This window comes from Psammomys obesus, unplaced genomic scaffold, assembly GCF_907164565.1.
Source record: "Psammomys obesus unplaced genomic scaffold, mPsaObe1.curated_primary_1811, whole genome shotgun sequence".
In the NCBI taxonomy this organism is placed as follows: domain Eukaryota; kingdom Metazoa; phylum Chordata; class Mammalia; order Rodentia; family Muridae; genus Psammomys; species Psammomys obesus.
Genome location: NW_026592636.1, coordinates 183,128 through 252,392, shown reverse-complemented (window position 1 = coordinate 252,392; position 69,265 = coordinate 183,128). Strand labels below are relative to the sequence as shown.

The following is a 69,265-nucleotide window of genomic DNA, read 5'->3' as shown; positions in this document are numbered from 1 at the left end:
CGATACATTGGTATCTCACACTGTCAGAACTGTCACTAAGCATGCTATATTTTTATTTCACTGCAAAGTGGCATCTTGGAGATGTCAAGGCCAGACCATTCTGGGAAAATAAGCTTGATCTTGTGTATCCATCTTGTCTCTTGCAACTTTACCGAATCCATATTTTCAATTTTTTGATAGATTTTTTTTTTTTATCAGAGAAGATGCCTGTGTTATCTGTTAAAAAAAAAAAAAAAAGTTTTCCATTTTCCCTTCATGTCCGCAGCTGCTTCTGACCAGATTGCCTGAGTGAACAATGTGAACCCCGTTGGAGACTGTAAGAGGGCACAGCAGGGGCCTGGGGACAGCAGCTATCCCAGGTATCCCCCCCACACTAGTTCTCAGCAGGGATGAGGGCTGCCTTGGACCTCCTGGAGGGGCTGAGTTCTCCACCTCACTGCTGAGAGCTGCTGTTTTCCCCCTGAAGTCAGGCATGAATGCATGCTAACACCATTCCTGTGGTTAATGAGATGATCATGTCGGCTGGGTGGGATAGGGGTAGGTGGATTGTAATCCCAACACCCGGGAGGTGGAGGCAGGAGGACCAGGCATTTGAGGCTCTGGTTATTAAAGGTCAGCCTGAGCTACAAGGGATTCTGTCTCAAACAACTAGAGGACAAAAAGAGATCAGCTTGTGTTTTTCCTTGATGAGTTCCTCATACAGTGGGTCACTTGGATTTTCCAGTGTTACAGTAACTGTTCATTAGTTCCTGAGATGAAGCACAATTGATCAGTAGGCAGCAGCCTTTTCCTGGAGAGTGGGTTCTGCTGGCTAAAACTGTAGTTTTATTTGGGGGTGGGGGAGGTAGTCCATACTGTTGGTTTCTTATAAGGACATTGATTTTGTGTGGGATACTCTGGTCTCATGCACTTGGGAGGTACTCTCTCCTCTTTATTTATTCTTTTAAGAAATGTATATAATGACTATTATCACTTCTTTAAATATTTGGTCATATCTTGAGGAGAAGCCATGAGGCCTGGGAGTTTGGGCAGAAAGGCTTGAGCTGTCTTCTGTAGTATGAGCACTCCACAGGATTCTCAGCAGCTTTGGCAGTGTGAGCATCTCAAGAAACGTGTCCAGTTGGTTAACTTGTCAGTTCTCTTAATATAAAATTGTTCAAAAATATTTCTTTAGAGGCTGTAATGGTGCCACCTCCATCTTTCCTGATGGTGGTAATCTCACCAATCCCGGTCATATTGGCCAGAGGTTAATTAATTGTACTGGTCCTCTAAGAACCAGGTTTGGGGTTTCTTGGTTTTTCCCATTGCTTTTTTGTCTTTGACCCCCACCCCCACCCCCATCCCATCCCATCCCCAGCTTCTACTTCCCGGCTGGACCATTTCCCTCCTCCTGCTTCCGTTGGTCTGACTGTTTTTCTTTTTCTGTGTTCTGAGATGTGAGAGCCGAGATCCTCGGGTCAAGCCCTTTCTCAGTTTCTCACACAGGCCTTCGGTGACAAGCGCCCCCCCCCCTCACCCCCCCAACCCCCAGTGCCTCCTGAGCAGCATTTCTTAGCCCTCAGCGCTGGGTGTTCATTTTCATCCTATTCAGAACACTCCCCAATTTCCTTGTTGAGTTTTTTCTTGTTTAAAAGTATGTTATTGAGTTTCCAAATACTTGGGGATTTTCCAAGGATCTTTCTGTTATTGATTTATAATTTAATTCCATTATGGTCAAAGCACATACTTTATAGGGCTTGAATCCTTCTCAACCTATTAAGGCTGATGTAAAGGACTTAGAACTCAGGCCGGTGTGCATGAGTGTTTCCTACACACTGGACAGAGTATGCCTCAGAGGAGATGTCCTGGCACTGTCAGTCAAGCCATGCTGGGGTGGTTGTATAGTCAGGTCCACCCTAGGCTTGTTGATTTTATTTTTTCTTTCTCACTTTTGCTGTTCATTCTTGGGAAATAGTCACTAAAATATCAGACCACCAGCCTGTGTTGCTCACCCCTGTCTCTTCCTAAAACAAAGTCTCTCTCTATAATCCAAGTTGACCTCACACTCTCAATCCTCCTGCCTCAGCCCCTCAAGGGGTAGCCTGGTCATAGCACCCTGGACACAAGGCAGCCTGGCTCAGCTGGGGATCCTTTTGTTCTTCCTTTCAGTTCTGTGAGTTCTGCTGGCATAGTTTGAAACTTTGTTATTTCTTTTAAATCATTTGTGTCTACATGGGGGCGGGGGGGGGAGGCAGGCCTTTTTTTTTTTTTTAATTCAACCTGACAAGCTTGATTTCCCCCCTTCCTTTATTTCTTTGCCAATATGAAACAGATTTGTTTCTATTAAAAGATATTTTAATTTTCTTTTAAATTCATTTATTTTTATTGTATATGTGTGAATGTGTGCCTGTTTGTGTCTGTTCACCAAGTGAGTACTTCGGCAGAAGTCAGAGGAAGTCATTGGATCCCCAGGGGCTGGAATTACAGATGTTTGTTAGCTGCTATGTGGCCGCTGAAAATCAAACCTATGTCCTCTGAAAAAGCAGCAAGTGCTTTTTAACCGCTGAGCCATCTCTTTAGTCTCTAAAAAGGCATTTTTAATAATGGCTTTAAGCACAGGGTAAAGAAAAAAAGAAGAGAGGAAAACACACCCAGGAATATGAGTTTGGGCTGTTCTGAGACAAAGTAACCATTTTTTGTTTTATTTGTCACATGTAGACCAGGAATCAAAGCCACATAGCAGCAATACAGGGATTTCTGTGGTCCTGGGGTTCACCCCAGGGCTTCATGCACACTAGGCAAGGGCTCTATGGTTGCAGCCTGTTTTTTACTTGGGATGTTTAAACCAATCACTTGGTTTTGTTTTGCTAGAGATTTGGAAGTCAAGGCCTTACGCAGGCTGAGCACACAAGCTACCTGAGCGCCCTCACCTCCCGTGTGTGCTCAGGGCTATCTTCAGCTCACAGCCTTCATAGCTGCTTGTTTTGTCTCATGATCTCCCCTCCCCAACTAACCCTCCACCATGGCCCCTGCTCCACAGTGCATTGGTTTGAACTTGTATTCATCTCTTCATCTCCCCCCCTCCTTTTTTTGTCATGGCCTTCCAGCTGCGCCCTTTGCAGTCTCTCTTAGTGGGTACCTTGGGGTCTCATTCAGCTTCACCCCATTTGCTTTGGCCCGATGACCCCTGCCTCATGTGTTACCTTTCCTGCTTTGTTTCTGCTTGATGGGTTTTACTGGACCCCGGACATCCTGAGTTTTGCCTCAGCAAGTGCCCAGTATCTTCACATTTCTATAAATATTTTTGAGCTTTGTAGTTGATAGACTGCATGCCCCGCACGAAGCCCCGGGTTTGATCTCTAGCACTGTAGAAACTGAGTAAGCAGACTGTAACCCTATCTCAAAACACACACACAGAGGCGGGGGGCGCGGAGCGGGGGAGTTGGATCTTTCAGGTCTTATTTTTATGATTTCTCACAGGCAGGTCTGGAAGAATGTTCAGCTCCAGGCCAAAGGTCCTTAAGACTTGGGCAAGGCTTCCCAGACCCAAGACCTGTGAGCCTGCAGCCCTCTGCCCTGGGTGGTGGGAACAGCCACCATTCCTGGGCATGGGAATCTGCAGCACTCAGGATTGTTTCCCAGGCTTGTGTTGGCCCCAGCCATGCTTGCTGTCCAACTGATGGGTGTCTGCAGGGACCCCAGGTTCTCTCACTGTGCAGCACTGCCCTCCCCCCCGCTGAGTCTGTCTCTTGAACTACAGTTACCTCAGTCCCTGGGACCCTCAGCTCAGCTCTTTCACTCAAGTATCCTGGGGCTCCACCTTGCTCTCTTCCTGCCTGAGGCCTGGGAATTCTCTCAGGGAAGAGAGCTGGGCAGTGAGAGGCCCCTAGACCTTTCCGTTGCACAGGGGTCATTGTCTTTGCCAGCTGATGTGCGGCGCCCTAGACACCATTGTTCCGTGGCTTTGTGTCTGTTTTGTTTTGTTCTGTTGTTTTGTTGGCTGCGGCAGGCAGTTGGGTAAATCCGGTCTCTACTACTCCATTTTAGCCGGAGTGGAAATATGACTTTTCCTTTTGATGGACAATGTTTTGACATACAGAAATTTAAAGTTTCCCTGCACTTGGGCCATGGAGGCAGAAGAAACAGATGTTTCAAGGTCCTATTGAGCAGCATAGTGAGTTTAAGGCTAGCTTGAGTTACATAGTGAGTTCAAGCCCAGCCTGGGCTACATGAGACTCTGATTCAAAACCACAAATTAACTTTCAAGAGGTAGAATTTACTAACCTCTTTGTCCCCCACAATTCTGTTTTGTTGTTCAAGCTAAGAAAATATGTTTCTCAGCACAAAAACAGAGTTTACTGTCCTTCTGAATTTTTATTTTATTTTTAAACACCATTTTATTTGTTCTTTGAACACTTAAAGCATGAATTCAATGTATCTTGATCACATCCACCCTGATTTTATTTTTAACCATCTTTCATCTGCTGAGCTTTCTAATCTTCTTTAGCCACTGGCATGGAGCAAAAATCTCATTCTCTCTCTCTCTTTTTTTTCCCTCCCAAATTCATATTTTATTTTCCCATCCTTCTCTGTTAAATAGACCCCCTCCTTCTCAGCTGGGCTGTGCATCCCTGTCCCCATCAAGCTCTCATGTAGTGAGAGTTAGTGTTGTATGCTGATAAACACTGGGGAAAGGATGGGTGCTACAGTCTAGGAAAGCAGGGGGCATGGAAGGCATGGCCAGGCTGTCCCTCCCAAGCTTGTTACTCGGTAGCTGGGTGATTTGGGGCCTCTGTGGGAACTGGTTTGAGCACCTGTGTGCTGCTCTTGGAACCTGGACGATGGCAGGATCCACTCTCTTTGCTATGAGGGTCACAGGAGACATGCAGTTGCAGCATGCAGGGTACACATCTTGGGAGGCTGGACTCGATGCCTTCTTACCCACATCTGCGTATTTCTGTATTGAGTTTTAGATTTGTCTCTCCAGAGGCTGTCTCACCCTTGGCCTTTACCCTCAAGAAAGCCCTATTAGAATTTTGGTTGATTCTGAACACTGTAGCACTAAAACCTATACTCCCAGCGCTTGGGAGATGGAGGTAGCCTTGGTTACATAATGCCAGCCTCGGATGCATAATGAGTTCAAGGCCAGCTTAGACTACATGAGACCCTGCCCCAACAAACAGACAATCACATGAAAAGTAATTTTGGCTAAAAAAAAAGAAAGAAAAAAGAAAATCTGTTAAAGACATACAGCATGCACTAATTTAAAAAAAAAAAAAAGGTTATTTAAGAGACAAGCTTTCTGTGCAAAAGCGTGATTTTTTTTTTTTATCTTTTCTTCAAATTTCATTTTACCATGTTTTAGTAGTTTGAAATTGTCTTTCTGTAGACCAGGACAGTTCTCAAGAGGATCATGTCTAAATACTTTTATGCCTTTGATTGCGGCTGTTGTTTTTATGATTTTTTTTTAATGGAAACTTTTTTTTTCACTCTTCTGTATCTTCTGGCTGGTTGCTGGTGGAAAATAATAAAATATATTGATTTACAATACACCCTTTGCATCTGACTGCTCCCTGAACCCCTCATTCATCCTGAGAACTCTTCCGCCAGCTCTCCGGGGGCCGCAAGAATGTGGTATTTTGGTCTCCTCCTTTCCAGAAGTTATACATCTTATTTCCGTTGAACATCTTTTCGCATTGTCTTGGGTTTTCAGACCCGGGTAAAGCAGTAATGGCAAAAGCAGGCATCCGTGCGTGGTTCCTGCCTGAGCCGGGGGCTCCAGGTTTTGCTGGCTGGACAAAGATAGGGCTTATTTATAGGTTTCCCTAGTTACTGTAGTTTTTGTTCTGTTTGCCTGTGCACATAAAGATAGAGTTTTTGTGATGTCCTTCCCTCCATAGAAAGTAGTTATTGAACTGTTTAACTGTTGAGATGTACAGAAGGCATAATTAAACAGGAAAAGCCTCCACCCGCCTGTCCAGCACTGGCGCAAGACAAGGAACGTGAGGAATGCACCCCTAGGCTCTGTGTGGCCCCCTGGCCCTCATGTCCCCTCCCCTGCCGGGCTCCAGGGACCCTTCATCTGAATTCCGAAGTGCTCTGCAAGTCCAAGCACGTATGATAAATTTTTTAGTTTAGTTTAGTTTAGGTTTTGGGTTGATTTTTTTTTTTTTTTTGAGTTTCTGGGGCTCAAACCCAGGGCCTTGTGCATAGGAAGTGAGTGCTCACCCACATGCAGCTCAAACTTTGCCTTAAACATAAAATGGCTTTAACTTGTGTGGAGGTAGGGTCTTGCTGCATTCCCCTTTTGCATGTTGTCTTCTCCCATTCCCGTTTTGAGCTTTTCCTTACTGACTGAGAGCTGTGGGTCAGATGCTTCTGTGGTATCAAATTCTTTGTGACTAAACTAAAACCCTCACTTGACCTGCTCTTTGGCCCTTCGTGGGTGGATGTTCAGGGTTCTTTCTTCTTCTCCTTCTCCTTCTTCTTCCTTTTGCCTCTAACCTTTGGTTTTCTGCTGTGTAGCCCAGGCTAGTCTTGTTACTCTGGCTGGTCTCAAACTTGGTATTCTAGAGACTCTCCCAGACACTAGTCCTACCTGCTGACACACTCAGACTTGGAACATTTGCCACTTTTTCCTAGCACTGCCTTGGGTTTTCTGTGGATGATAAACTACTTATTTTGGTAAGATTCTCTGCTTAGCCGCACTTCAGCCAGGCCCCTGCACTTCCCCCCAGCCCATCCCTAGGCATTAACAAAGAATCCTGTTTGTCAAGTCTGCAAGCTCACCATCCTGACACCTGAGCACCCCCTGGCGTCTGGTCAGAGTGCTCCTCATCCCAGGCACCTCTGCTTCTGCCTCGTTAGTCACAATTCACCTTGTTCCAAGGCTCTGAGTCCCCTGCCCACACCCCACGGAGCTAAGCCTGTCTCTACCCACTGTATGAACCCATAGGGTCTCTGTAGCTATCACTATGATCTTAGATGGAGTCCTTATTCCTGAGCTCTTTCCAGTGTCCCAGAATTCCCCTTTAACTGGGGCCTGGAACACAGGGCCAGTAAGTCGACCTAGTCCCTTGAATGTCTTTCAATGGGGGGCTTTATTTTTATACTTTTTGCAGAACTGTCCTGTGAGTCTTTTGTTGGATTTATTCTTATCATTCGTTGGAAATGTTTCCAATTTGGAGACTGACAAGGTGGCTCAGTGGTCAGAAATGCTTGCCTTGTAAACCCAACAACCCTAAATCTCCAAATCCCACGGAAGAAGGAGAAAACCAACTCCCAAAAGGTGTTCTCTGACCTCTACATGCTTGTCATGGAAGGCTCACATGCTCATCCAACATGCACAAATAATAACAATAAATTAATTTTTTTTAAAAATAAGAATATACACTGGCACACGCCAATAATCTGAGTGCTCGTGGAGGCAGAGGCAGACATATCTCTGTAAATTTGAAGCCAGCCTGATCTACAAAGCTACACAGAGAAACCCTGTCTCAAAAAAAATAAATAAATAAATGAATGAATGAATGAATGAATAAATAAATAAATAAATAAATGAACAAATAAATACAAACAAACAAAACCAAAAATCCCCATTTCGAATGGTATACTTTTTTTGCGGAGAGAGGAAAGGAGAGGACAAAGTCTCACTATTCAGTCCAGTCGGGCCCTGTGATCCTCCTGCTTCAGCCTCCTTAGTTGCTGGGATTCTCAGGGCACCACAGCCAGCTCTGGACAGCATCTTTAAGCCATCAGGTCTCAGCTCTGCCCTGATCCTAAGGAAGCCTCCACTGCTCCATCTTGCTCACTCCTGACAGCTGTTCATAAAGATAACGGAGTTTTTCTTTGCCTGCAAATCCCTCTTCAAAACATTCCTTTATCTTTTGTCAAGCTGACTAGGACATCTGGTCTGTTTGAAGTACAAGCTGACGTTCTTGCTCTTTTTCCTTAATATTTTTATTGTTTGTTTGTTTTTGAGACAAAGTCACACTAAGTCCAGGGTGATCTCATGCTGATTAGCTGAGGATAACCTTGAAGTTTAGATCCTCCTGCCTCTAGCCCTCAAGTGTTAGGGATGGAACCCAGGGCTTGTCTATACTAGGCAAACATTCTACCAACTTTTCCACGGTCCAGCTTTGCTTTATGCTTTGAGTTTTTGAGACAGACTCCTTTTCTATAGTCCAGGTTGGACTGGAAATCAATATGTATATATTCTAGGCTTGTCTTGAACTCACAAAATCCTCCTGTTTCAGCCTTTTAAATGCTGGGACTGCAAATAAATTTGACTCACCACAACCAGCTCTTAGCTGTTTGTTGTTTGTTTTTGTATTTTTGTGTTTTTTGAGACATGGTCTCTCTCTGTAGATTTTGATTGGTCTCGAAATTTCAGCAATCCTGTCTCAGTCTCCCAAGTTCTGGGATTACAAATGTGCATCACCACGCTTGGTTTTTGCTTGGTTTCTTTGTCACAAAGAGAATATTTCAGCCATCCACTTCCCAGGGTAAATCTTCCCTGTAGGTTTTTAAAAGATGGCCTCCTTGACTTTCCTCCAGAGCCATAATGTGTTATTTTTGGTTTTGTTTTTGTGGTAAGACACGGTTTCATTGTGTAGGCCTGTCTAGCCTGGAACCAAGCTGCCTTCAAATTCCCAGAGATTAACCTGCCTCTGTCTCCCAAGTGCTGGGAAGCCAAGTGCTACTGTACCCACCTTCCAGAACCATGGTGTGTGTTCAATGCTACTTAAAACAAAAAAACAAAATACAAAGCTTTTGACCTTTGCAGCGCTGGGGGTCTTACGCATGCTAAGCAAATACTGTACCACTGAGCTTTGTGGCAGCGCTCATCATGTCGTTGTTGCCTTTATGACATTTTCATGTCACGTAAACTCAAGTCCCACCATTCTGATTTTTGATGTGAAGCCATCATTGCCACGGGCACGATACTGTTTTTTAAAAGTGCAGAACGGTGTTGGCAGGCATGGTTTAACCATGGTGTCAGCTCCTTTCAAAAGAGCTGTTTTTTTCCAGGTTTCCTCTTCACCTCAGCCCTGTTTCGCACGTCATGTTTCCCCTGGGGACTGGGCTGCTTTATCCAGTTTTCAGGTAGATTGCTGCAATGTGTTTGTGACATTCTTTCAGGGTAATCAAGTCTGGGCCATCTCTGCAGTTATAGCCCTCTTTCCGGCTTCTCATTATCTGTATCTGTCCCCTCTGGCCACTGAGCTTTCCATCAGATGGCGGTTGACGCAACTCACCTGTCTCACAGACCGGGTGTTTGCCTTTGTGACCCTCCCATACAAGTTTCTACTTATTAACTTCTGTTTTTCATGGTCTTCTAGCTTCTCTATTGCTCATTAGTTCTTGGATGTTCTGTCAATTTCTCAAGTCCTATGTGTGACTTGTACACCTAACCGACATGGAGGCTGTGTTCCCTCTTCTAACGTGAGCCGAGAGGCCCACGGTTTTACCCTGTGTCCCTCCTGTTTCCCCGGCACCATGATCCATTATCCTTCAACCCTAAGTGCTTCCTGCTGCCCTCTAAAATTTCCCCCTGGGTTCAGAGCTATTCAGCTCTTTTCCAAGATGTGCTGAAAGAGTCCCCTCCTTGCTGGCTTAGGGCGTCTCTGTTCTGCCTCTGTTGGAGTGGAGTGTGCTTTGGGTCCTAGGCTGAGATCAGACTTTGTGAGTTTCGTGTGCATTCCTGGCCTGTGGGAACAGCTCAACAGCCTCTTATTTCCAACCTCACACATCTTCTCCCAACCTGCTTTTTTTTTTCTTTTTTTCTTTTCTCCTTAATCCACCACTACTGTGAGTGGCATGCTCAGAACCAGGGCTTTTTGGAGTTCCCAGTTCCCCATTCAGTTCTGAACCCCAGCCAGCTCCTAGTACATGGGGCCCTCCTTCCTGCCCAGGGTAGTGGCTCATTCTGTCCCCAGCTTAGCGATTCTGTTCAGGCAGTTCTGGGCTGTTCAGCTGCCTTTCAGAACAAGGCAAGGAGATGAGATTGATTTCTGGACTCATGGGCCCCAACATTCTTTGTATTAATTTTTCCAACTAAACATTTCTGAAAAAAAAAAAATCCAAAAAAACAAAAACACCAGGTCACACTGTAGGAGAGTGGCTGTGTGTGTGTGTGGAGTGTGTTTATGGGTGTGGGAGTAGGCGTGTGGGTGTAGGAATAAGTGTGTTCTATATGAAGGGACAGGGATCTGTGGGCCAGTGTGTCTGTTGAGTGATAAATTTGTCTGAGTGAACTGAGGCTCTAGGGACACATGGCTACCCATGTGAGAGGCTGTTATCTGTGAGGCTGTATCTGTGTGCATGCATGGAGTTTTGAGCTATGTTGGTGTGTATATATACACTGCGTGTGGACAAAGATCCTCTCTGTGGCCACACTTCACCCTGTGCTCCCTGTCTCCTGGCCTGTCTTTGAATTTCCTGTACAAAAGAAGGAGCTTTGCTAAGTCAGGTCAGCAAGCCCCTGTCATGAAACCCGACCTGAGCAGCCTCATGTAATTTTAGGGTGCTCCCTATCAGTTGTGTCCTGCCATAAGTGAATCTGTGCTGTAAAAAATTTTGGGGTTTTTTGTTTGTTTTGCTTGCTTTTTTTTTTTTTTTTTTGTTTCGAGACAGGGTTTCTCTGTGTAACAAAGCCCTGGCTGTTTTGGAACTCTCTTTGTAGACCAGGCTGGCCTCAAATTCAGAGATCTGCCTTCCTCTGCCCTGAGAGTGCTGGGATTAAAGGTGTGTACCACCACAACCAGATTATTTTTGTTTTTGTATTTTGTTTGTTTGTTTTCTTTTAGGCTGTGTGTTGCCCTGAGGGACTCTTTTATCATTAATTTTTTATTATTTTTATTTTTGGTTTTTCAAGACAGGGTTTCTCTGTGTAGTCTTGGCTGTCCTAGACTCGTTTTGTAGATCAGGCTGACTTTGAACTCACAGAGATCTGCCTTCCTCTGCCTTCCAGAGTGCTGGGATTACAGGCGTGTGCCATCAGGCCCCATGAGAGACTCCATTTTATAAGAAGCTTTTGACTCCATTTAGAAGATGGAGGGTGGCTTGGTGGACGCATGAACAGTACCATCTGTCCAGCACCACACAGGAAGCACAGATTGATAAATCACTTACTCCCAGGAGTGGAGAGGGCGCCACCCTAAAAATTTATCTGAGTGAATTGAGACTGTAGGGACACACAGGCAAGTTAAATTCATACCAGAGAAACCAGACTCAGGAATTCACAGACCAAGGAAAAAAAAAATGAACATACCTCACTCAGACTTGATAAAGAGACCTAGTTCAGGAGTGGATGGCGATGTCTTCATGCATGTGTGTGTGTGTGTGTGTGTGTGTGTGTGTGTGTGTGCGCGCGCGCACGTGCGCGCAGAACTCACAGGCAGAGAACATGCAACTGTCCCAGGGACTGTGCTCAGCTTGGTGCGCACTGTTGATGTGGCTTATTCAACAGCCATCCTCCTGTTTGGACTTGCCATCCATCTATCTACCCGTTGGCTCATCCTGGACCTAGCCCTGCCCTTCGCTTCACCTCATTCCTGCACCTCAGCTCTGACCATACGGCAGGCCCGACTCTACACAAACCACTACACCCTCTCCAGCCCCTGCCCTAGCTCCATTCTGCCCTTTATCTTATCAATACAGAGACTCTTATGGCCCTATCAATTCCCCAGCTTTGGCTTCTCAGGACTCTTTGAAACTTCCTGCCTCTTTAAACCTTTGTAGCCATTATGTAACATACGTATATAGATAGAGCTATAGATAGATCTATTTACTGTGTGGTGTGTGATCTGAGAGTCAATATTAGTAATTAAGATTGGAATGAAAGAACCTGTGTTTGCCTCGGCCAGGCTATCAAAGAAAGCGGGATTATCTGGCAAATGCTGCCATTGAAATGGCCTTACCTTGTGAATATACTGCTGTTAATCAATACTTTCTAACATTGTGGAAAGACACAAACGTGTTTGTCTCTTTTTCTCACTTGGCATAACAAGGATAACACCCAAACGATGTCTACTCCCCCGGCCTGCCTTCAGCAGCATCATGCAAGATCTACTTTAGCCAGAGTCCTCCAGCCTGGTGTCTCAAGCACTGTCCATTCCTGCCCTTTAATTCCGTGTCCCTTGCTTATGCTGGACTGGCTGAGCCCATCCTTTCTACTGCAAGGTGTACTGCTAGCCCCGAAGCTGATTTGGTGCTCATAGAACCTTCCCCGCTGGGCTGTAGCCACGGTCACTGAACAATTTTCTTTTTCTTAATACTGTGCACATGCTGGGCACAGAGCATCTAGATACATCACCCTACAGTGTATTTACAGCCCTTTTAGTGCGAGTGTGCATGTGTGTGTCCCACAGGAATCACAGCAATCGGTGTGTATTGGGATGTATACACAGATGGGGTCTCTACCTCTCTCTTGTTGGGGTACACACACAGATGGAGTCTGTACGACTGTGTGTTGGGGTGCCTGCACAGATGGGGCCACACTGTTGTTTCTTGGGGTACATGTACAGATGGGTTTCATGTGCTTTCTGGGGCTTGTATGTTGCCCTTAGGGGCCTGGTGAGGGCTGACTGTATTCCCTGTCTTTCATTCAGGGCACTGGCTGCGGCTGCCCTGCCTCCCCAGTCTTCCCGGAGGTGTCTGTGCACAAGCCCCTTCCTCTATGAATACCTCGCTGTGCAGGGCTCCGCGTCTTGATCCAATTTCTGTGATTTATATTTTCCATAATTCTATTTGGTCAGGACTTTCAAATTTATTGCACAGTTGTGTTCTGTGTTCCCTGTAATATAGGAGAACGCTGTTTGCCGAGCTTGCTCCCTCGTGGGAAACGTGCTTTCCTGCATTCCTCTCCCCCCTTGATGTGCTAGCTGCAGCTCCCCTCGCCTCCCCCCTTTCGGGGTGTCTGTAACGTCTCCAGGCAGCCAGCCTTCCTCCCTAACCCTCCCAAGACTGGGCTGTTTCTTCTTTAAACAGTGCTTTGGGCTGCCCAGGCAGCTTTCTAATGTGGAGGGCTCTGGTGCAGGGGACAAAGGGAGTACTCTAGGAGTAAAATGTCTGTGATAAGAACAGCAACAGGCCAAGTTCTGGAGGTGCATCAGGCCATGGCACCATGTGCAATCAAGCCACAGTCACTAACAGCAGTAAGATACCCCCAGTTTTGCAGGGCTGTTCTGAGGTGTGCTCCCATGGTGCGGGGCTCCTGTCCTGCAGCTCCACCTCCCAACCCCCCTAGGTCCTCTATGCATGACAGGACATACACAGTTGAGGGGAGTCTGACAACTTTATTCCCAGACCCCAGAAGGTGAAGGCATTGCAGCAGGATGGGCCCTGAGCTCTGGAAAAAGCTGGGGCAAGAGGGTTGGAGGGTGCAGAACTGGAATAATGGCCCCCGGCAGGAGTCAGGGTGGACGGTCTCTGCTGCAGGGCATCTCTTGGCTCCTTTACTTCCAGCGCCCACCGACTTTGCCCTTGGCTGTGGCACCAGCCTTCTTGCTGCTGCAGATGGGAAGCAAGTTGTGCTTAAGGGTCAGAGGGTCCAGCCAGCTAGTAGAAAACTTCAGCTTCTGTCTACCCAAGCTGCTGCCCCCACTTCCGATGCACACACCTCGTTCCAGCCCGAGCAGTGGGAGCTGACTCACCTGCGGTAGGCCTGACAGGGCCTGGATGCTAGTGTGGTTAGGACAGGGTTAGCTGGTTACCCGGGCTCACCTTCTGTTCTCCTGCCTTAGCCAGGAGGACTACTGCAAACAGACCCATGCCACCGTAGCTTTGAAAACTATTGTTTTTGAAAATCCCATGCCTTTCCAGATGGCAGCTAAGGGTAGCTGTGCCCAGGACTTGGGACCCTATTATTTGAGACCCTCTGTACCCCAGCAAGCTGGAAGCGGGACAGGTGTTGTGCGATGGTCCAGGCAAACAGGAGGATAAAAGGACGTGAGCCCTGGAGGCTGCCCAGTGGGACCTTGGTCGGATAATGTTGTGGCCTCGTCTGAGCACCCTGACACAAGCATACCCCAGTATACACATGTACTCCTCAGACCGGCCTTTCATGAGCCTCCAACAGAGAGGCAAACCAATGGGCCCTTTCTGGGACTGTGGAAGGAGGGAGAAAATCCCCAGAAACAGGAAATCTAAGCAGCTCCATTTGATTCTGTCCTTGGAGTGTGAGTCCAGGCTCAGCATTAGACTCCCAGCTTTATAGCAAGCTCAGAACCCGGTGAGGATCTGTTGCAACAGATCCTGGAGTCCTATGGGACCTGATTCCTTGTGTGGAGGGGTTACCCTCCAGAGGAGTCAGTTCATTCATATTCTCTCTCTCTCTCCTTCCATCTTATATATCCCAAGCTGCCCTTGGAACTTACTCTACTTACTCTAATCTTGAGCTTCTGATCCTTATGCCTTCTGCCCCCCTCACAAAGTGCTGGGGTTATGGACGTGCTCCAACTAAGGTACTGAGATTCAATGAATGGTCTTGTACATGCTGGGCAAGCATTCCACCCACTGAGCTATACGTTCACACATCCCCTTTTGTTAGCTGAGATAGGGTTTCATGTAGCCCAGGTTGGCCTTGATCCCGCTTCCAATTCTGAAGAGGCATTGAGATTACCATACCCTGTTGCAGGCTCCGTGCTGGCCAGCACATCATAGAGGCAGGAAGGTATCCCTAACAACTCCCATCTGGCACCTCCTGCATGCAGGAGGGAAAGGAGCCAGGGGGTCCCAGGGCCCAGTTAGTCTTGTTATTGCTCTGGTAAGAGCCAGCCACCAAGAGCCCTTGTTCAGGGACTGGCTAAAATGTCTAGGCCCTGAGCAGGGTTGCCGGTGGCTAGTCCTGGGGACTCTGGGCCCAGCACAGAGCAAGAAGAGTCTGGGCTACTTACTGCTTCTGGGCTTGGTCAATGCGGCTCCTGAGGGTGGTGATCTGTAACAACACAGGTGACTTACTGTGACAGAGACTTGGGAAGGCCAGCCAGGCACTGGCCAGGGGACACATGTCTTCACCACAGGGTAGGCCAACCGTGGCAGACCCATTGTCTCCTCATTGCAGGGACACAGCATTCTGTGCCATTTTCCTTACTGTCTCCTGGCTCCTTTGCGAGAGGGTACTGTTTTGTCCTCAGGCTGCGTCTTGACTTGCTCTCTCTAGCTACCACACATAGCAGCTCTCAGCTAGCTACTTACCTTGTGGCTGTGGCTGGATGCAGGGAGGAACAAGGGACGGAGTGGAGGTAAGGCCTTCAGACCTCCCTAACCTCCACCTCTGACTCCAGACCCCAACCTTCCTGCTCCTTGGCCCATGGTGCCTGCTCCTGACTTGGTGGCCCAGAGGCCCTGGCACCAAGTGGAGCTCTGGGAAGGCAAGGGACTTCCTTCCTCATCTGCCAACAAGGGCAGCAGGCCGACCTCATAGCCACCAGCTGAGGTCAGGAGGGAGGAGCTGGGGCAGGAGGAAAAGTCCGTTTGCCACCAGTGTCCTCAACAACCCAGGTCGTTGCCATGCGAGAGGCTAGCTGAGCATTGCACACCCACAAGCCTGGCCTGTAGCAGGCTCTGCCTACTCACAACTTGGCCAGCATCTCCACTCTGGCCCGGACAGTCATGATCTAGAAAAATCGAGATGGTTATGAGGTTGGGTGGTCAGCTGGGGCTTCAAGGCCCTAATAAGTATCAGTCCATCTTCTGATGGACTGCCAGGCTCTGAAAATGCAGAAGACCAGGCACGAGCAGAGTGTATCTGGAGGTTTTGGATCCCTGGGCAGCTACAGTTGCTGAGGAGAGTAGCTTGGCCTCTTATTGGTGGAGCCTTCTCTGAGCTAGCTCCTGGGGGTAGCCTTGAGGCTGAGGGATACGGAGATTGAGGCTCTTCAAAACTGAACAATTAAGACCCATCTCATCTACCCAGAGGTTGCAAGAAGGAGCCAGGACTTGTATGTCTAAGGCTGTGGAGATGACCCTATGTGAGTTCCCATCTCTCCCCTCACTGGGCATTGGGCACTGATTTGCCAGTGCCAGGTGTTTGCATTTGGATGAAGCAGAGTGGGCACTAGGGCAGGTGCCTATATCCATAGTGGGTGGAATAAGCCTGGCTTTTATCTCATCCCACAAGGAAGGCCCTGCCCTGCCTCTGCAGCCCCTTACCTTACCCTCAGTACCCATGAAGGTTGCAACCCCATTCCAGATGTCCTGAGCCCCCCAGAGGAGACACAGTACTAAAAGTTTCCAGTTTCAGGTGAAGGTGTGAGTCATCTTGCCTGTATGCTTGTCCACCCTGAAGAAGCAGATGTCATGGGGACCTCAGCAGCTTGAGAACCCATAACAGTTCTAGCTACATCATTGGTCAATTCGGGTACAAGTCCCAGGTTGATAGCTCAGTGCCTGTCCTGAAGGACAGTCTCCAGCAGTGAACCTCAGCTGGGCTCAATGGAACCATGTCTCAAGGCAAAAGCAAGAACAGAGTATGACTGGGAGGTGGGGAGACAGCTGACCTCCCCTGGAGAGTGAGATCCTGAAAGCCCAAGAACCAGAGATACCTAGACTCACATCATATTTCTGGCGCTTCAGCTTCTCTCCAAACTCGAATTTGTCAGTCTCCAGTTGGTACAGGGTATCCCAGAGTTCCTTGGCCTTGTCCCTGGAAGATGGGAAAAAGGAGATTTGATGGGATGAAGCTAGAAAGGCAGGACTCAAGATCCTGCTTATTCCTCTAGCTACCACAGAGAGCTATAACTCAGTTCTTTTGAGGAAAGGCCCAGTGCCATTTGGGAGGGCCACTTTACCTCAACTTGTCATCACTAAGATGGTCAATGTTCAGCGGCTTGCGTCTTTCTGCAAGAATCTTCTTCTTCATTTCGCGGGCTGTCTGCTTCTTGCCTCTCTTCTGGTCAGCCTGGGGAGTGGGGAGGGGATGAGGGGCCCAGTCTCAGAAGGTACATGGGACAAACACCAGCTCCACTTGAAGGCCACTTCAGGGCTCTGAGCACATTCATTACCTTGGCCAGGTAGCTGCTGTAGTTGGCGCCCATGGAGGATAGAGCCTTTTTCTTCTTCAAGTCATCCTCGGCTCTCCTCTTGGCATCTTCCTCCTCTCTTCTGGCCTTCTCCTCCTGTGGAGACCCCCACCCCCCAAGATCCTCAGGGCCTGTCCTTTGCAGGAGCCTTCCTTTGAGCAGGCTTCAAAGACTAGCTCTGGACTTAGAGCCTCCTGGAAGGAAGCTGCTCTCTTTTAGGGTTTCTGTAGAGCAAGAAACACTAATTCAGATGTGGCTCCGATTGTTGGGTCCTGCAGAGGGCCCCAGTAAATGGAAGGCCTAAGACTCTGTGCTTCCCTGGCTACACAAGGAAGTTGCAGCAGGATGACGTAGTCCTTACCGCCAGTCTGTTCTGGCGTTCTCTCTCCTTCTCAGCGCGGATCCTCTGCTGCTCAGCCCTCTCTGCACGACGCTTCTCCTGCAGCCAAGAGGGCAGAATGGTCAGCCCTACCCTGTCATGCCCAGGCCCTACAGAGCACTCAGCAGCCTCCCTGGGCAGCAGTACTCACAATTCTTTCCTTGAGTGCAATCAGCTCCTCTTCTTCTTTCTTTCTAGCTTCAAAGTGGCTGTCAATGAGGGCTTGGAGCTCCATGAGGTCCTTGTTCTGACGCTTTTTCTGGATATCCTGTGGGAAAGAGTAAAGTTCCTACCTCTGTTTACCAGCCTGGGGACCACCTGTAGGGGCACCTTCTGCCTGGCCCCTACAGCTGTTGCCTTCCTGAGGCCCAGAGTGGCCTGTTCTGGAAACCATAGACAGGGTCAAGATAGTGCCTTTTCTTTGGAAGAATCTAGGCCCTGGCTAATCATGAATACAGCACCATTCTTAAGGCAGCCCTGGCTCTGACTTGTCTCTGTCATCCTCCGAGATGGCCTCTTGAACTGGGCAGAGAAGAAACCATGAGATTAGGTTGCTTCATACATGGATGAATGTTTGTACAGATAAATGGATAGATGAATCAGTAGATAAATAATAGACAGTTGAGAGATGGGACAGGTGGATGAATGTATGGATGGGTAGGTACAAGAATGGATGGAGGAGAAGTGAAGGGATGTATATCTCCATGGGTCTGGCTGCTTGAGAAGACATGACCTGAAGCTTAGCCTAAAGTTCAAAGACTAGAGTTTGGGACAAGAGTGATCTGGGCCCCATAAACTTACATCGAAGTCTACTTTCTCCCCTTCTGGGATCTTCGGAGCAGTGAGTCTAGGGAAGAGACACAGAAGTTGTTTCATAAGCAGGGACATCTGGGACCATCCCACAGTGGAGGCCAGCCGACCTTGAATCTAGGCTGGCCCTCCTCTTTCTTGCACCCTGGTACCCAACAGAGCATGCCCTGACTAAAGCAGATTTGCCTAGCTCTTTGTTCTTGGATTTCTAACCCACGTCCCAGGGGTCATTTGCTCCTTCTTAGAAGGTGTCACCCTATTTGTATCCACCTCTGTTTTGCTCACAGCTTCATGCCACCTTTCTTAGACACATAAAACAAGTGCAGCCAAGTCCTAGCAGAAGGCAGGACTTCCACAGGCCCTCCAGGGTCACTGCCAGGCATCAGTCTCTGGGGTAAGACCTGTCCTGTGGCTCTGGACACCCCTTTAATCTTTTTTTCTGGGTGCCCAAATGAAGGAGAGCCTGTAAGGGGAAAAGGAGCCCCCAGCCCGCTGGCCGTGCGACCCCCTCCTCCTGCCAACACATTCCAGATGGAGCAGGGAGCCCAGACAACTGCGGCTTTTAGAAGCAGGCCACAGAAGAAAGGGGAGCTGAACAGCGATCAAAACCTGGAGATCCGGGAAGGGATTTTTCTAAGCTCTGAAGCCCCAAAGTTCCCTCCAAGGGAAAGCTGTACAGATGATGTTGTGCAAATGAAAAACTTATGTATGTGGGGGGGAAAAAAGAGCAAAATTGAAACGCAGAAGGGGAAAAAACCAGACTGAAAAAAAAAATCTTTTCAGCAAATACAGAGAAGATTTATATCCCCGAGTAAACGGACGATTAAGCAAACATGGAGATGTGTCGGCCATGAGATAAACGAGCAAGGGGCACAAGCCACTGACTCGCAAAGAAAGACGACCAGTTAGTGAACATCGACGGTTAGCGGTGGTGCCATCGGAGGAATGCTAAAGCAAACAGCCATGAGATGCGGTTGGCCGTTCATCAATGGGTGAGGGGCAGACGCCCTTTCCCGCCTCTCTGCACAGAGGATGTGGGACACAGACTGCTCACAGGCCACGTAGGAGACCGCCTTGGCTGGGCCCTGGTGGAAAGCAGCTTGGCAGTGAATGCCAAAGTCTTCAGAGCATTGGTCCTCTTTGACCCAGTAATTCCAGTTCTGGGAATGTGGCCTAGGCAAATAGCCCTCAAGACAGAAAATGCTTTCTGCCCAGCGTTATTTATGATTGTAAAATATTGGGGGAAGCCTGTGATAGGGGAATGGTTAGGAAAATTATGGTTTGTCCAATTGATGGAATATTATGTGGCCATTCAAAATATTTAAGAAGACTATGTAAAAACATGGAAAAATACTTATGAATAGTGCTAAATTTTTTTAAAAGCAGAATTCAAGGCTGTATAGACAGTCCCGTGCTTGAAAAAACATAGTCAAGATCTTTATTTTCCAAGAACTTGATGTAGAAAAAGAGCAGGAAGAAATAAAGACCTTTTTTCCCCCCTCTCTGGGCCTTTCCACAGTCTGGCTGGTGGGTGAGTGGGAGAATTATGGATGGATTTTTTTCCCCTTCATTTGACTTTTATGTATTTTCCAAATTTTCTTAATGAGGTGTTTTATTTTCATATTGAGAACATAAATAATTTTTCTAAGATGAGAAACTATCTAACAATCCTGCATTACTTTATGTGAACTTGATTTAAAACAGCATTCAAGCGAGGAGTATGGGCCAGCCACACTCTTCACCGAGCTCCATTCTTCTCTCGAGGATGGGGAGGGAAACGAGGGGCCAGTGCCAAAAGTTCAACCTTGTTCAAGAGCAGGGAACAGGCAGACAGGCTCAAAGGAACAAGAAGGGCCTGTGTATGGAGGGCTGTGGACTTCTAAGCTCAAGATTCTGGATTCAACCAGCCCCTGGTGCACTCACAAGTAGCTACGTGAGGCCGAGGTAAATCCCTACAGAGCAGCTCACAGTGGGCTCAGCCCCTGAGCTCAGCCCCTGAGCAGTAGGCTATTTTTGACCAGATCCATCCAGAGTAGATTCTCATCTTAAGTAGGAGATCCTAGCCTCTCAAGCCCATATCTATCTATCTATCTATCTATCTATCTATCTATCTATCTATCTATCTATCTATCTATCTAGAGACCTGGGCAGTTCCCAACATACCAAGGCATGGAATATGTGTGTTTTAGTCTGTGGCTTCCTCCTTAACTGTGTGGGCTGATGGGGAAGAATGGAAACTTCTGTCCCTATCAAATGTTCCTCCATTTGGGCTTTTCTTCTAAAGCAAGCCTGCCCCCTCCCGTTCTGGCATTCCCCCATAGCTCTGCCTGGATCCCATACTTACTTGGGTCTTGGTTTCTCCTCTAGTCATACAGCCAGCATGGAAAGAGGGGGAAAGAGAGACCAGGTAAGATAGGATGGTCCTTCCTGCCACAGGAACCACCAGACTGGAGGGTTCTACTCAGCCCACCCAGACCCACCCCTCTATCCAGCAGCACCATACCTATGAAATTTCTTAGGGCCTCTAAGAAGGACTTAGGGTGTGGGGATGAAGGGAAGAAGGGAGAAACCACAACAAGACGTATGTGTCCGCAGAGGGATGGAAGGGAGGGAGAGGTAGAAAGACAAGACGCCTGTCTGGAAAGTCTGGGATGCTGGCTTGTCTGCACTAACCAACCGCTGCCTCTGAGTGGGCAGAAGCCTGGCCCTGGCTCCCTAACTCCATGGTGGATGCACATAGAGCCTTAGCATCTTGCCACTGAGGTCCTGTGCCACGGAGAAAAGGAAGGCAGACAGACAGACAGACACACATGGACAGGTAGAGTGAAAGGGCTGAAAAGTCAACAACGTAGACACTGGACCGTCGGTTCCTCTTGCCCCACACGGGCAGAGCCAGAGTCCTGTGCAGGTGGAGCAGGGAAACTGCAACAGCGGCCGGCAGGCCTTACCTTCCTCGTCCTCCTCCTGCTCCTCCTCGGCGACAGCATCTTCACGGTGTGGGCGCAAGCGCACATGCAAGAAAAGAGCCACGCAGCTGCAGAAGTGCAGAGGCCACACAGCAGCAGTGGCCACATGGACAGCAGAGGCAGGCGCGCACAGGGCCCAGTGCCTGAACGTGGCAGGTCAGCTCCTACACCCTCCTACAGGCTTGGCCCCCTTCGTGAACCCTTGTTTTCAAGACTGTGAATTTTCAGTGTAGTTAAGGATGACTTTGAATGCCTTATCCTCCTGCCTCCACCTCCCAAATGCTGTGATGATAGGTACGTTCTGCCACACTTGGTGTATGCAGTACTGGGAGTTGAACCTAGGGCTTTTTGCATGCCGGCAAAGGAGGCTTGTCTGTGATTAGAGATCATGGGGACCTGCCTTGCCTAATATCGACATGGGCACTGGAGCTAGGTTTGCCACTGGGAAGATCCTGAGGCTGTACCCTACCTTCCAGCTGTCATGGAACCTTCTATTACTTTCTACTACATAGTCTTGTACCTGGGCATACACCATGGTTTTTACAGTCACTTTCTTTCAAACTCTTTGCTTAAAAGTCTTTGCTTGTAAGGCCTGCCTGAGATCCAAACATAGTTTTGGCTCATCCATATCTATGAGCTTTGACAGGTTCAGCCCTCAGGAAAGGGCCTCCTGATCCTGGGAACCTGCCCTCTGACCCCTAAGAGGCTTTTTCCCAAGAGTCTTAGGGGGGGGGCTCTCTACTTCCTTTTCTTTAGAGCCTTGCCTAAGCTGGTTGCCCTGAGGAAGGGCTGCTTCCTGGGAGTGTGAACCACTCTGAAAGACATCAGGGATTGGTATTGACCTCAGCCAGGGAATGCAGCTGCTCAGCATCACTCTCGCACTGTTGTCATTTATCCTTGCTCTGGCTTCTGGCAGAATCAAGGCCACTGACATGTGTATGCTCTGCTCGTGTGGAACACAGGAAGACCTGACAGGGAAGCATCTGTGATTCCCAGAACCTTTGCACTTGGTCTGTAGCCAACAGGCTCCATCCAAGGCTTGGGTGGGGGGTGTTGCCTGCAGTGCCCTTCTGGAACACCTATTTCTCACCCCTCCAAAAGACAGATGGTTACTTAACAACCAAAGCGTGTGGCAGCAGTGCCTGAATAGACAGCTTAGATCCACAGGAAGAGCTCGATGCCCCTCTTGCCTAACATCTTAGGAGTGGCCATCCAGGGAGCAGTGGGATGCTGCAGAGCCTACTCTTGCCTGAGGTCCAAGGGAGTGGCCTGGGGAAGGAAGTGAAGGGGCTGATGGGCTCACCCTCCCCTTATGAGATTCTGGAGACAGGGAGGGATGGGGTGATTCTAAGGGTTGCATGAGAGGTAGCTGCATAGTGGCAAGGTAAGGCTTCACCAGTGCTCTTTCTCCCCACCCTCCTGTCTGTCCATTTGTCTGTCAGTCAGTCTCAGTTCTGGTCCCAGGGAGGCCTGGTGTCCTAAGATGTGTGGCCTGAGAACATCCCTGGGTCCCTCTCCTATCTTGTTCTTATCCAGGTACTTCTTCTCAGGCCCAGCCACCAGGAGCCTGCATGTGAATGGAGGGGCCAAATGGGTTCCCTGAGTCCAGCCCCTCCTCCCTTCCCCAGTGTAACCAGCCCTGCTGTTAGGCTGACAGTCCCCCTTCTAACCTTCCCCCCAGCCCCTGTCAATTCTGCTTGATGGGTGTGTCTGGCTCAGGCCCAGGAGCTGGGTGGGATGCTGGGATCTGACTGATTGCCTGTTCACATGCGTGGCCCCCGGCTGTTCCAGGTTTCTGACATCTCCACCTTGGGCCTCAGCCTGACTTTTTGCTTCACCCCACTTGCCCCTCCACCCTCCCTTCAGCGTCATCCTCCTTACTTTCCTCCCTCTGGCTCGATAGCTGGGGTAGGTTGGACGCTACCTAGCCGTACTCTCTGCTTTGCTACCTATCCTGACAAGGCCCCAGAGGGTCCCAGGGAATCTCTAGCACCCATCTTCCTAAGACTTGCTCTGCAGACCCAGGACAGCTCATTTGTTCTATTCAGACTTCCTGACGGAGGCCCAAGAAGAGCCTTGTTCCTTGCCCTTAAACACTGTGACTGAGGACTGTCACTGTCAGCCACCTAGGCCAGCAGATCAGGCTAGCTTCCTTATTCTTTACTGCTCTCAGCCTAGAGGCCAGCAGGACTTAGTTGGTCATGGGTACATTGGAAAGGTGGTGAGAGGGAGGCAGTCAGATATGGGTGAGGAAGGAAGGAAAGGCTCCTCATGACTGTGAGGTGCACATGGACCTACCTTCTTGAACTTCCTCTGTGGAGCAGCACCAGGGGAGGAGAGAGGGAGGGAGGAGAGAGAATGAGTGAGTGGAAGGCAATGTGAGAGAGGGGAGGGGAAAGAGGTGTACAGGGGAGACAGGAGAACACGGCACCCTCTTGTTCCTTCTTGGCTGGCTCCTGCACACACACCCACATGGCTACATATGTCACATGGCATTAAAGTCATGTCACATACCTGGTTCGGGGGCTAAGGAGGGCCACGGAACAAGAGGCAAAACCGCGGGTCAGAGGTCAGAGGTCAGAGGTCAGAGAAGGGATCCAGGTTAAAAGGAAACAGCCGGTCACCGGGGGAGTGGGATACGTGCGGGAGGTGAGCAAGAGACTGTTAGAGTTAGCTGGGGTCCTACCACCCTCCCACAACCCAGATTCTGGGGCCCGCTCAGAACTTGGGAATACGAGGGGCTGAGGGGAACCAAACTTACTCCCAACCTGTCCTGCCTCATGAGTAGGGAAACTGAGGTGAGGGCTGAGAATCTGGCTCTTGCTTTTGTTGCAGTGTCTCTCTAGGTTCCTTCCCTCACCCACCCATCTCTATCTGCCCTCAGCTGGGCCCTAGCCTACAGTTGCAGCCTACTTGTAGGCTCTGGTACCCAAGGGGTGCAGAACCAAGGCCTGCTTCAAACACCTCTTTTCTTGCCATTCCAGAGCTACGAGCAAAAGCCTTTTCTTGGGCCTCTGCATGGTATAGCCCCTAAAGAGGGTCGTGGTGGGCCCTCTGATTGGGTTGATGGAGGACACAATTGGCTAGGGAAATTGATTTAGGGAGAAGGCCTTGGCATAGGAGGCCTTGGCATGTCCTCACATCAGGCCTTGAAGCGGGGCCTCTGACTAGTCCTGCATCTCTCCCAAATGACCTGAGCTCTTTGGACATTTTGGCATGGTCAGTCTGGACTAGCCAAGGTCTCAGTCAACACTATGGACTTTCTCTCACTTCTCTGGTAAAGGACTCAACCCACACCTGGCTCTACAGTCTGCCCCAGCACTTCTGTACTAGGCTGCCCTCTCTAGCAATGAAAACACCTGGCAGAGTTTGGGCAGCTATGCTGTTTGTGGGGATTCTTGGAGTCCTCATTCTCTTTGGTCAAGCATTGGCCATGGTTAGTGGGTTATGTGGGACCACATGGGGGGCCCCTTGGTTGGCTGGTGCCTCCTTGCTTCCATGCCCTCTTCCCCACACCACATGGCTCCAGCCAGACCCTAGGCTCCACATGGGGACCAGAAGTCCTGTATCCGCATACCTTCCTCCTGGACTTCTGTGGCCGAGGAATGCCAGGGAGTGCAGGGTGGCAGGGAGGAGAGAGGATAGGATTAAAAAGGAGCACACAGCAGGCCCTTAGAGACAGGGGCTGAGGTCACAGCCCTATAAGAGGGAGGGTTACACCAAGTTCACCATTAGGACACAGGGCAAGGGCAAGTAGGGGTCAAGTCCTAAGCCAACTCACCTTCCTCCTGGGCCTCCTCTGAGGGTGAGCAAAGGTGAGAGAGAGATGGCATGTAGGGGAGAGAATGAATAAGGACAGACATTAGAAACAGGGGCTTTCCTGGGCTCTCTTAGGCCAAGCATGATGAGCAGGTCAGATTCCCATTCTTGGCCTGCAGCAGCTAGCCACAGTGAGCAGGGGTCCTCAGGCATCAGCCACTGCCATCCCTGTTGAGGTGCTGAGTTTGTACCTTCCTCAGGGATGGCCCGCTGCACCTTACATCCCATGTCTGGGTGTTTGTGATTCTGCTTTACAGGGTATGCAAATGAGGGTCGGATCAAGCTCATGCTTTTTTTGGGGGGGGATCCCCACAAGCTCAGACTTTTTCTGACCTAGGAGGTCCCATCTAGCTGCCAGGAATGAAGGTTGGGGTCAAGGGGCTTTGAGGAATCAAGAGCCTTCTGGCCAACCCTAGGGAAGGGCAGCCCCAGGGCCACATCTCACTCGGAAACCAGTCTTTCCATCTTCTGGTGGCAAGATGTTTCCTCGGGTTGTTAAGGTAGCAGGTATTTTCAAAATATTTTGAAAACACGGCACCCAGCAGCCCTTGCAGGATGGCCTGTCTGGTGAGATGCGTGAAGCCTCCCTAAGCTGAGCAGGTGCCAGCAGCAGACAGCTTGTCAGGCCTGGGAACTGCTGTGCCGGGCTGCTCCCAGGTGCACCGGTACTCAGCACTTTGCCCGCCCACACCTGCCCAGGCACGACAGAGCCAGGGAGGGGTCTCCAGCAGCCCAAGGGTACAGTGAAGAAGAGATGCTAAGAGAGACACACAGAGAAAGGGATAAGAACAGAGACAGAGAAATGGAGAGAGGTCAAGAGAGACAGAGACAAAGAGAGACTGTGATAAAGGGTCACACAGAGAGAAAGGCAGAGATACAGAGAGAAAAAGAGAGACAGAGAAAGAGCTGGAGAGACAGATAGGGAGACTGAAAAAGAAGCTACAGTGATTCTAAGAGTTACAGTGAATGGGGTCAAGACCCTTGTTATTAATAAATGAGAGTTTTAATGGCCAGAACACACCCCACTTCATACACCATGGATACAATGACCACAGGGCATGTGTGAGTGGTTAATAATTGTCTATTAATCAGTTGAAGAGATAGAGGATCAATTATTTAATTAATGATCAAGACATTGACCATTAATTAAATAATGGTATTATTAATCACTAACAGAGTTAATGACAAGTGATGATGGTTAATGATGCATTAATGATGAAGGAAGTAGACAGTTAATTGTCAGCTCAGGGAGGGTCCCCACAGGCCTTCTCATGGATGGGTATTGAGAGGCCTGTGGCTTCCTGAGTTACCTTCCTCTTCGTATTGTTCTGCATTAGAATAGAACAAAAGAAAAGAGCCACATTAGCAGAAATGGAACTGGGGAGGGTGAGACTTTTGAAGGATCAGCCTGTTTTGTCCCTGGTTAGCCTGATACTTTCTGCTGGTTAGGGATCAGGTCTGGGATCCTCAGCCCAAAGAGGCTGTGTGGCAGCTTGGAGAGTCAGCAAAGTGTTTGCCACGTAAACATGAGGACCTGAATCAGATCCCAGGATTCAAATAAAAAAACCAAGTGTGATTATACACACTCTCATAGTCCCAGCGCTGAGGAGGCAGAGGCAGGAGAATCCCTGGGACTTGCTGGCCAGCCAGTCTATGCTAATCACCAAGCTCCAGGTTCAGTGAGAGACCGCTTGTCTCAAAAAAACAAGGTGGACAGCTTCTGAAAAATGACATTGGAAGTTGACCTCTGGCCCACACATTATGAACACATCTGTAGCACACCTACACACACACACACACACACACACACACACACACACACACACAAACACACACACAGGCTTTGTGGCTTTAGAAAGGAAAATATCTCAGCCACAAGGGAGACACTGGATGTCTCTAGCTGTCATGTCCTGCTTTGGCTATGTGTATGCCTGAAGGTGACAAGGACAGGGAGGCTGCCCAGACTCTTTGAGTCCTCAGTGCATCATAGACATGCAGGTAGGTGTTGGGATTTGGAGCAGGTCAAGGTTTGAACATCACAGGAAAAAAAAAAAAAAAAAGTAAACCAGAGATTGAAGATACTTTGGAAGAAGAATGTTTTTGAAGCTCAGTGACTGATCTAGCTGGTCTAGGACTCAAGGGTAAGGGGTTCCCAAGGAACACATGCTGTTCACAGTCAAAGCTCTCCTCCCCACAGCAAGGTGACTCTTCTTTCTAGAGATGGAAGTGAAGAGAGAGAAAACAGAGCAGATACTTACCCTCAACTTGTTCACTGTCATGGTGGTGGGAGTGGTGAGAGAGAGAGAGAGAGAGAGAGAGAGAGAGAGATTGAGAGAGAGAGGTGAGCTTGTGCTTCTGACCTGGGCCAGACATCTGTAGATGTAGGTCCAGGAGTCCCGCCCACTAGCAAGGGAGGTGACCATACAGCAGGGTACTCACGTTTCCTCGTCAGACATAGTGGCAGTGGGTTGTGTCTGGAAAGGAAATGACAACAGAGGGACAGTTGGGAATTGTCTTGGTTTAGAAACCTCACAAGGAAGCAAGCTCTCAGAGATTGGGGCCTAGAGGGGATGTGTATAATCGAGGACCACCTCTTGGTTGCCCTGATTGGCCCTTTTCTCCATGACTCTGATCCCCTTTCCTTTTTCCCTGGCTCCAGCCTGGAGCTAGACTCCACAGACTCCATAGCTGACTGGCTGCTGGAAGGTTGTCATATACATCCAACCATGGACAGGTGTCCCCTCTACAGTATTTTTGTGGAATGCCATCTAAAATGCAGAGACTTGCTCAGGTTGAAGGGGAGGCTCCAGGCCCTCTGGATCTGGGGACACCCTGCTTGTCTGAGTTGATGACCTCTGGCTGGGGAACCACCCCAGGATGACTGAGCCCAGCTCCAAGGGTACAGACATTCTCAGTCTGCCGGGCTCCTCTTCCCTGAGTGAGCTCAAACTTCCTGCTGTGCCTCATGTTTTCCTTGAGACTCCAAGCTCCTCTTGGGGTATCCCAGGTCTCCTTTTGTGTTCTCTGAAATCCTTTGAGGTACCCCTTCAAATTACAGAGCCCATCGCCATGGAGACTGAACACGCAAGGGTGAGTCTGAGAAACTTGTCTGCTGGAAGCTCGAGTTTGACACTCATATGCTGAATGGATTGAGCTAACAGCACCTCAGAGCTCACAGCACATACACTGGGGGTACACACATGCTCAGGTATGGTGGCAGCAGGGACAGAGAACTTAGTTCCTGAGAACTGATCACTGTACATGCCTGCAGGACCTGGGGCCTGGGAACCTGCATAGAACTGGATCAGAATGTTGACTCGGGGTTTGACAAACAAAGGCCCTAACAACACACCACAGCTAGACTTGAAGACAATAGCTCCAGTGTCCCCAGGGAGCACATATAAGAAAACGGTTGTTCAGGGGCTAAAAATGCACTAGCAGCTTGATGCTAAGGTGGGAGCTGTTTCTATGCCCTGTTGATAACATTAGCTTTCCCAGAACAACTGAAACTTCCTGCAAAATTAACCCACAGATACCTGGGAGGCTCTTGCCAAGCACCAGGTTCAGCCCTGCTTTATCCCTGAGCCTCTGTGTGAGACTCCATCTACCATAAATAAGCTACCCAGCCAGAGCTCCCCAATCTTCTTGCTCCACTCTGATCCCTATCAGTCCTTTTAACTCCTTTACTGCCCTCTGCACCCCTCACAGGGGCATGCTGAGGGTTGGGAAGGCCAGGGGGGTAGAGCAGTGGAGCTGAGGCCCCATCCTGCTTTGCCCACCACTGGTTTCCACTGGATCCACACACCTGTCAGCAGTAAAAGGGGGGGCAGGGAGGTTGTGCGTTTATAAGGAGCCAGTGGCAGCTGAAGTGTCCAAAAATAGGCATCAAAACTAGCAAGACTCCTCTGTCCTGAAACCCAAGATGGCAGGGGGGCAGGGTACTGAGAGCAACCCAGTCATCTTGGCTCCCCTCCTAGCTTTTACAGGCATCCAGCAAGGGTGAGGAAGCAATGCCCTCCATTTCCACGTTGGGAAACTGAGGCTCCTGGGGTCCTCTATAGAGCTCTTGAAGGCCCCTATTCAAATATCCCTGAAAGTCAGGGAGGGCAGGGGTGGGGTGGCAAGGATGGAACCAGGGATGGCCAAGCAACAACTGAGAAGGAAAACAGTTGTCCTGTAGAGAGCTCTGGCCTTAGAAGGGGGTCTACGAAAATAGTCTGTGAGGTCAGGTTCCTTGGAGTTACATGCCAGCCTTCCCTCCTTTAAAGGTGACAGAGTCCAAAATGGGGCAGGAGGCCCTGCCACTCACTTGCTATGGGATCCTGATCACTTCCTGCTTTGGGCCCAGTCCCCTCTGACCAACCCGGTCCCATCTCTTCCAAGGATTCCCAAGGACTTCTAGAAGGCTCAAACTCAGGAAGTTAGGGTTCCTAGCCTGAAAACTTTAGAGAGGCTGGGGCCTGGAGGACTAGGGTCTGTTGGGATCACCTGTTCTTCCAGCCATAAGCAGGATTAGACATAAGCTTTCTACTCAGGCCCAGGTCCTTCCATTCCCTCTGTCCTGCTTTAGCTTGGCCCCTGTCTATCTTGACCTGAACCTTAGGACTCTGACCCAGAAGGCCCCAGATCTCTCTCCCTTGAGCGCATTCCCAGGGTGACCTGAGATAAGTCCACGTCTACAAAATGGCAAGGGTAGCTTAGGTCCCAGAGCCCTAGGCTCCAGGGATGAGTTGAAATCCCATTCCTTCCCTAAGGTCATTCTTCCAGAGCCCCAGATGGGCTCCCAACCAGCTGCATCACTGCAGGCAGTCTTCAGAGCTCTGGGCAACATTCGCTGAGTTGATCCTTATCTTAACCCTTCTCCCTAGATCTTACCTTAGGAGGACTCCTTTTTCCTTAGGCTCCCAGGAGCCCCGTCCTCCCCACTCCTATTCCTTTTTATTCTATTTTCAGGCCAGGTCTTCAGTGTCATCCCAAGTCTTACCCACCATGTTTTTAGTCATCAACATATAACACACCATGAGGGTCAGGCCCCATTTGAGTGCCCCTTAGATGCTAGGTAGCCAAGCCCTGACATGGTCACCCTCTCCTAGGGAGGCTGTTCACGTCCATACCCACCTGCGGTTGAGTCTGAGAAAGGCTGGGGGCTCCTTGCGGACAGGACCAGCAGCAGGCACTGTCCCACAGCCTCACCCCCTCATGTTATAGTGACATCTGATCTTCCCTGGAAGCCCATTGGCCAGCAGATGGGTGGCTGGGGCATGGGGCATGGGGAGGGAGAGGGGGAGGGTGTGCCCAAGCAGGCCCCTGACCAAGTATAGGAATGCTCCAGAGAAGGAGGCCCAAGGAGGCGAGGATGGAGGAGACATGCCTGGAGGAGGAGGCAAGGTCCCCAACTGTCCCAGAAAGGTGTCAGCTGCTATTTTTACCTACCCTCCCCCTCAGCAACAGACACATGTTTTTGATGGGCTGAGGGAGGGAGGAGGAATGGATTGGGTCAAGCCCAAGGGTGTTCTTGAGCCAAGCTATTGGGAAGGGGTCATCAGAGCCTGGGTTTCAAGTTCCTTGGACCCTGTTTCCCTGCCTAAGGTGCCTTGTAGGAGTGGGTACTTTGGTGCCTACCTCCGTGTGATACCCCCCCGCAGCTCTGCCCTACCTCTCCATCATAGAGATAGCTCAAGATAGCTACAGAATGAAGGACCCTGGGTCCCTGGCCCACATCACACTAAACCCCTTAGAGGCCAGGCCTATTTTTCCGAGTGGTTATTGGAACACACAGAATGAAAAGATGGGTGAAATGATGACCTTAACATTGTGATAGCTATCCATCTTCCCCGGTGATTAGGAGAGGCTGGGTTATGTTTGGGCCTGTGATTGGTCTCGGGGCTCCTTACTAAATAGTGGAAAGCTGGAGGTCATATCTCTGTTCCAGGGATGTGGGCCCTGCTGGGCTCTGAGCAGGCCTGGCTTTGTGCCTGGCCTTTCTTTCCTCAAGACTCCAGGGGGCACCATCCAACCATGGACACCTCTCCTGGGCCTTGTGTGCCTGGATAGCCCTGCCTCTAGGGAAATAAAGCAGCAAGCCGCAAAAGACTAACCCAGCACTTCCTAGTCTCTCTCTCTCAATCCTCCTTGGCCCCGTGGGTTGGCCATAGCTGGTGGGGTCCTTGGATCTGTCCAGTTCAGTGGGAGGGCCTGTGTGAAGTATAAAGTAATGGTGGATGGTTTTCTGGGGTATGTGAACCTTGGGGAACTCAGACAGGGCTTCCGTCCTTTCACATCCTAAGGTTAGAGACATCAGATGACCAGCAGGAGCCTCACAATATCCCAGTTTCAGCTGAATCTTAGAGTTTCTGGAAGGTTGGTATTGACCCATCACCCACTCCCTACATGTTAGAAATGGGGCCATAAAGTGCCAGAGAGACACAAGACTCAGCTTGTGTTCAAAAGCGGGGGGGGGGGTAGGTTTCCAGCTTGCTGGCTCATAGAACAGGGCTTCTCTACTGTTCTCGTCTCTCTAAGCCCCTGCCCCTTAGAGGCCCCTGGAATTGCTGGGCCACCTCAACCTTCCTGGCCAGAGCCTATGCTTTCTTCCACACCCATCTATGCCCTTGAATGCCAAATATCGTGGCTGCCCACCTCAGCATGACTGTGAGGGTCCTATAGAGTTGATGAAGCCCCACACTAGTGCCAAAGGGACACTAAATATCTTCTGTGGTAATGCCAGCCTCCCTTCTTATCTGGCTCTACTGAGACCAAGCACATCACTCAGCTGAGGAACACAGAGAACAGACATGAGAGATTTGGTCCAGTCTGTGGTTGTTGAGCCCCTGAATCCTGAAGCTCTTGTCTGAGAGGAACAGGTGTCCTTAGAGGTCTATAGGTAGGTATGCTACCATCTTTGTAATGGCTCCTCATGGCCAGCAGGGGAGGATGGCTGCCTGCTTCAGAAGACTTTGGCATGTGCTCTCAGTGAGGTCAGAGAGACAGGTCATGTCTTATTTTGGGTAACAGTCATCTCCTCCTCAGGGGACCAGGCCCAAGGTACAGCAGGACAGCATAGAGTGGGTGCTGCTGGATCAGCTGCTGCCGGCCACCAAAGACTTGAGCAGGCCACACATGCAAGGTAACACATAGCAGGTCCTATGGGGCCTGGCTGGGCGTGCTGGGGAGAGGAGACAGGGTAAAAGGCTCCTTGGTGATCTGGGATAGGACTAAAGACCCTGGTGGAGGTGGGGCACAAAGTCTGTTGGATGGGGGTATGGGCATCTATCCAGGAGGCCGAGAAACCGTAGAGTTTGAGGCTTTGCAGGATAGTTGTGGGGAATCCCACAAAGTTGGCCAATAAAAAAACTGAGCCTAGAGGTCAGAGCCTGTCCTTCAAGTGTCTTGGCTTCAGTGGCCTATATGGGTGACTCCCAGAATAGCGGGGTATTCAGAGGCCACTCAATCTGGGTGTTAAGCAGACTGAGACTGAAAGAGCCCCTAGACCCTGAGCCTCACCCGGCGCCCCTACTTGACCCACTGTGGCTGGCTCTGCCAAGCCCAGGATAGGATTGGCTGACGTGGCACTTGGGACTCAGCCGCTGTGATCTGGGTAGCAGCTGCCTCCGTGCATGAGAGCTCCTCCCGGTTCTAAAAACACACTGATTGGCTCTACAGGTGTTAGGAAACTTTCTGTGTCCTAAAGTGAAGTGGGGCTTCACTTCAAGCAGGGCCTGGAGGAAGAAGCAGAAGCTGTAGGGCCCCTCAGCAGGCTGGCAGAAAGATGGAAGGGCAGTGTCCTGGTGTCCCTGGCAGAGTGGGCACTGTTAAAACAGGAGGTGGGCTCCACACCTGGGACCCAAGTAAGATTTAGTGGAGTTGTAATCAGAGGGGCACACCTTGCATTCTCCTCCCAAGGCCCAAGAGAGGGTCTGGGCAAGCCATGGGAGTATGGTACAATAAATACTTTAACACCCTCCCCCCCCACCCAAACCATTTGGCATGCCCATGCTGGTCCTACACTAGAGTCTAGGTCCCTGTCTTGTTATGAACCTTGAAGCTGTCCTTGGTCACCACCTCATTTGAGTAAGGAAGGGCAGGAAGTGCCCTGTGTCCTAGGAGAAGTTCCTGGTTGAGCAGAGTAGGGCTCTATCATGGTGAGAATGTGAGCAGGAAGGATGTGGCCATCTACTCGTCTGCCTCATCAGTTGTATCTGTTGAGCTTTAATCTTCCAGAGCTGTGTGTTCCTACCAGTAGAGTTCGAAGCTTTTCAAAAGTCAAGATTCTGAGTGCCTGGGTAGATGTCACAGTCAAGCTTAGGCCATCATCAGTCAAGAAGCTCCAGATTCTTATGGCAACAAGGTTCAGAGTTAAGCCCAGGAATAGGCCTGGCAAGGGGAGGGAGCCCCTGAGGACATCCCATAGAACTGTCATTCATTCACTTGTCCAGCCACTATACACTCATTTATCCCCACACATCAGCTCTCACAATCACTACTTTCCTTCCTTTCTTTTCTCTTTTTCATTATTTTCTATTTACCTATCCATCTACTCATCCATCCATCCATGCATCCACTCAACTACTTGCACATCAACCTATCTACTCACCTATCATCTATTCACCCATCTGTCACTATTCATCTATACTTCTCCATCTATCCATCTCCCAATCCACCCATTCAGTTAGGCATGTATGCATCTATCCCTCTTTCTACCCGTAAATTATCTATTACCTCACCTATACACTCACCCACCCATCCATTTATCCATCTGCTTATACAGCTGCCCATCCATCCACCCATGCACCTACTCACTCATCTGTAACTTACCATCTTCCTGTCTATCCACCTATCGTCCATTCATCATTCCCCCATCTACTCGTCCATCCACCTACCTAACAATCAGTCATTCATCTTTCCACCCCTGCATCTCTCTTCTCATTCATTCAGTTATCATTTACCTACCTATCCGCCCATCCATCTACCTGCCCATCTATCCGACAATTCTTCCCATCCATATGTTCCTCCACCTCATCTTCAGAGAGTGCCCTCTGGGTACTGAGATGGGAAATCCCTGGTGGCAGCGCTTGTCTTTAGTGGTCACTACCAGGAACAACAGAAGTGCCCTTATTCAGGTACTATGAGGTTTATTCTCCTCCAGGAGAGGAAGTGTCACCAATGTTCTGGAAGAGGAGTAGACTACATCCATTATTGATACCCCAACTGTGTCACCCCATACCTCAGATTCTAGAGCATAACACACTGCAAGGCCAGAGTGGTTGCCAACAGAGCTGATATATGCTATGCAGTGTCAAGTGGCCAACAGATGTGGCCTTTCTGTTCTGACCACTTTGGCCCCTGTTAGTGAGCACAGACGATCCAGTGCATGGGGGACTCAAGGTACTTTATTACACAAAATGAGGGATCTGAAAACAGGGCATGGCAGGACTCAGAGTCCTGAGCATTCAGCATGGGGACAGGTACCCCTTGGATCTGGTTGGAATGCTTGCCTTCTCTTCTCCATCTTTCCTTGGCAGCTCTTGGTTCCTCTAGGGAGTGGTGCCTTTAGCTGACTGTGAGAGGCAGAGTTGGTGGACTGATCATGAGGCTAAGAGAAAATAGAAAATGGAGGGTCCAGGAGCAAAAAAAGGGGCAAATGGCAGCTGGGTTGTTGGAGGCACAAGAGCAGGACACTGGCAATAGGAAGTGATTTCTTGGTCATGGCTCGGAGCGGCATCTGGCTGGAGTCTCTCCTAGGAACACAGGCAAGGGTATAGGGTCCATTAGGCTAGGGTTGAAGGAGAGGCATAGCCTGCCCCCTCTATGACCCTACCTTCCTAGTAACCATCAGACCTCATTATACACCCTCTTATTACCCAGGGAAGCTGCTGCTTATGGGGACCACTTACCTGAGAACTCAGTATTCTGGGCCTAGGCTGGCTCAGCAGAGAGTACCGACTACCCACTGAGGCAGCCCCCTTGAATCAAATTCAGGGTTGGCCCAATTCCCAAGTTCCAGTTCCCTAGAGGTAACCCAGAAGCTGGGAGCAAGTGTGGAAAGACCCCTCCAGACCCCTTGCCAGTATTTGCTCCTGCTTCAGCAGAACAGGCCCTTTTGCAGCAGCCATAGGCCTTCTTCCACCCCAACCAGATGGCCTCCAGCTTGGCCCAGATGCCATTTGTCAATGTCCTTGCAAACACGTGGCGCCCAGAAACCAAGACAGGAAGCTTGGCCAGGACCACCCTCAGCAGGAGGGCTGTGGGGATATCCCATTCAGTGTAGCTCAGCAAAAACCGCTCCCATCTTCCAGCCAATCTACCTCTAAGAATACAGCCTCAGCTTGCTTGAGCCTTTTGGCTGCCACCCCTCACCACCGTCTCAAAGCACACGGACCCGCCTGTGGTCAGGCTGGCGACGGCAAGGCGCCCCTCACGTGTCTGCAGGCAGCCTGCCCTCCACCACTGTCCGGCAGCTGGCCAGGCACAGGCAGTTTGCTTGTAGTTCATCAGTGGGTCTCTGTTCCCATCCTGCACTACTCTAAGTCTGGGCCCAAGCTGGTACTCGCAGGTGGGCCAGCTTTGTGCTGGGCCATCTTAGAGGACAAGATCCCTGAAGGCATGTTCTAGTCCTTGTCACCCACCCAGTGACCTGGAACTACTGTAAGTTCACCTCCACACCAGGGTATAACGAAGCCACCCACAGTGAGTAATGCGTAAGGCTAGAAGGTACTATGCAGTTTTGGGGAGCATGGGAAGTGAGCTTCTCACAGGAGAACTTGCATATTCTCCCACTCCATACAGTAGGAGAATACCCCTCCCGTGGAGCAGGGGAGGGAGGGTAGCCTGACCACTGTCTCTCCCCTCTACCCTAGGGAGCATACTCAGGGATGCTCATTTCAGTTGTGTCAATGCCTCCGGCAGCAGGTGGCCCGAGACCTGAGCCCTCCCCAGGGCCCCCACCACCCCTGCTGCCCAAACCTGGAAAGGACAACCAGAGACTTCAGAAGCTACTGAGAAAAGCTGCTCGGAAGAAGATGGTGGGCACGACTCCCACCCCACCGGGGGCCTTTCGTACCTCCCTGTCCCCCGTGAGTGAGGCCAGTCATGACCTGGAGCCTACAATCCTGCCTCCTGCTGAAGCCCCTCACACGGTGACTCCCTTACCCCGCTCCCCACACACTCCCATTATTCATCACGTGGCCTCACCCCTGCAGAAATCCACTTTCTCTTTCAGCCTTCCCCAGCAAAGATCTCTGGCCACTCATTTCAAGGCACCTCCTAGTCTTGACGCTCCAGCCCTAGAAACTGCTGGGCCCCGCGGTGGCTTTGCCCATGTATCTGCCCCTACAGCAAGTGGTACCCACATTACCCAAGTGCATATCCGGCTGTCACCATCCTTGCATACTGGGACTTCTGAGTCCCCCAGGATGGGCCTGGATGGAGATAAAGGCCCGTATCCTTCTAGCACCCAGTCTGTCATCCCAGTAGCACATATTCGCCCACTGCCCTCTGGGGTTCAGGCAGCCAGTCCTGGGCCCGAGGAGGCCCCTGTAACGAGGCCACCACCCAGCTTTCAGGCCTCAGTATCCAGAGAAGCTGGTGCTAGGGTGGTGGTGCCCATAGCCCCTACATACCGCTCACCTGGGCCCTCACCTTATAGCCCAGCTCCTGTAGCTCCTGAAACAGAACGTCTGGAGGAGCTACCTATAGCCAGGCCTGCTATGGAGCCCAAGCATGTCTCCAGCCTCCCTGAAGCCTCGGGTCTCTCAGGCCTCCACCCATGCCCTGTTCCCAAAGTTGCACCCAAGCCCTGCCTTAGTGGCTGGACACGTCTAAAGAAGCAGCTCATGGAGGAGCCAGAAGAGCCTATGTTTCCAGAGTTGAAGCAGAGCCTAGAGCCCACGCAGCCAGAGAGGTCAGCCCCTGTGGGCCCACAGCCCCCTGCCTCCCGGGCCTCCAGGATGTGGGATGCAGTGCTGTACCGCATGTCACTGGCTGAGTCCCATAGAGGCCACCCCGTGGGGCCTGGGGATGGGGGGCGCCCCCTGGCCTGCCTCAGCCACCTGCCTTTTCTGTGTCGACCTCGATTCAACGCCCGGAAGCTACAGGAGGTTGCCAGGCCCTCTCCTACCCTCCACCCCATTCTGGAGCTGCATTCCCGGCCCAAGAACTTCAATCGGACAGCAGCAGGTTGGAGGCTGCAGTGATGCAGACAGAATAGCCTCTGGGAACTCTGGACTGGGGTTGATGGAGACTGAGGATACAGAGAGAGGCCCTCAATCCTCACAAGTGAACACAATGGGTCAGGAGGGTACATGGCCAGCAGCTGGGCACTGCCTGCTGAAAGTAGCCTATTGGATGGACACAGATCAGTTGGTGGGAGCAGAAATGGCAAGTGAGAGAGGTGAATGAAGCTGGGAACATGTGGCTGAAGGCAGTTTGGGGTTGTGGAGGAGAATCCAGGATAGAGAATGTTTATGGATGGTGGGAGCCTGACCTCAGGACCAGGGTTCATGCAGGGCTTTAGGCCTAGTGCAAGAGGGATTTGTTGAGGGGTATTCAGATGTCCATAGGATTGGACAGTGGAGGAAGAATCTTCTGTGGTCCCATGTGCATCCTTTCAGATTTATGCCACCAAGGGCTTACTGGGTAGGACTGTATTGAGGGAAGGGCTTGGCAAAAATCACAGCCAAGTTTCAAAATTTGGGTAAGGATGGGTTAAGCCAGAGGGCTACAGAGAAGCAGGGTCTAGGCACTAGAGAAACCTCTAAGATCTGCCAGACCCTGGTAGAATGTCAGCTGTGAGAGGAGGGACCCAGAGGAGCCAGGAGAGGCTTCCCATCACAGCCACCATAACAGGATTCAGAAGGGGATGAGCTGGCAGCCTGTCCTGGGATGTGGTGGGTATTATGACTGGATGGAACCACAAATAAATGTATGTATATACATACAGACATCACGTTGTGTTCTCAAACGGGACAGGAAAAGCAGCAGAGTTCCCAGGGGCCTTCAGCTGGGCAAGGGGCCCAAGCTAAGGTCTCAGTTTCTTTACTGTATAGCAATCCATACTCTTAGAGGCTGTGCCACACACACTTTCTCCAGTGCTGGCCCACACTATGATGAACCTCACTGGATATGGTAGAAGTTCCTAAATGGAGTTTTGAGTCTCCTATGGTTAGTATTAGGCCAACCTGATCCTGCTTGAAGGGACAGAGCCAGGAAGACAACTGGTAGCCAGACAAAAGATATGGCAACTCTAAGGCCAAGTCTTCAGCTTTCAAGACCTGAGATAGAGTCAATCAGGGCCTGTCCATGTCCCCAGGAAGACCCATGTCATTCTCTGATCCTTGGACTCACCAAGATGCATACATGGTCTATGGCGCTGAGCCCTCATCCACAAGCACTTTCTCATACTTCCCATGTCCAGTGGCCACAAACTTGTACCTCTTTCCAGATGGAGTGCTCTGTTAGATGAGAACTAAGTGTCAAGGAGATAGCTATAAAAGGGAGATACTGCTGCCTCTGGGAAGTCTTTGAGGATGGCAACAGCAGCCATCTTTGTTCACTATCAGCCTGTGCCTATCACAGAGAGACATACTTACCTTGATGGTGGATGAGGTCTTGGAGCCTTCTTTCTGTTCCCACAGGCTTTTCTTGCTCATATCTCCAGCTATAATATCCTAGGGGCAAACACAGGGTCTGTCACAGGACAGATACTGGTCACAGGGCCTTTTCTTCTGCCTGGTATTCCCTAGCTGAGAGATGGAGGACCTACCCACCTCACGTTTGGCAGTGAGGAAAGGAGAAGCATAGTGCTTGTTTATCAGGACAACATGGATTTTCCTTGTGCCCTGAAGCCTGTCCACCTACACTTTACCTTGGCTATCCTGGTTTTGCTTTTTCAAAGGACCCCACCCCCACCCCATGATGGCTGACTTTCCATGCTCAGCCTTCCCAGTTTGGCCTGCCTGGGTACGAATCCTACCTGGCAGGAGGATGTCTTGGAAGCAGACTGATTCTGCACCTCTCCTGTCTCCCAAAGAGTCTTGGTACTGGCCACGGCCTTGCTGGGCAGCTCTATGGAGGGCTGGCGGGACAGCTTGGGAGTTCGGCCAGCAGACTGCAGAGGAGACAGAGCCCCGAGACAGTCAGCATGGTAGACATCAGCATCTTGTTCATCTTTGCATTTGCGGGAGGTGGGGATTCTGGACAGATAGCTATCCTTCGTTTGATGCCTCACGAGCTACCCCTCAGTCCAGCTTCATGCTACACGTCTTGGGGCTGGAGGAGCATTAGTTGGATGGAGTATGTGAGTTAGATGGAGAAGATATTTGCTGTGATGGAGGAATGCCTGAAGAAAGGGTGTTGGTGTATAGAAGAGTGTGGGCTTGATGGAGGCTATCACAATGGGATAAAGGAAAAGTATGTAGAGGAATGCTGCCTGAATGGGGTGGTGCAGATTGGGTGGAGGAGTGCTGGTTGAGTAGAGAGACACTGATTGGATGGAGGAGTACTAGCTAGGGAAAGAGATACTGATTGGATGGAGGTGTTGCTTAGGTGGAGGGGTATAAAATGAAGAAAAGTCCTGATAGAGGAGTACAGGTTAGATGGAGGGATGTTGTTTAAGGAAGTGGGTTTTGTTGGACTGAGGGCATATTGGCTGTATAATGAAGTGTTGTACGGTGGGAGGGGCACAGGCTGAATGGGATAGATGACAGGACAGACAGAGGAAGGCCTGTTGTAATGTGAGAGACCCAGGGTTTATGGAAGAGGCAGTGTGAGCGGATGGAAGGATACTGGTCGAGTAGTGAGAGGGATATGATGGGATGGAGTGAGTTGCTTAGGTGGTATGGGGGGGGGAGGATGGATGATGGCATATTAAAGAGGAGGTCTGGCTTCAGAGAGCTGAGTACTTCACCTCAGTGGCCTGGGTGTACTGTTGCAGGCGCTCATCGATCGTGGAAATGGGCAGTGTTGGCTGGGACTTCTTCACACTGTTGCTGGGGGTAGAAGCAAGGATAAGCCTTACGTTTCCCTCCAAGGTCCTCCCAGACCACCCAAAGCCCCTCTCAGAACACCACATCCCCTGAGCAGGACCCACAGTCGCTCTCCCACCCTGTCTTTGAGAATGCCAGAGAGCAGGTAGACACACCTTTTCTGTATGGAACGGTTCAGGGACTCCGTCCTATCGGCCAGCTATAGAGGGTACACAGAGGTGTGGGTCATGGATAGCCACATCAGGTCCATGTTCCAATCCCAGTGAGTCTACCCACTGACCCAAACCCCATTTCCATATCACAGGGGTTTACCGCTGCAGCAGGGGATGAGGAAAACATGAACAGTAGACATGAGCAGTGAGCAAGGGAATGTTCGGGCTTCACCTACTTTGGTGGTGGGGCTCAGTGGAGGTGAACTCAGTTCAACAGTGTCTTCCAAGGCCAAAGGGCTGGGGGTCCTGGCCTGATGACTTGTTATGTGCTAGGGATAAGAAACACAGGCAGCACAGATGACCCCTCCCTGCACCCTCCTGCCCCACCCAGGGCCTGTTGGAGCAGCGGTCTTCCCCTCCAGGGGCCTCAGTCCTGGTCTGGCCCTGACATGCCACAGCTCTGGAATCCCTGACTGCAGGGAAGAATCTCTTGGTCATGGAGGAGGAACTTGCCCAGAGGGTCACCAGCTTCACCATCCTCCAAGAATGTGTCCTGGAAGGACTCAAGTACAGGGTTGGGGATGATGTCTCTTCTAGGCCAGTCTGTGAGACCACAGCACCCATGAAGTGTCACAGACCCAGGCTCTTAGAAACATCTCACCTCTTCTGCCCCACCAGAACTCCCAACAGTATCCTCTGGGTTTGGCTCCCCATGGCTCAGGTTCAACTCCTCCAGGTGGACTTCGGCTTGGTGAGACCTATGGGAGAAAAGGAAGACAAAGACAATTGTGGAGAACCATTTGTTGCTTGGATCTAGGCTATTTTCTAGTTCCAAAGCTCTAGAGTGTCTTCTGTAAGATGGGGACAGTCCAATGAGTTGGCATGCAGGGCTCTTAAGACCCTAGCTATTAAAAAAAAAAAAAAGTTGGTTTTCACATTTATTTATTTATTTACTTATTTATTTAAAGAGACACAGGGGTATCAAAGGACGACTTGAGGGAAGTCAGTGCTCTCCTTCCACCATGTGGGTCCTGGGCATCTAACCCAGGGTGTTAGGCTTAGTGTCAAGCGCTTTCACCCACCGAACATCTTATAGGCCCAGCCACAGCACTTTCGTAAAAGGATATGTAAAGCTCTGTTCAAAGCTAGCACTATCTTCTATTGCCTCCGTACCGAGAGGTCCTGTAAGGCCCCTTTGAAGACATTAGCTACTCACTCTATAGGCCACCCAAGCACTGAAGCTGGATGCCTCCTGCAGCCCTGAATCTGGGCAAGGCCAGCTTCTGGCGGCTTTTACCCTGCCCATATATGGACAAATGGGTCAGCATAATGTAACATTGAGGAGAGACCACTGGGGGCCCAGGCCCAGAGTATTTGGGGTGTTGGGTCAGTAGATGGAAGATGCCAGGGAAGGGTCTGCATTACTGAGGCTAGGGGCTTTTGGAAGGGGCAGCTATCCAATGGGTGGCATTTGAGCGGCTCTGAACCTGGAGGAGAGGATAGTAAATTCTTGTATTTTCCATGATGTCAGGCCCCTTGGTGTACGTGCCAGCCAAAACCCAAACCCACCGCCCAAGGTGGGCTGGGGTCGGAGCCAGCAGCAGCCACACAGAGGGGCCATTCAAGAGCTGGCGGGCCAGGCAGCCAGGCGGATTTGAGAGCAGGGTGGAGGCCACAGCACCAGGGTTCTGCTGGAAGATCTAAAGTGCCCCCTGCTGTTGATCAGGAGAAGGGAGTGAGCTGATGGCAGAGCTGCAGCTGCCTGCCTAGAAATCCAGAACGTGCAGAAAGCACGTAGGCCCAAAGGGGGGAAATCGAGGCTGATGATGGGTAAACCCAGGATAGCTGGCAGTGGGCAGGCTCAGAGCCAGGGCCCTAAAAAGAGAGATGCATTTTGGAGTGCAGAGGACAATTGCAAGCTGAAACTGAAGTTCATTAAACGAGAAAGAGTTGAGCAGTTGCTCCTGCTGGCCCAGGGGCCTCCGAGGGGCCAGGAAGGGCTGGATTGCTGAGGGAAAGACAGCTCAGCCTTTGGCTCTGGCCCACTCATGGAAATGGGGCCCTGGCCTCCAATTCTGGGGCTCCTTAGCAGGGTCAAGGACCCTCTCTGCCTAGGCCTGGTGGAATAGGCAGACTTATCCTCACACCTGGTCCTGAACTGGGGGGAAGGCAAGGTGAGACTTCATCAGCAGCCCCTCATCTGCAGACCCAAGGGGGCTTTGGACCCCCATTTGTCCTGATTTAGACAGGCACACACATCCACACATCTGGAAAATGTGTCCCCTGGGCCGCCTCATAGGCGCACATCTGGAAGTACCTGCTCCCCTTCGTGGGAATGGAGTTCAGCCAGGCTGGGGAGGGTGGGCGGGCGTGGGCTGCAAGCGCCTACATTACGTAAGTGGGCTGCAGCTGTGTGCTGATGTGGCGCCCCCCCCCCAGTTGGCCACAGCTGGTCAGGATGGGGCCCCCAGCCCTGGGGAACCCAGGAATGCAATATCCTCATTGCTCTCTCCCTGTAGCCCCCTCACTGGCCATCCTGCCATCTCTCTCCCTTTCTTCCTACCTCCCTACCCACTTCATACTCTCGGAGTGTTTTGGGGGGCTTTTGGGGAAGGGTGGGCAGAAAGGAATTGTCTAGGTCCAAGCTGGGGTCAGAGAGAGTCAACGCCTCACCCAGCCTGGTCCACACTTGCCTCTCCTCTGTTTGTTTCTCCTCTGTACTCTCACTTTGAGAGAGCTCAGCTCCCTCTGCAGTCCCCTCGTTCCCACAGAATTGCTGCTGTGGCTCTGACTTTTGGGACCAGTCACCAAACCCCTCATCTTCATCCAGTTCAGAGGACTTCAGGCTGGGGCTGAAAGAGCAGGGAAAGGGGGGGGTTAGGAAAAGACCTTCATGCTACAGCTTATGTTCCTTCCCTTGTCTCTTCCCTTAGACCCTGACTCCCAGTGTAAGAGCAACCATCTGCTTCAGTGGTGGCTCTCCATGGCTAGGTTTTATCTCTTTGTGGTCTGAGAATCACCCAGGGTAGGGCTGTGCCTTCCCAAAGTAGCCTATCGCTTCACAAGAATAGAGTTGTGCTTTCCCTATCTGTCAAGGGTTCCCCAAAGGCAGAGTTATGGCTTCACCATCAGTCTAGGGGTCCCTGAGGGCAGGGCTATGGTTCACCAACAGTCTAGGGCTCCGTGAGAGCAGGGCTATGGTTCACCAACAGTCTAGAGCTCCGTGAGAGCAGGGTTATGGTTCTACCATCAGTCTAGGGCTCTCTGAGGGCAGGGCTATGGCTCCACCATCAGTCTAGGGCTCCATGAGAGCAGGGCTATGGTTCTACCATCAGTCTAGGGCTCTCTGAGGGCAGGGCTATGGCTCCACCATCAGTCTAGGGCTCCATGAGAGCAGGGCTCTGGTTCTACCAACAGTCTAGGGTTCCCTGAGGACAGGGCTATGGTTCTACCTACAGTCTAGGGCTCTGTGAAAGCAGGGCTATAGTTCTACCATCACTCTAGGGCTCCCTGAGATAAGGGTTATGGTTTTGCCATTAGTCTAGGGCTCCCTGAGGGCAGGGCTATGTCTCCACCATCAGTCTAGGGCTCTCTGAGGGCAGGGTTATGGTTCTACCATCAGTCTAAAGCTCCATGAAGGCAGAGCTGTGGTTCTACCATCAGTCTAGGGCTCCCTGAGGGCAAAGCTATGATTCCACCAACAGTCTGGGATTCCATGAGAACACAGATATGGCTCTACCATCAGTCTGGGGCCTTCTGAAGTCCAGGCTATGCATCCTGCATTACTCTATGGCTTCTTGAGAGCAAAGCTATGCCTCTTTCTTCAGTGGAAGGCTCTTTGAGAGTAGAGCTATACCTCCACCATCAGTCTAGGGCTCCTTGAAGGCCAGGCTATTCTGCTCAGATTAGTTTAGGTCTATCCAAGAGCATAACTTTGCCTCTTTTTTCAAGCCAGGGCTCCCCAAAGACAAGGCTATGCTTTCTACAGCTCCCTGAGGGCAGAGCTGTGTTTCCTTCACCAATCTATGACTCTACAAAAGCAGAGCTCTGCCTCCTCCTTCAGTCTAGGGCTCCACAAGAGAGGGTTGTACTTTCCCCCATCCATCGAGGGTTCCTTGAGGTTGCTGTGACTCTCAGGCTGGTCCTCACAGCCTTTCCCAAGCTACAGGGTGAGCTACTGAGTAAGAAGGAGTTGGGGGCTAGCAAGGACCCAGTAACTGAAGACCTTGCTGAGAGTCCATGACCCCTGCAGCACCCCACCCCGCCCAAAGCTGCTGACTCCGAGAAAATGGAACAAAACAGGGCCAGGAGGAAGGGGAGAGTTATTGGAAAAACAGCCCAGCCCAGCCGCGGAAGCCTCCTGGGCCTGAGGAGGAAACGAGCCGGCCCGTGGCCGCCAACTTGGACGTGGCCTCCGTGAGTCACTGGCAGCCAGGAGTTTGGGCGGGGGGCTCGGGGGCCAGGGCCTCATGGCTGGGGTCAGCACCAGTCCAAGCCAGGGCTGGGGCCATTCAGGGTGTCCAGAGCCTGAGTCAGGGCCCCTGGAGGCTGTTTGAGAGGGGGAGGCCTCACATAGCTCTGTGGACCCTTTGGCCAGTCAGCAGCCCACAGATGGTGTTTACTGGAGATTGTAATGACCCTTGTCCCAAGAGCTGATCCCTTCCTCTAATTCCTACACTGTGGTTCCAAGACCAAGGCCTGACCCCCAGTATATGCTTCTGCCCAGGTCCTGTGTGGCAGTAAATAGTGGTCCAGGACCCAGCAGCTTACGGTGCCTGCTGTCCTGGCTGTTCCAGAGAATGACCGCCTTCATCTTCATCTTCATCTTTGTCGTGGTCCTGCAGCTGCCTCTCTCGCTCCCGTTGACGCTGCTCACGGGCAGCCTCTTCTTCATCTTCTTCTCTCCACTGAGTCGTGAGTCTGGAGGGGCAGACACAGAGACAGTCATACCATGAGTGACATGAGATGGTAATGGACAAGCCTTGCTGTTGGCTAGTGAGGGAAGGCCCCTGGACCAATCTGCAGGCCTCAGTTTACTCTAAAGATGGAGGCTGTGCAAAGCACTTGTAAAAGTGCCTCTGGCCAAGGAGGTGATCCCAGGGCTCTGTACACACAGGTGACCCTCTGGGAAAGGAAGAGACATCAGTGTCCACACAGGCTTCAGGCAACCCAGCATTGGAGCTGGTGACCAACTGTCCTGTCCTGCTGGCTGCCTCCTATGACAGAGCAGGGTTGCCTTGTTCCATGTGGGGACCAAGAAAAGCTTTGGTAAAGGTGACAGGGAGTCCAGAGAGAGAGCCTAGGTCATGGATACTAGTCAGATAGCTATCCCTACAGTCCCCATCTGGAAGCCCCTGCCTCCCAAGAATGGCATGTTGGGAGACTGATGTTACCACACGGCCCCCAAGTGTGGAGACAGATCAGGCTTACTTTGTCTTCCTACCAGCCCGTTCTCTCTACTGTGCACTTAGGGACCTTAGAGCACCCCACCCTCACCCCAGGGTCCTCTGTGGAGAGTCTTTCTGGGTTGTTTTAAAGGTGGTGAAACTGAGGCAGGCAACATCTGCAGCTCCCAGAGCATGCTGGCACTCAGGCTCCTCAGAATCTCTCTCCCTAAGCCAGGGGACAGTCAGAGAATCAGGCTAGACTGGGTCTGAAGGATCTGGAGACCCTACACAGCAAATCTGTGTTGCTGGTGTCTAGTGGATACCCCAGGCCTTGGCCACTGCCCTCTTCCCCAACCATACCACCATAGCACCCCCCTCCCCCAGGCTGCCTGGAGCTGAGAGGGGTTGTGTCCTCTGTTTCTATAGTTCCTGGTGCCCAGGCCCAAGGTGCCTGAGCCTCTCAGAGTTGTGTCTCCCTTCTGGGGTCTCTGTGCTTCCCGGGCAGTGTCCGCCGAATGACCCCACATCCCGCTCCCCTCTGGGCCTCAGTCCCCTGGCCAGGAAGCCCTGCCAGCACATGATCTAATCTCTCCAGGTCTCCCCTAAGCCTCTCAGACGAAAGCCAGGCCTCTCCACAGGCTCCAGGCTGAGGTTCACTCCTCCCTCACCCCCCCCACCTCCCGCCCCGCCAGCCACATGGGACTCCAGCCACGCAAGCTGCCTGCCTGCTCCTACCTTGCACCCCCAAGCCGAGCTGCCTGCCTCAGCCTCAGAAGGGCCTTCAACTTCCAGCCTGAGAAAGCCCCTTAATTCCCTACACCTGGCTCCCATCACCGGCAGATGCCGAGGGCCTCCTGGTTCCCTCCACGGCCTCAGCCAATGTGGGGCCGCTTTTGGCCCCTCTCCACCTGGTGAAGTACAGCTTTGTGTGCCGGGGGCTGTGGGTCACTCCTTGCACACACACATTTACCAGCAGCCCCCACAAAATGTCAGGGCAGAGTGGATGGGGAGAAGAGGACTCCCCACTCTGCCTGCTTCAGAGGCAGCCCATAAGGAGATACCCTCCCGGTGGGTGAGATACCCTCCTGGTGGGTTTGTTCTTGCTTTCTGAGCCTGTGTACGTGCAGGGTAGCTGTACATCTGTTTGAGCCTGTGTGCAAAGCTCTCGTGTGTGTACAAGCCCTCTGAGACTGGGGTACAGGACTCAGCTCTGCGCTGGGAGTGTGGCTATCCTGAGTAGGGGATCTCACTCTGAATGGGACCAGAGCCTTGCCCCATCTACCAAGTGCAATCTCCCTGCAAAGCTCATTGGGTTCAGGGCCCCTTGTGGGTACTTCACTCTTGGAGCACAGGATCTAAGCTACCACAGCCTGTCACCATCACACAAAGCCTGAAGAAGGGGGCTGCGGGGTTCGGGCTTGAAATGAATATAGGGACGAATACAGTGACCCAAACACAGATCTCTCCTGAGCAGGGTGCAGGACACATACACATCTCCTGTGGCCACATAGGCACTCACACACAGGCCCTCAGCGCATGTGCTCACACATGAGTACATAGGGTCATCCTCAAACATGTGCAGGCAAGGGCAGGGAACAGGGGATCACACACACACAGCAGGTCCCGTCCCCTCCCAAGCTCCCTCAGGGGGCCGCCCCTGCCTCACTATTTACTGTTTTCCTAACCATCACCCCGACAACGTGGTGCCGGCCTGAGCCTGGGACTGGCAGGAGGCCAAAGTGTATTTTCTGGGAACATCCTTTGTGGGACCCACCCCCTTCCAAAGTTACCCTAACTTAGCCCTTTCCTGAACAAAGTCTTGGGGACAGTGGGGGTGCAGGATAGGGGTCTACTGGTATCACCCCCTCCAGCCCCTTGCTGGAGAGAAGCTTGTCCCAGCGCCTGACCCTGCTCTGAGGCTGACGAGGCCTGGGGCCCCTTTCCCCTGCCTCTTCCCTCCTGCCTGCCTCAAGCAATGAGTAATGCGCCCCCTCCCCATGACCTCACCCCGTCACTATTCCACAGCTGGGCTCCGTTCTGGGAACTGGAAGGGGGTGGCTCTCCTGGGGTGGGGTGGGGTGGGGGCCTCTGGCCTGGGAAAGGCGCCCCCCGGCCAGCGGCCCAGACCCCTTGGCACGTTCTTCGGAGCTGTCAAGACTCTGGCGATGGCCGCCCCGCCCGTGGCCCTGGCCCCGCGCAGCTGCAAGGGATTTGGCGTTCCCGTACAAACGCAATCAGGCCATTTCCTGAGTCTGTTCTGGCTCTGGGGCCCAGGGCTCAGCCTAGGGGCTGGGGAGTGGGGCCCTGTCCCCCCACATCCTGCCCACACTGTCACAGGGCTTACCACAGGCTGGGAATGGGGTTGGAGCTGGGCTTGGGGCTGGGGCCCCACCCAGGTGCACCAGAGTGTACAGAACAGACCCCCCCCATCCCACTCTGAGTGGGGCTCTTTCACTCAAGCCAGTTGCCTCTGCCTTCTGCGCCCCTACTCAGTGTCTTGTCCCTCTATATCTTCTGCGCTCCTACCCCCTCCGCTGCTACCTAGACCCTGCTAAGAGCCCAGCAGCGCCTAGCTGGGGTCCAGCCCTGCCAGCTACCCACCCTCCTTGTCCTCCCAAGGATAGCTCCAGAAGGTTGGCAGGCTTCAGTCCCTGTTGCAATTCTGCCCCCTGCAGGATGCCCATGTGACTGGCCCTTCCAGCCAGCTTGAACCCAAAGGTTCAACCTGTACTGTTCCTATGCTCCCCAGAGGACACTAGAGAGGACTGGGGAGAGGGATCATGTAAGGCTATCCCAGGTGACCTTCTCCTTCAGGATACAGGGACGCCCTCTCACCACTGTCTCCTGGGTACCATGGGACTGGAAGTAGTGAGGAGCCTGGGGGCAGCCACAAGAAATGGTTGAATTGACTCTAAGGGATCACCAGGCTCTCTTACCCACAGGGGAGTAGCTTCCCCAGGGCCACAATGCTGCCCATCAGTGGTGCACTTGACCTGCCAGTGGCATAGTCCTGGGGAGAAGGGACAGAACAAGGGAAAACCTCCTGTTTCCGGCTCCCAAAGATAGGGGCAGACCTCTGAAGCTGGAACTCAGGGTCAGTCTTGAGCGATCACTGTAGGCCACTACCCACACTTCTGAGCACCAGTCCCTGTGTGCTATCTGCAGGACCCATTGACTGCTGGCTGCAGGGGTCCCATTCCCTGTGGAAAACAAAGGGGTGTGGGTGCATGAACGCTCAATTGCCACCCACCTCTGGGAAGAGTCCTGGAGGTGGGTGTGTGGAGCCAGCTCAGAGTGCAGAGCCCCTGGTCAGTAGGCGGGGCAGGCAGGAGAGTTCAAGTCACCTCTTTGAGGCTAAGTTGAGGAGAAAAGAACCTGGGCCCCCTCCCTGGACACTTGGCTCTGGTCCAGGACTCCCTCCATCATCTTTCTAGCCAAGCATGGACACGGTGGGTTACTCTTTTCTTGTTGTCAGGGCCAATGATGGGGGTCTGAGGATGGAGGTGGTGGGGGTTATTTCATTGGACAAGACCCTGTTTCCACTGCCCAGAAAAGCACTGCAATAAGTCGGTTAAAGGGGGAGGGCATGATCTTGACCACAGTTATGAAGGATGAGTGAGACCTTTAGGCCAGAGAGAAAGAGAGCAACACGAAGACCAATGCACATGGAGCCTGTAGACCTCAGAGGGACTCTGTGACCCACGGGGTGGCCCCTACGGGTGTGAGTTGATCCCACACCCAGGAAGCTCTGGTTCTGGGAACTGTGGGGGGGGGAGAGGATGGGGGAGAGGAATGCAGGCCAGAGGAAGTAGGAGGGAACAGCCAAGTCTGTGCCATGATGGGAATGGGACAGGGAAGTGGTCTTCAGAACAACCCAGTGTCCGTGACATGTGCAGCAAGGCCTGGGCCTCAGCTGGGAGAGACACTGAATGAAGCCTGGGTATGCAGCATGGGATGAGAGGGCCCCTGCAGACAGTCAGGACTGCGTTATGGCTGCTGGAGGCCCTCTCTAAGGGTTCCTGAAGCAACAGCTTGAGAAGGCCAGAGGTAGCCCAGGGGAGCTGGGATACAGCACAGGGAAGGCTGGATTGATTGGCTTCCTGGTACCCAGGTCTTCCCTGGGTACCATTGACCTCAGGGCACTGCCCAGGTCAATGTTCTATCCACTTCGGGCAGCGTATACAACCAGGAGAGGAGGGAAAAATCATCTCTCAGTGCCAACGGCTAAGATTCTCAGGCTGCTGCCCTTGGTCACAGGTAGCCTGAACAGCCATGCTTGCCTATGGGATCTATTCTTTTCACTTTTAAGAATCAAGCTCTCTATTCTGTGCTGAGTTCTTTGTCTTCCCTACCCTCAGGACACGCAAGTGGCCTGAATTCTCGGGAGTCGGTTAGTGTTATCTGTGCAAGGGATAGCTCTGAAGGCTCATGGTAGCCAAGCCTAAGGGGCGGGCCTTGGGAAGATTAAAAAGTGAAGATTGGTTGGCTGGGGATATGGGAATCACAGAAGGTTCTGGCAGGGAGAGGAGATGCTTGGAGCTAGGAAGCTCTGGCTGCCTCAAGGGTAAAAGGCAGATGAGGGAAGATACAGTAAGCGGGGAGTTAATTGTTGTCATTGGGGCAGCCCAGCATAAAGGCCCTGGCATGGGGATGTTACATGGAGAAAGCTGCAGAATCAGGATGAACATAGCTGTTTCCTGCCCTAAGGAAAAGAAGGGATCAAGCTAGCCAGTGGGAGGGCAATGTGGAGGTGAACTGGGGGAAGCCTATGGGTGCATGTCCCAGGGAACATGGATAGGGGTTTAGGTGAGATCTCAGCTCTGGAAGGGAGAGAGAAATGAAGGAACTCCCCTACACACATAGCCTCTATGTCAGACTCCAGGCCCAGCCTGGGGTTCTAGGATTTAGACATCCTGCAAAGGGCCTCAGAGAAGGCTGTGAACTCCAGCTTTCTCCTTCCCACTGGAAGGAGGCACTGTCCACCCTAAGTGGGCCTGCTGACTGCCACTCTTGGTACCCTTTGAATGCAAAAGGCTCTGGGGTGGGTGGGGCTCGTGAGGAACTGTCTTTATGAGCTGACCCAGAACCGCCCACTTCCTCCTGTGACAAGTAAGGTCCTGTGTCTCCATCATAACCTTGCTGTCCCCACAGGCCATATACCCCCCATTTTGCTTTTTTCTCATGGGGTAGCACATTGAATCGGACAACATCTAGTTGTGTCCACCCAGGATCCCCAAATCTGCAGTCTTCCCAGCTGGCCTCTGCCTGGAGTTCAGCGCCAAGGCCTTTTAGAGAAGGACATCCTGCCTGTCAGGCCTGTCAGACCACAGTGTCAGGCCATGCTCCCTCGGAGTCCTCCCGGCTTCCTCCTCTGCCTTTGTCCCACCGACCCCTCTTGACTGCTGGATCCAAACTCCACCCAGCGGGCATCTCTTCAGTTCTTTCTGTAGAACAGGGAAGGGATGTCCCTCTTTTTTTTTTCAGTTGAGGAGTGGGAAAACAGAGGCAGTAACCGGGACTTCACCACCAGCAAGGGGAGTCAGAGAGACCAAGGCTTCATTCTGTTACAGTCATTGGCTCTGAAGGCCTGGTAATCTGCTCCTGCTCAATAACACTCCAATATCTACTATCTGTTCTACTGCCCCACACTAGCTGCATTTGTCTTTTTAAGACCATGGCACCCCCTTATCCTCCCATAGACCACTTCTCCCTTTCTTTCTTAAGCATTCCCTTGCCCGCCGGGGCCAACTATGGTAAGCTCTCCACCACCCCAGTGCATCCTAGTGGTGCTGAGAGGCCAGCCCTGGCCCTTTGGTGTAGATCAAGGGCCACAGAACCATCCACGGGCGCTTTCAGGCACACGGGGCAGCAGGCGGGGACATTCAACTGACACAGCATACTTAAGGCAAGGTACCATCGCCCATGCTGCCCTGGTGGCATGATGGCAGAAGTGGCTGCTGCAGAGTGGTCAGGGCCTCAAACAAACACACAGGCATCCGGGAGACATCTCCAGAAGACACCATGGTTTGGGGGACCCAGAGAGGGGAAGGTGTCCAGTGGCAAAGCTGGTTCCCTTCCAGAGTGTTCCCATCTTCCCATCCTTAGTACAGAGGCACATTCTCCTGTCTCTATGCCCCTGGGTCCAGGAACATTCTACACCATCTTGTTGCAGCTCCCTGGCCCCTGAGGGCCTTAGGCAGGAAGGGGTTGGGGTGGGGGTGTTCTTGTATTTTCTCCCATCCATCCTTACCTCACAATCTGGGGCTACCCATTTCATACCTTGCCACCTGTACACTCCTTCCTGGGGTGATGCACACTCAGGAGAGACAGGCAATATCTCTCCTCTGGGGCAAAGAAGGGCTGAACCTTGGAGCCATACCTCAGGAAGGGGTATCTATCTAGGGGCCACAAAACCCTTTGGAAGAGCCTGGCTGAGTCAGATATAGTCCACACCTGTCCATCACACCACCCAAGCTGCCTAAGAAGCCCCCCTAAATCTGCATTTGAAAAAAGTGTCAGACAGTCAAAGACTCAACTCAAAAGTGTGGCTTCCTCAGAGGCGTCTACAGCTGGGATTTGCAGAGCCCCACTTTGAGCTCTTGAGGCTGGAAAAATGGAGATGCTGCAGGGCCCCTCTATCCTACACCTCCCTTGGAGGCTGCATCGGTGTTCTGCCATCAAAATAAGGTCTAGACCCAAGCTGGCTGTCCCATTAATAAGCCCATCCCTTCCCCTGGGTTTGGGAACCCTACCTCTTATGATGTGCTTTCTGGTCAGTCCATTGCTGGCAGCTTCCTCATTCAGGACTCCTAACTCAAATGTCTCTAGCCCAATCTGACCAGTCCCACCTGACCCTCAGGGCCTAGGGGTGGACACTAGGGCCTAGACCTCCCGTCCACTCTTTCTTGTCATAACGGCGGCTTGTGCTGGCCTGAGCTTGCTTTCTGCTTTCACTGGCTCTACACACTCCATGTCACTGACCAGAATTGACACACGGCTGGGGCCAACTGCACAGCAGCCATGAGACCTCCCTGGTGCCTGAGCTCTGCTGCTAAGAGATGTCTTCTTGCCGGCCCACTCATCACCAAGCTCCCAGTGAGGACTGGGCTCAGAGAGACTGTGGCTTGCAGCAGCAGACGGCCCTGGCAGAATGCTCACAGGGCTCACGAGGCAAGACTCTGGCACACTCCTTGACACGCGACGGTGGCTGGCACTGGCTTGAGACTGCCATCCCCTCCTTTTTCCTCCCTGGCTGGCTGTACCCAGATCCACCTCGCCCCGAAGGCCTGGCTACAGCTTTCCTAATGGATGCTGCTCAAATTCCTCGTCCTTCATCTGGTCACAGGTTTACACATTGTCTAACTTGGCTGCCCAACCTGGGCAGATTCATGGCAGGTGACAGTATGTGGCCAAGTCACGCCCCCAAGCCATCATCCTATGCCTGGCCCTGAGCCTCCTGTGCGCCTCAATTTTTCTGCCTCCCTGAGGAGCTAGACAAGTAGCTGGGCACTCACTGATTGCTTTCGACATGTATCTGCTCCTTGATCCAGGAACACCCTGCCTGGCCCAGTGGCCACATCTAAGCTCTGGGTGCTACCCAACCACTTAGGAGGGACTGATCATTCCTGGGGTGCTGAGGAAGAGGTCTATCCCAGCTCAGCCTCTTTCAACCTGCAGCCTGATAATATCCCTCAAAGCTGAACCGAGCTGCTGCACGAAACCGGAAAGGGCAATCCCCCATGGGCTGTGAGAGACTCACACATCCCTGTGGAGGTCACATCAGCTGAGGCCAGTGGGATGTGTGCTGGCCCTCTGAGCCCATTTCCTGGCCAATGCCGAGAGACAAACTGAGCAGCCATATTTGAGGGAGAGAGGCAGGCACACTGGTCCTCACCGTGTCCCCACCACGCATGCTGCGGCTCAGAAGCGCAGCATCCTAGACCTGTGAGTGACAGGGTGACCCCCTCATCTTCTGTGAATTAAATGTGAGGAGACAAGGCAGCAACAGGGGTAGAGAAGCAGAACCCAGTCAGGGGGTGGTTGTTCAGGGGGACACCGGCTCCTCCCTTCCCATAGTTCTTCCTCCTTCCATCTGTCCTTTACCTTCTCTTGCTGGCTTGAAAGCTTCTTCCCACCATCACCTTTATCCTTTCCCTTTCAATACCAACCACCCCCTGCCCAGGTCAGCTAAGTGGGGACTACAGAGAAGCTACCCTCCCTCCATTGCTGGCTAGGAACCCCTCATCACCCCAGCTCCATGTATCTTGTTCTTTTCCTCCCTCTTTGCTCTTTCTTCTTCCTTTTCTCCTTTCCTACCTGGTAGGACACATTCTCTCAACGGACTTTCAAAGCCCCCGGGGGCATCCAATGTGCTACTCCCCTGGCACCATCATCTCCAGGCCCTCTGCCTCCCGGAGTGCCATTTCCAGCTGGCCTCAGCATGTCCCCTGTCCTGGGTGGATAGTAGCAGACCCTCATAGCCACATTCCTGCTCCTTGGGACAGCAACCTGCACAACCAGATCTGTGGGCTGAGGGCCAGGTCTGGTCCCAGAGCCTGAGAACCTTTCTCTGCCCACCCAAGGGGTTCTAACCCCATCTACCACCTAAAGCCCCCTGCCTATCCATAGCCACTTGTCCACTTTAGCCCCCATGCCCACCTGAAGTCCTTTGCCCTCCTGCAGCCCATGTGCCCACCTGTCCTCTGGAGACCTTGGGAGTTCATCCTGGCATTGTTCTCTGGAGAGATGCTCTGGGCCTGTAGCAGCGTCCTTGCAGGCTTGGGATCCTTCAGCTACCCTGAGGGTCCCAAGAACCCCTGGGTGTCCCCTCTTGATTCCAGCAGAAGCATGGGGTAGGTGAGTCTCTGGGTGCCTTGGCGCCCTGGTTGCTGCTTGCCGCCTGATCTACCCAGCTCTGACGCACCGGCTGGGACTGGAACCGGAACCTCAGTCCTCTGGGCTCTGGCCCTGACACCCTGCCCAGGGGGCTGGGCCACTTGGTCCCTGTACCCCCTGCTGCTGGCTCGGCCAGGCTCCAGGCAGGACAGGCTCTGGCAGACAGACCACCCGGCCCGCAGGGGTGCCGCCCACTGGCCACCCGGCCTGCCAGGGTGGGGCCGCCCCACCCTCGGGATCTCGGCCTCCAATGGGCCCGTGGAGCCACGCCTCCCTGGACACTGTGGTTGGAGGCCTGGCTTCCCCTCCCCCCACTGGGCCACCCAGCAGACTGCCAGCCCCATCTACTAACCTCTGCCACACTGGGATCCCCAGAGTCCCAGAGGGCCACATGTTGGGTGGGAGCCTGCCTGAAGAGACTTACACCCCAGGGGAGCCATAGACAGATGCCATGCTATCTGCTGGCTGGTGGGTGCTGGGACTGATGAGACAGAGGCTCATACCACCCAAGGGAGCCTTGGTTGGTGATGCCTGCCAAGGTGATTCTTGGCTCAGTCTCTTAGGATAGCATCAAACCAAGGTGTTCCTGACCAGCCCAGATGCTCTTAAATCTAGGCCACCCCAGGAGGAGGGGGGATATGGCAGAACCAAGTAGCCAGCTGAAAGCCCAGGTGACTCTCTTTAACCCTGGCCTGACCTATGGTGGACATGGGAGGACCCTTGCTCTCCTGGGGGCAGGAAGTGGGTACGAAAATTCCTAGCACAGGGGAGTAGGAGTAAGCCTAGAGTCTGGCCAGTGACATGTTAAGCCTCCAATTCATACCCAGACTCAGACAAGGAGACTTAGAGGGACGTGCCATCTATTTTCCCACTAGTCTATAAAACTATTTCTGATGAACTTAAGCTGGATTCACTGTGCACCTTGGCCTCTGATGACATACAGCAACTGCTCCAGAGCTTGTCTGGAGGGACTGGAGGGCTCCACTACCACGTGTGGTGAGAGAGCCTTGAATTCTTGGGGAAAGATCTGGGCAAAGGCAATGGATGGGTGACCTTGAGCAAGTCACTTGACCTCTCTAAGCCTACTTTTCTCATCACCTATCCTCCAGGGATGGGTGAAGTGGACAGTGTTGGATGCTATAGACATGTGGACAAAGGCTCAGGGGTGGAGGGTATTGTAGTACTAGGTAGTAGCGTGCATATGTCTGCACATATGTGTATCAGTACACATGAGGGGTGTGGCGACAGTTCAATCACAGGACCGGGCCCTCAAAGATGCACAGCTTAGTGTATATCTACCTCAGGCATCACCCATGTCATCTACTGTGGACCCGCTCCACAGTATGACGGATCTCTGTCATCCCCCACAAGGGATAATCTGCTGGATCTACTCTCCCACTTCATCAGAGATCACTAAGACCTACCAGGAACCTGCCTTCCTGTTCTGTCTGCTGGTTAACCATTGTAGGCCTTGGTCTCTGGGTCTCCCCCCATCTTTCTTCAGCTCAACACTGTGAATGGTGCCGAACCTAACCCCTCCCCAAGATCTTGCCTTGTCTATAGCTTTAGTGGCCCCGTTGCCCTTCCTTTGGGCTAGCAGGACATGAGTCTGGTGCTAGGTCTTGTGGCTCTTTCTGTCACCCGACAGCCACCAGGGTGCTGGAATTAGTTTCCTGCTCGTTATGTGGTACTGGTGAGTTGATAAGATTGATCAAAAGTGCTCCTAAATTCCCAGGAAACAGAACATCATGAGGGATAGTAGCAATGGAGGATATATCTCAGCCTGGACAAGAGGGACATCCAGAGTGAGGAGGCTGTGCATGAGAACTCTGAGCTGTCTGAGCTAACCCTGGAAGACTGGCATGAGGCATGGCTATGGTATTGTCTGGGGGCTAGGGTGGTGGGTTAGGGCTGGTCCTAACCTTGGATGCCAGCTGGGACCATGATAGGTCTAGGACTTGGAGGTAGCTGTCTCCTGGCATCTGCCCACCACCATCTGTGCCCTGTCTCACCACTGAGAGCCAGGGCCAAAACACACAGAAATATGAAACAATGCCAGCCCCACCCTTCAGGAGCATGGGGTTTAAGCAGCCATGAAAGTGGGTCAGGGAACTGGCCACCAGATGAGCAGAGGAGCGGAGCCTTCCTGACTAGGGAGACCATGACAGGCTGCCCGGAGGAGGCGGCACTGCAGCAGAGCTTTAAAGCCAGAAGAGGGAGGAAGAGGAAGGGCACAGCAGGTAGCTCAGAGAACAGCAATGAGCTCTTAATTATTGGAAGTGCCTGAGGTTTGTAGGGCCTGGGCCTATTGCTGTCCTCTCACACACACTTTACATAGGAGAAAACAGGGTGAGTGAAGCCTCTCAAAGGCCTGAGGTCCAGTGGCCAGAGTCAGGATTCCTAACGGCTCCAGTGCCTCCCACTCCCAGGACTATCAGGCCAGTGGTTTCTGGGGCCTATGGCTGTGGGTCCGATCTCATTTGTAAAGTGAAGGGTGTCTGGCTAGTTCCCCTGGACAGCAAGAAGACATGGCAGTGGGGGCTTAGCGGCTACTCTGAGGATACATTCTCCGTGGGTCCTGGGGACACACAGGGCTGATGGGAGGAAGAAGTGCAGCTGCCTGGCTGGCCAATATGATGGTTTTATGCTGGGCTTCAGTATCTTCCCATAGGTGTGCATAGGCAGCCCAGCTCAGCCTATGGGCCACATATCTGCCAGTCAGGGTGTAGGGGGACCACTGTCGGCAAGGGTGCCGCGGGCACCGTGCCTGGGCTGGGAGGGACCTACCTCAGGAGCTTCTCCAGGCCCCGTTTGCTAGCATTTCTCCTCAGGAGTGCGGGGCCATTCATGCTGTGGGCCTGCCCGCGACGACGCTGGTGACCTGGCCTGACCCTGGCCCTGGGGACTCAGCCCGCAGCTTCAAAGGCTCCTGGTGCTGTGGCCCAGCACCTCTGTTCTCCTCTCCCTTCTTTGCCTTCTCTTTCCCCCTTTCCTTCTTTCTTTTCCTCTTTTCTCCCCTGCCCTGCCCTGCCCTCTTCTCCTTGTCCCTCTCTTTGTGTTCTTGTCCCTGCCCCCCCTCCCCCTGTCAGTCTGTCTGGTCTCTCTGGCTCTGAAACCCCTTCCCTGTCTCCTCTGCCTGTCTGTCTGAAGGATGTCTGTCTGTCTGTCTCAGCCCCTCCAGCCCTTGGGGGCGGGGGTCAGGGGCAGGCTCCCAGATGGCAGCCCCAGGCCCTTCCACTGTCCCTGGACCCTGTCTCTGTGGGTCTCTCCCCTCTCCTTTCTCAGGACGATTAGCAGCTGCTTTTCTTTTGTCCCCCAGCCCCCTTCTCCGCCCCCTCGGTCTCCTCCACCTCCACCACCTCCTCCTCCTTCCGAGACTAGTAAAAATGTCAGAGAGAAACCCTCCCAGCCCCGCAGTGTGGGGGCTTGGCTGGACCTCCACACCCGCTTGTGGGCAGCATGGTGGTATGCCCCCCTCAGACCATCTTGGCAGCTTCTGCCACTTCCCACCTCTCTGCCTACCACTTCACTCTGGGTGCCTGGCCCACAGGTCACCTCCCCATCCTCAGAGCCTCTTGGCCATCTCTGCCTGCCTGCTGGTCCCTGCTCTGAGTCCTACTCTCCCTGACCCCTGGTTCTCTCCTCCCAGATCTGGGCCTCAGCTGCCCTGACCTGGCTGACTGCCCCTCCTTGCCCTTTTCTACTCTTCTGGCGTTTTCATCCCTATCTCAGTCTCCCTCCTACCTTCCCTCCCCCATTCCTTTCCCTCCCTTCTTTTTCTCCCTCATTCCCCTCCCTTTTCTCCCTCCCTCTGGGTCTTCAGTTTCCCTCTGTTTATTCCCAGCTCTCTGCTCTTGTATAACCTCCAGGGGAGGCTGGGCACCCCAGGAATCTTCCCAGGTCACCTAGTTGGGAGGCTACTGCTCTCCCCAGAACCTCAGGCTACATTCAGAGCAGGGAGGTAGAGACACCACAGAGAGCATCTTCCTCTTGTAGGAAGCCAGAGTCCCCAGGGTCATGGCGGGTACCAGGGTGGTCGGTGCCCTCACCAGCCAGCCCCCTACCCTATCCTCTGGCTCAGACCCAGGGACAAGCAGCCCAGCCCATTGTTTTTCTGGTTGGGCTTAGTCACTGTGACTCACTGGAGAACATTGGAGGCTAGTAGCTGGGCTGGGGGAAGTTGCCATGGGCCGGTTCTGGGCGAGAAGGCTTTCATCTAGTGGCTTCCAGGATCACCCACACTCATAGCTGTGGACAAGCTGTACTGTTAGACCCATGAGCCAGATGGAAAAACCAAGGTTGGCCAGCAGCGCTGGGCCAGGTCCTAGAACCAGAATCTGGTATAGCCAAGACCATAGTTGGGTCTATTGATGGCCAGCAACTGCCCCACTCTACACAGCTGGCCCCCAGTGGTTCCTCCATCTCCACACTTGAAGAATGGGCACACATGAGTTATTGTGACCTCTAGGTGGGCTAGAAAGTGAGATTCCAGAAAACTTAGGACAACTGAGGACGGACATGGGAGTTGGGGGGTCACATGAATAGATTACTGGTGGGAAGGAGGCATGCTTTAAAGTGATGGCACAGATACAGTTCCACAGCTCGGATGTGTAGTGACTAAGAAGCTGACTACCCGCCTTTTCTATCATGCTTGCTACAGGATGAGATCCGGCTGTTCTGAGCACAGCGGTTACGGCATCTCCCTCCCCCAGCATCTCCCAGGAGGAGATGGAGCCAGGGAGTATAGCAGAAACAGCAGAGTCCGCTGCCCTCACCAAAGCTCAGAGACATAAGGAACAACACATTCTGAAGGCATAGGATGGGCTGGTATGAACCTCCCTCCTGTAAGCCCATGCTGAGGAGGTCACCTAGTAGAACCAGATCGCCTAGGAAACCAGTTTGTACTGCGCCTGCACCACCGCAACTCCCCACACCACCCCCTGGCCCCTGTTCCTACTCCAGCTAGACAGCCAGAAATGACATGTGATCAGGCGTGGTCAGGACAATTTGGGTTCAAAAGAAGGAAGAACATTTCCAGACAGGGAGGACTGCCTTAATCAGGGGTAGTTCCCATGAAGAGATGTGGAATTTAAGGCTTTGAAGCCATGACATATATGGACAAGAGGACAGAATGTTTGATACTGGCCTTACTGTTCATTATTTTTCTGCCTACCCATCTACTCATCCATCCATGGATGAGTACACCCATTCATCTACCCATCCATTCATTGACTTATTGCTTTAGCCCCCTATCTACCTATACATCTATCTACCCATCCATCCATCCATCCATCCATCCATCCATCCATCCATCCATCCATCTTGTCCTTATGGTGCTTGTATTTTTATGTATCATTTTTCAACCCATCAAGTTTTCCTTATGCTTTTCCATCCCCCAATGTGAATATAACATAGCCTACTATTGAATAATTATTTCAGTCTATACGTCTATAACCATGTCTATTCACCTTTCATCATGTTTTTCCATTGAAAAAGGATCTATCAGTTGACCCATCCATCCATTCACCCATCCATTCATTTTCCCTTTATCCATCCATGCACCCATCCATCTATCCATGCATTCATCCATTCACCCATCCACCTGTTCATCCGTTCTTCCTTCTATTTATTGATCCACTTACTTAAACATCTCTTTAAAATTTTCAGTTTATTATTATTAAGAGAGGCTGCATATACCACAATGAGCATTCATGGGGCAGAAAACATCGTTGTGGAGCTGGTTCCCTCCTTCCTTCTTTACCTGGATTCTGGAGACCTAACTCGGTTACCAAGCTTGCATGACAATTACCATTTTACCACACTGAGTTATTTCATTACCACACTTAGAAGAAGTGTTCAGCAATCCATCCATCCATTTGGAGTATAATAACTTCCCATTGCATACTAATTAACACTACCTCATCTTCATCCTTCAAGTTGTATGTGCATTTGTCTAACCAACAAATTTTTTTTCAATCCATGCTGTCCCCTCTCCAAATAGTCTTCTGCTCTTATTTTCATGCAGATTTCTGTTTCTTAAATTCTTTTTTCATATTTGTTCATACATCTGTGTTTTCAGAGTCTTCTCACATAGGAAGCTGCACATCCAGCTGCACACATCTTTGTGTGTGACACTGTATGCATAGTAATCTAGGCAAGTCAATACAACATTATAGGAAACCAGCCCAATTTTCACCACCTACTCTTTTCCCCTGCGTCATTCTTCTAATCACAAATCCACTTAATTATCCACACATTTGTTCATCGATCTGTGTGTTTATTCAAGAAGCACGAATTGAATTCCAATAACTTCTAATGTGCTGGGAATTCAGCCCCACTCTCCAGGGCTCATGATGTTGACATTTTAGCGAGAACAAATAAGTAAATATGTACCAACACATTGCAGATGATGGTTAATGCTGCTGAAAGTGTGAGTTGGGGTATGAAAACAGGGAGCACCAAGGGACTGAGATGCATTGTATGATACTCAAGGAAGAAGGAAAGTTTAGTGGAAAGGGATAAGCACTTCTTGGTTTAAGAAGGAAGAAGAGAGAGAAAAGGAGAGAGATTGATTTTCTCACAAAGGGAGAAAGTATTCCAGAAGGATAATATAAATTTATGTGGAGAGGTGTCTTTTCACATATCTGTATTTTCAATAGTTCATTCCATACCAATTTATCCATTTATTGATCTGTCATCTGCTTATCTTTCCACTCATACATCTACTTTTATAACTATTTATTCATTATTTATTTACAGTCATAATTTGCCTGTTTTGATATTGTATTTGTCCAGTCATTTATCTATGTCCTATCTACCTCCTCATTAGTCCACCTATTCTTTCATCCCATATGCCCATCTTCTAATACATCCTTTTATCTATCCCATCCATCCATGCAACTGTCTGTCCATCCGTCCATCCATCCATCCATCCAATAACCCACCCATCCACACTCGTACACTTATCAATCCAACCCCCATCCATCCATGTATATATCCATTCATCTACCCATCCACCTACTCGCTCATCAATTTATCCATTCATACCCATCCATCCATTCATCCAACCACCCACTTACCATCCACCCATCTACCCACTCAAAAATCTATCCATCCACCTCATGCAATCACCAATGCACCAATTCACCCTATATCCATTCAACCACCCATTTATCCATTCATTTACCCATTTCATCCACACATCTATCCATCCACCTATCCATCCATCCACTCATTCATCCATCCATAGATATACCCACACACCCATCCATCTATCCACCTAGCTATTGTCATACCTTTTTCTTCATCCATCTTTCCCTCTATTTGTGTATTTCTCCACTACTGATTCTTCTTTTTATTTTCTTTATTTTATGGCTAGACATGGCTCAAAAGTGTATGGCTTGAGAATAAGGTCCCAGGAGGTCAGGTCCCTCTTAAAATGGACCCTAAACAGAGCTCTGGAGACACAGATCTACTCCCTTGTCCATGCATCTTGGTAACCCCCAGAAGACATACTTCAACAGACATGCTCACAGACCAGTGTGTACCAAAATGAGGAAAGACACAATAAGCAGTGGGAGCCTACTGGTGGAGGGATCTGGGATGGTGGCTTTTAATAGCAATGTGGCCCTGATTTACATAATGGGAAGCCTCCAAATGTTTCCTGCACTCATTAGCTCCATGTGTTTCCTTTTCCAAGCAGGATCTGGTGGGCCAGAGCTAAGGGCAGGGCCAGGGAACTGGGTGTGGTGATGAATCCAACTGTGGTTGGAGCTGGGACTAGGAGAAAGGGTAACAGAGTCTTTCCAGATTTCTTTGGAATAAACTAGCTATATTCATCTGTCATGAATTCTATTGCTTTTTTGAGGAGAGGTTCCTGGGAGAGAAGAGAGAGGTAGAAGGTAGGGGAGAAGAAGATGAGGAGGGGACAGGAGGAGGCAAAATAAAAAGTGGAAGAGGAAGGGGAGAGAGAATAGGTGAAGAAGGAAGAGGAGAGAAAGGGAAGGAAGAAGAGAAAGGAGAGACAGGGAAGAGAAGGAGTCAACTTACAATATCTCAACTTGGAGGTGGTCAGCAAGTGGAATTGGTAAGACTGGCCTGGCCACAAGAAAAAACCAGGGGCTTTCCTCACCCACCCATTGTCTACTCTCAAACTCTTATACTCTAAACCCACAGCCCCCTGCCTCTCTGCTAGCTCCTTGGTGCTGGGTAGGAGTGGCTGGCTGGTGAAAACCTAATCCTAGGGAATGGGCTGTATTGTCACCAGGTGACCCCTTTATCCAAATCTGTCCTCTGCAGGTAACATAGTACTGCCATCCAAAGAGAGGCCCTGATGCCTCAAGGCCAACCAAGAGTTACCCTGTGATCTAATGCAGGAAGATGGGGGCTCCATAGCAACAGAAGAACTTCCCATAGCCCTGTGGTCCAGTGCTACTGGAGCAGATGCAGAGACCCATGACTATACCGGCCTGGACCATGACCCACAAAACATTCCTCCTCCAGCCTGGGATGTCCCCATAGATTACCTGCTACCAAACTTGGCCTATTCCCACAGAGTGCCCTTCACCCTGACCCAGTCTATGTCCCACAAAAACCACTGGTTCTGTGTTAAGCTCCATTGCATAGCAGTGGGCACACTCTGGGGATTTTTACCAGAACAGCCGGGAACAGCCTATCCTAGGTCTCACCCTAAGCCCATAGAGGGCTTGTCTAGTCACAGTGGTCCATCACTGAAAGGCTTACTTTTACATTCTTGAGAGGATGGTGTACAATATGTTGCTGGAGCCTTACAGGGCTCAGCAAAGACACCCAAGCCATGAATGCTAGACCTGAGTACCTGCATTCTGAGTGTGCATTTGGGAAAACTGAGACACCAAAGGGTGGCTCTTACCCTTCTCCCTCTCACCTTGAAATGACACCTCAACCCCTGCCCCAAAAGCCTGAGTTCCCAGAGGGAAAGGCCCGGTCTTCTTCCCCTGGCAAGCCCTCACCTCCTCATGGCTCACCAATCATTCTCATAACCTCCTTAGGGAAACTGAGACAGACAGAACCACTAGTATAATAGTAGTGTCACCCTGACAGGGACATCCCATCCTGGAACATCTGTCCCCAGACATCTCTCCCAGAACTGTCTACCTCAAGTAGGCAGGGCAATTTGGGAGCTTCTAGAATCAGCAAGATTGGCCTGTGATGTCACAAATGTTCCAGGCATCTGGTTTTCCTTCCCCAACCTCAAGATGGGGCTGTAGAGGAGTTGGACAGAAGATGACAGAAAGCCTAGGGCCCATATACTGTTTGGGTGAAGCTTGGCTTCCCCCTCTGTTTTCAGGGACCCTTGACTTGGTCTGGCCTGGCTCAATTCTGCCATCTGGAGAGAGAACTCCAGCTCTCATCTCCTAGATGTCTCATCCTCTGAGCACACTTTGGGAGGGCAAGGTTGGAGGTCCCTCCACTGGGCTCCTGTCTCTCAAATGAAGGCTCCAATAGTGCTCACAGACCTCTGATTCTAGCTCAGAAGGCCAGAGGGACAGGTGGTCCAGGAAGGAACCCTGCCTAGGTGACCTTCAGATTGTCCTGTTGGTCAGCAGGTGTGAGCATAGGCCAGAAAAGTTTCCAGGGTAGATGAGGATCCAGAGCAGGTACTTCAGCAAAGCAGCATCAGATGCTGAGAAAATCAGGATGCAGACGACCCAGGGGCCAGATGAGCCCTGTCACTCAAGGAATAGGTGGCCTGGTGGAGCGGGCCAGACCTCTTCCCTGATGAGAGAAAGCATGGCTCCATGCAGAGCTGGGGTTCCAGGACATGGATATGAGGCCCTAAGGGCATGCTGGCCCTCCACCTGTGAGCTGCTTGGCTGCCTTGTAGCTCCTTAGGCATTGCATAGTAGAGGTGTAGGGGAGTTGAACTTGGTCTTGAGGCGAAACATTCCCTCATTGTCACCCAGAAGTCCCAGAAGATTCACTTACAGCCCTGTGGAGGTGCCACACCCTGCTCCCAAGGGACAAGAACAAGCCAATGACCCTGTGTTGGGTAGCCAGGCAGGGAGAGAGGAAGAGTGGCAGTCCCAAATCAATGATGGGAGCACAGGAGTGGTACACAGTAGCATCCCAGCCACCTGAGGGCTCTGTGGGAGGGGCTTGGCCTGCTTTGAACTTGGTGTGCATACGTGTTGTGTCACACTCACCCTGGTATACCAGGGCAGATATGAGGAAAGTGTTTGGTCTCTGCCTGGTGTGCCTGGTCCTCTGTGGGAAGCATGGGGTGGGGAGTCTGATCTACTCCAGTCAAAACTGACCCTGCTCAGCTCTAGCCCTCCAGGGTTTCCTGAGTGGGAACTTCCTAGGCCAAATAGCTCCTTTGGGCACTAGGGACATTTTACCACATTAAACAGGAGAATCCCCTGGTCTCTGAGTCATCCTGTAAGAGGACAGCCCCACCTCCGCCTGGGTCTCAGTTTCATTTTGAAAGGTTGGCAGAGCACTTTGCTCTCTTTCTTCCTCCATTTTGGGGAAAACAACTTTAGGGGGCTCCCAGGCCCCTTGAGGTCTTAGGATTGTGGAACAGGAGTTCCTGAGAGATGGGCACATGTGCAGCCATGCCCCAGTTCTATAGTAAGATGCCTAGGGATCAGTGCCTGCCGGGGCTGTGGGCACCCTTGACTGTGTTGCTTGGATCTCGGCATTTGAGACAGCTGAGAGAGGGGGCTGAGGAAGGGCCTAGGAGGAGGGTGGGGCCAGCTTGGCTTCTTGCAGCTGCCCTTCTATGGGCACAAGGTGGCAGGGGCACTGACGTGAGGACATTTCTGAACAGGGTCACAGCTGTTGTCCGATTACCCTGTTCCACACACCCCACAGCTTGTGTCCTCACCCAGCCTGGGCAGAGTGTCCTTAGAGCCCTTCTTGGGCTGTCATAGTGCATGTCCTCTCTCCTAGGAGACAGCCTTTATAGAGCCTTTCTGGGGACAACATGGCCCTGGAACATGGATGCTGACCCAGGCCAGGCTAGTTTCTGCTTAGCCTCACACTCCTTTCCTGTCCTGGGAGTTTCCTGAACAGCTCTCAAACTGGGGTCCACATGGAAAGCAATAGTGGGGAGGCTGAGGTTGGCTCTCTAACCCCCCCCCCCCCACACACACACAGTGAGGCCTCTTTCCCGTTATCATTGATAAGGACTGAGGCATCAATGTTGCTATCCGAGATCTGAAGCCTGGCTCCATTTCACAAGACAGCCTGGGGACTGCAGAAACCCTGAGACACCTTCTGAGGAGGGCCTTCTCTCCTTGAGCCGTGGCTGAACCCCAAGGGTCATACCCTCCTTGCCAGCCTGACAACTCTGGCAGCAGTTCTAGGGCCTCTAAGGTCTTACCTCCTTCTTCCCCTTCCTCTTATGCACCTGGACCGCAGGCCGCACATCCTGCTCCCATAAGGCCTCTAGCTCCTGATATGTCCCCTTCTGTCCCTTGAAGGCCCTGACTTATCCCCAAGACCTGACACTCTCTTCTGAGATGTGTTCCTGGAAAAGGACAGAGCAGGCACTAATGGCCTGGCTTAGTCTCCATGGCTGCCCACAGACAGTTTCCCTCTCCATAACCCCCAGCTTATGACCCAACGCAGAGAAGAACCTCAGCAATCCTTTAAATCACAGATGCCCTTAAGCAGCTGGCAGCCTACAGGCCTTTGCTCAACCCTGTCTGTGGCAGAATAGTGGCCCCCTTTACCTCTGCTGATGTTCCCTTCCCATACCCACTGTACCCAACAGCAGTGCCTGGTCCACAAGATGCCATTGGCCTTCTCTATCCCCCTAGAGAAGCTTTAGGAACCCCTGAGGCCTGGTCATCTCTGAGTATCTTAAGGCAAGAAAGAGCCCTCAGACAATCCTGCAGGTGAGAGCCTGATCAGGATCCTTAGGCCCAGTTTCTCCCAACACAGCTTTTACTCTCTCCCACTGTTCAGGCACTCCCAGTCCCTATCACACCAAGCATCCACCCCCTTTGTCCTGGCTATGGACCCTAGCCTTGCCCATTTAGGCCAAGCTACAGTGGTAGAGGGAAGAGACATCCGTGGTAAGAGGAGGTTTCTGACGGAACTCTAAGTCTCCAATAAGTGACCTATTCAAGAGTCTGCCCCCTCAGGACTTGGCACAAAGGAAGCTGCCTAAAGTGATGCTCACCCTTCGCTGTCTTCTGCATGTAGCTCTTCCTGCTCCTCGCAGCTGGGATCGCTGGAAGCCTCCGCCATGGGCCTGATGTCTTTGGTGCGAGTGCAGTTGTTGTGGCTGCCGGTGCTTCTCTGTAGATGGGCGGTGGCCTAGAGCCCCCACCCCAGCAGGTTTCACTTCCTCCTTCCGGCAGCAGGTTGAAGTTTTTGAGCCTATGGGGATTTTTTTTTTTTTAACTATGTTGCTGCAAGAGAAGAAGAAAAAGCTAAGCCCAAACCACTCATCAGGAAGTGTTGAGCAAACTTCAGCTGCCTAGGGTGACAGAAAAAGTTCTGAGGGCAGAGGTGGGTAAGTTCTGGTCCATGTAGCTGGGACACCTTGTGGACTTCCAGGGTTCCTATCAGAAGCCCTGAGAATAGCTAGTTCTGCCATGGTGTCCAGAATCCATGGTCCCTTCAGCATCCGTGGGCTGCTTCCCACTGCTTCCTCTCTGCTTCCAAGGGTGCTCATAGAACAAGGTGGAACCAGGTCTTATGCTTCAAGAGTGTCTTGGGCACTCTTAACTAGACTTTGCTCTCCAACCATGTCCAGACTCCTGCACCCCATGTTCCCATAGTCTGAATATCTAGAGCCTGTCTCAATCTGTCCCCATTCCTAGCTGCTGGATGCCTGTGTCTCCTTGCTCTGTCAGCTCAGTTCTCTCTAATTCTGTCTCTGTGCTCTGGACATTTGGAACCAAGCTCAGAGTTGTTTGATGTTCCCAGATATTAAGTGGTGAGCCATGGGTTCGCTTGAGAGGTAAGAGACTGGCAGGACCAAAGGGGGGGGTGGACTGAGACTTTTGGAGGGAACCAACAAGACTCTGGGTCATCAAAGAGTGATGGGGAGTTTGAGGACCAGATTCCAAAGTCCCAGAACTTGGGCTGAAGTGTCACTGAGCCAAGTTGGGGCAGCTACAGCATGGAAGAGACTCTCTCCTTGAGGTTCACTGGCCTGAATAGGTAGGGAAAAAATGGAGCCAGGGTCCTCTTGCTCAACACCAGCCAGTGGGCAAGAAATCCAACTATGAGGTCTTGCAGGGGAAGAGGGGCCAAAGGGCAGCAGAGAGCCTGAGGGTTTTGGGAAACTCAGTGGAACTGACAGAGTGACATCCAGAGGCAGACCCATGCTTGCAAGCCTGCCTGAAGGCACTGAGCCCTTTCTCACCCATGTAGCTCAGTGGTGGGCAAAGCCTGGCTTGCTCCATCCCAATCCTGAGGAGGAGGCACATGAAGACCCAGGTGAGCAATGTTCAGCAGATTGGATCAGAACACCTGCCTGCTTCATCTTCAGCCTCCTTTCCCTTTTCGCACTTTGCTACCTTGGGACCCTCCTGAGTGCTTCATTGGTGAGTGGCTGGCAGTGCATGTAGCAGGTGGCAGAGCTATTTCACTTCTGTCCTGACACCTCTTAAGAATTTCAACTGCTTCCTATGTCTGTCACAAGGCTCCTCCATCCAGGCACCTTATCTGTGGATTCCAGCCACTACTCTGTATGAACTTTCTCTGGCCTGCTGGTCATTAGGGCTAAGGGATGGGCAGGTGGAGGCTATTGGCTACCTGTAAGCTGGGATGGCTTCCTAATTTTCAGGGCCTCTAATTCAGCAGGTAGCACCTTCCAGAGGAAAATTTAGACCCAACCAGCACAGGCCCATCAGGCTTGCAGAGCCAGCTCTGCCTGAAGGGAAATCCCAGTCTGGGTATCTCAAAGCTGAAGTATTGCAAGTCCCCAAGGGTAGCATTGTTGAGGGCAGGATTCCTAAAAAAGGGGCTTATACCCAGGTCATATCACGGGGAGTGACTTTGCTGTAAAAGTGAATTCTGGGCTAGTAAGATGCCTTAGTGGGCAAAGGTGCTTGAGACCAGAGGCCTCATGATCTGAGTTCAATCCCTGGGACCCACAAAGTGAAAGGAGAGAAACAATTCCTACAGGCTGTCCTCTGATCTCCACACATGTACCCTGGCACATACACACCCCTTTTCTGTGAACTCCAGCCACTACTCTCTATGACCTTCTTCTGGCTTGCTGGTCCTTAAGGCTGGAGGACAAGCAGGTAGAAGCCATTGGCCACCTATAGGTTAGACTGACTTATTCAGCAGCAGCTAACATCTTCCAAAGAAAAATTCATGTCCTACTAGCACATACATATGTGTGTGTGTGTGTGTGTGTGTGTGTGTGTGTATTTTTACATGAGCCTTCCCTAACAGAGTTGTCTTGTCATTTAATGGGAATGAAGAAGGCCTCACCAGAAGTCAGCCCCATGTTCCTGTATGTCCAGCCTCCAGAACTGAGAGCAAAGCAAATCTTTATTGTTTATAAGTCTGCCTCATGGATACTGTGTAGCAGCAGAAAGTACAGAGACACATGGGTGCTGTGTGAGCTGCCTCATCCATTATTTTAGTCCCATCTCAAGTGGGAGAGTTTATCTTTTCTGAGTTTCATTCAGACCCCAGCCATCAAAGAGGGTGCCCCTGCCTGCCTGGCCTGTCTCCATCTTCCCAGACTGATGCAGAGGCTGAGCCCTCCCATTAAGGATTGAATTGCATACTCTAAGATGCATATGTTGAAGTCTTAAACCTCAGGACTTGAGAATGTGACCTTATTTGGAAATTGCCTTGTTGCAGATGTAACCAGTTAGGATGAGGTCATTGAGGGGAAGAGCGTGCTCCAGTGTGAT

The 69,265-nt window shown here is 51.5% G+C and overlaps 3 protein-coding genes across 55 annotated transcripts; 1 reads left to right on the top strand and 2 right to left on the bottom strand.

Annotated features, from left to right (window-relative positions):
* Nucleotides 1-13,257: 13,257 nt before the first annotated feature.
* On the bottom strand, nt 13,258-27,439 carry Tnnt3 (troponin T3, fast skeletal type). Of its 50 annotated transcripts, none has more exons than XM_055614610.1 (17): nt 27,417-27,433; nt 27,236-27,249; nt 26,288-26,305; nt 24,940-24,957; nt 24,736-24,750; nt 23,673-23,684; nt 23,457-23,471; nt 21,141-21,179; nt 20,537-20,555; nt 18,184-18,229; nt 17,534-17,650; nt 17,365-17,442; nt 16,986-17,099; nt 16,773-16,882; nt 16,537-16,627; nt 15,559-15,599; nt 13,258-13,491 (listed from the first exon to the last, which is right to left on the bottom strand). In XM_055614610.1, the coding sequence occupies exons 1-17, from the start codon at nt 27,431-27,433 to the stop codon at nt 13,437-13,439; spliced, it is 819 nt and encodes a 272-aa protein (XP_055470585.1). In that variant the 3' UTR covers nt 13,258-13,436. The 50 variants fall into 50 exon arrangements, with proteins under 50 accessions (XP_055470585.1, XP_055470561.1, XP_055470605.1 ...); XM_055614586.1 differs by lacking the exon at nt 15,559-15,599 and adding an exon at nt 14,877-14,917; XM_055614630.1 differs by lacking the exon at nt 21,141-21,179.
* A 6,909-nt stretch (nt 27,440-34,348) lies between these two features.
* On the bottom strand, nt 34,349-66,665 carry Lsp1 (lymphocyte specific protein 1). Of its 4 annotated transcripts, none has more exons than XM_055614685.1 (11): nt 66,562-66,665; nt 44,881-45,030; nt 42,804-42,962; nt 40,772-40,868; nt 40,347-40,439; nt 40,114-40,157; nt 39,880-39,961; nt 38,947-39,081; nt 38,564-38,641; nt 38,319-38,439; nt 34,349-34,714 (listed from the first exon to the last, which is right to left on the bottom strand). In XM_055614685.1, the coding sequence occupies exons 1-11, from the start codon at nt 66,627-66,629 to the stop codon at nt 34,680-34,682; spliced, it is 1,062 nt and encodes a 353-aa protein (XP_055470660.1). In that variant the 5' UTR covers nt 66,630-66,665; the 3' UTR covers nt 34,349-34,679. The 4 variants fall into 4 exon arrangements, with proteins under 4 accessions (XP_055470660.1, XP_055470662.1, XP_055470661.1 ...); XM_055614687.1 differs by having other exon boundaries at nt 38,319-38,425; XM_055614686.1 differs by lacking the exon at nt 66,562-66,665 and adding an exon at nt 57,180-57,351.
* Nucleotides 35,849-37,168, top strand: Prr33 (proline rich 33). Its single transcript, XM_055614684.1, has one exon. The coding sequence runs from the start codon at nt 35,849-35,851 to the stop codon at nt 37,166-37,168; it is 1,320 nt and encodes a 439-aa protein (XP_055470659.1).
* Nucleotides 66,666-69,265: the final 2,600 nt, after the last annotated feature.

Excerpts from the sequence above, each read along its gene's own strand:
- Lsp1 (XM_055614685.1), bottom strand. The coding sequence starts at position 66,629 with ATGGCGGAGGCTTCCAGCGATCCCAGCTGCGAGGAGCAGGAAGAGCTA. Across the intron at positions 45,031-66,561 it reads CATGCAGAAGACAGCGAAGG|ACTCACGACTCAGTGGAGAG; the intron begins GTGAGCATCACT and ends CTGCCCCTCCAG. Across the intron at positions 40,158-40,346 it reads CACTGAGCCCCACCACCAAA|CTGGCCGATAGGACGGAGTC; the intron begins GTAGGTGAAGCC and ends TACCCTCTATAG.
- Tnnt3 (XM_055614610.1), bottom strand. Across the intron at positions 17,651-18,183 it reads GGGAGAAAGTAGACTTCGAT|GATATCCAGAAAAAGCGTCA; the intron begins GTAAGTTTATGG and ends TCTTTCCCACAG. Across the intron at positions 17,443-17,533 it reads TTGCACTCAAGGAAAGAATT|GAGAAGCGTCGTGCAGAGAG; the intron begins GTGAGTACTGCT and ends TCTTGGCTGCAG.
- Prr33 (XM_055614684.1), top strand. The coding sequence starts at position 35,849 with ATGCTCATTTCAGTTGTGTCAATGCCTCCGGCAGCAGGTGGCCCGAGA.